The following is a 72089-nucleotide window of genomic DNA, read 5'->3' on the forward strand; positions in this document are numbered from 1 at the left end:
TTCCTTGGTAAAGCTCTCCATTCACGTGGATGATCCAGTGAGACTGAGGGTGGGGGGCCCATCTTCCACCTCTCTCTCGGATCGAGGTCCACAGGCTGGCGACTCTGCTGGGGATATTCTTTCGAGATATTGCCTAACTCTGTTAAAATGCCATTTGTTATTAATTTTGAAGAATTTTGAACTAAAGTCATTATCAATGGGAATTTAATCGATTAGAATCCAGGGGCACCAAATAGGTGTTTAAAACAAGGGATTCACACACTGCATAGCATACATCATGTTTATTTTATTTTTTCTTTTTTTGATTTTTATTATTATTGGCTCCACGGGATAGATATAATGCGTGCCTCATGGGATATCACTATCCAGATGGTGCTGTTGTATCTATTACCAAGCTATGCGCCAGTGCTGCAGTCGTAAACACTCGGTGTACTTGTGTTTACAGTAGCCGGTGAGCAATGAAGCATACTATATATAACACTCGGTGTACTTGTGTTATATACTTAAAGTATGGATCATATGCATAGTACCCGATATATTGAGTCCGGAGCACTACTTTCATTTTACGTATATTATGTACTTGGATATTGTAAGCCCAATGGTTTTCACCTTGGCATTCCCATCTTGTTTTGATGATTCCAATACACAAGTGATCTTTTATCACTAATGTGTTTGAATGTCTAAGTTGTAGATTATGATAAAGTAAGATCAAGGATGCTTGGATTGAAGGCCAAGAAGCTCACATTGGACCACCAATTGGAAGGCCAAAGTCATCAAGCAAGAAGTCATGAAGACTTGAAGACATGAAGAAATTCATATTGAAGACCATTTTTTGTCTTTTAGAATGTATTTGATCCAAACCTAGATTAGGCTTTTAGAGGCATAATTAAGTTAATCTCACACACCCTAAATAAACAAGTGAATGTATTTGTGGAGTTCCAACACCTTGGAACCCTCATAGCAATCCCATCATTGTTGAGAATTGGAAGCCCAAAACAGAATTGAAAATCTGCTCTGCATAGGCTTCTCGGAACTCCGAGAAATGGTCCAGTAGATCATTTTCCAATTCTGTGTGTATTCTCGGAACTCCGAGAATTCTCGGAACTCCGAGAATTATTCTCGGAACTCCGAAAACACTCCAACGGTCTGAAAAAGAGCCGTTTGGAATTTTGCTGGAATTACCTCAATGCCATTGAACGGTCATATTTTGGTTTTCCTATAAATATGGGTGTTCTAAACATACAAACCATCAATCCTAACACTCTAAAACTTCATTTGAATATCCAAGAATGAATCAAACTTCAATTGTGCCTCTCATCACCATCTTTAGGATTTGGATCATAGGCTCAAATTTGTACATCCATTTTGTAACCCTTGTGAGGGATTTTTCATTTCTTTCTTTCAAACCTTCGAGTGTTGTATTCGGGCGAGTATTCGGAGAAGCGTAGCCTATTCTCCGTGGTGAGGATAGCCACCGAGGTTAAAGCTATTGGGGTGAGGATAGCCACCAAAGTTAAAGCTATTGTAATTGGCATTCGATCTTCGCCAAGGTTAAGAAGATCAAATAGTGAAGCCATCAACGGGTTTGGTTGGTGGAGTGGAGTAGGCCTCGGATTTGAGGACCGAACCACTTTAAATCTCGGGTGCACTCTTTCTATCTCTTTGCTCTCTTATTTGCATTGCACCATTAGATTTAACTTGTATGCTTGAATATTGATTCTTAATCTCTTAATCTTAAAATCGGTTTAAAAGGTTTTAAATTGGTAGATTCTATTTCTTAAAACAACCATATTCTCCCTCCTCATTGTGTTGCCATTCTAGTATAACTTGGGACCCCCCTACATCGGATTTTCACATTGGTATCAGAGCCTTGGCTCTTAAAAGATTTTAAAATTTTTGTGAAAGTTATTCCAAAATCTAACTAGGGAAAGATTTTAATTTGGCAACTTCTAATTGTGAAATGGCACACCAAATTGGAACCGTACTTCCGGAAGGCCATTCCACAACTAGACCTCCTTTCTTCAATGGGTCAAACTATGGACATTGGAAAACAAGGATGCACATCTATCTTCTTTCAATAGATGTGGAACTTTGGTACATTGTTGAAAATGGATACAATGTACCTTCCAAACCATTTGAAGAATGGAATGTGGTAGAGAAAAGGCAAGCTAATTTGAACTACAAAGCAATAAATTCTTTGTTTTGTGCCTTAGCTACCGAGGAGTTCAATCGAGTTGCTCTTTTTGATTCCGCCAAGACTATTTGGGATACCCTTGCGACTACCCATGAGGGAACATCACAAGTCAAGGATTCCAAAATAAACTTGTTAAAGAGCAAGTATGAAATGTTTAGAATGAGTCCAAACGAGAGTATTTCGGAAATGTATACTCGTTTTTCTATTATTTCTAACGAACTGGCTAATCTTGGTAAATCTTATCCTACTGATGAGCTTGTAAGTAAGCTGCTTAGGTCTCTTCCTCCACATTGGGATCCAAAGGTGACCGCGATTCAAGAGTCAAAAAATCTCAAGACGCTAATCATAGAGGAGCTTGTAGGATCTCTCATCACCCATGAGATGCTCCTTACTAGCCGACAAGAGGAAAAGAAGCCAAAGGAAAAGGAGAGGGAATTTAGATCCCTAGCACTCAAGGCTTCCAAGGAAGACTCATCAAGTGAAGCGGATAGTGACGAAGAAGAAGCTTTACGAAGATTCAAGAGCTTGTGGAGAAAGAAGCATAAGAAAGATAAGAAGAAGAAAGAAGAAAGTGATGTTGATGGAGCCTTAAGATGCTTCAATTGCAAGAAGATTGGACACAAAAGACCGGATTGTCCACTTCTAAAATCAACTTCCTCTAAGTACAAGGGTAAGAAGGATTGGAAGAAGCATAAGGCTCTTGCCGCCGGTTGGGATGCGTTAAGCACATCGGGCAAAAGCTCAAGTGAAGGGGAAGAAAATAAAAAAGATGATCTTTGCTTAATGACATTCACCCATGAAGTTGAGGTAAACTCTAACCCCTCATATTCTTCATCTAGTAGTAAAAGTGATAGCATACCTTATGATGAATTGTGTGAAACCTTGTATACCCAAATTTTCAAAAACAAGGTTCTTAAAAAATCCATTTTAAAATTAGAAAAAGAACTTGATTTTTTGAAAAGAGATTTATCTTCTTCCATATCTCAAGAACAAGTTACACTTGAAAATCATAAACTTGAGATTAATACCCTTAAGGGTAGTTTGGATGAGAAAACTTGCCAACTTTTAAAATTTCAAAATATGGCAAGCTCCTCCAATTCTTATGAAGATGAAAGAAATGAGCTTTTAGTTCAAACATCCCATCTTCATAATGAAAATGAAAAACTTAGATTATGTTTACATGGATTTCTAAATGGAAATAAAATTATTGACATAATCCTAAGTAAAACTAGTCTTAGACCTCAACATGCTTATCATGATAGGACTAGTATATCTAACCCTCTTGTTAGATGCCATTTTTGTGGAATTAATGGTCATTACCAATTCCAATGTGCATCCAAGAGTAGGGCTAGATGTGGGACCAAGAAATCTTGGGTTCCCAAAACCCCCATATGATGTTATTCATATTGTGTAGATTAGGGGTTTTTGAACTTAAAATTGAATATATTTCATTTGTATTTTTTTGATAACCCCTCTTGTATTGTAAAATTATTTTAACTAGGGGGAGTTAAAATTGAATTTTTCTTTGAAAAAGGGGAGCTTGAAAATTGTAAATTTTAAACCCTTTGTTTTTCTTACCCCTTCTTTTTGTTGATGACAAAGGGGGAGAAGAATCTAGAGTAAAGACTCTAGAGTAAGAAAAATGTGAAAAGAGTATATGCCTTAATTTGTAAATCTCTTGTGCTTGTCATCATCAAAAAGGGGGAGATTGTAAGCCCAATGGTTTTCACCTTGGCATTCCCATCTTGTTTTGATGATTCCAATACACAAGTGATCTTTTATCACTAATGTGTTTGAATGTCTAAGTTGTAGATTATGATAAAGTAAGATCAAGGATGCTTGGATTGAAGGCCAAGAAGCTCACATTGGACCACCAATTGGAAGGTCAAAGTCATCAAGCAAGAAGTCGTGAAGACTTGAAGACATGAAGAAATTCATATTGAAGACCATTTTTTGTCTTTTAGAATGTATTTGATCCAAACCTAGATTAGGCTTTTAGAGGCATAATTAAGTTAATCTCACACACCCTAAATAAACAAGTGAATGTATTTGTGGAGTTCCAACACCTTGGAACCCTCATAGCAATCCCATCATTGTTGAGAATTGGAAGCCCAAAACAGAATTGAAAATCTGCTCTGCATAGGCTTCTCGGAACTCCGAGAGTTTTTCTCGGAACTCCGAGAATTCTCGGAACTCCGAGAATTATTCTCGGAACTCCGAGAAATGGTCCAGTAGATCATTTTCCAATTCTGTGTGTATTCTCGGAACTCCGAGAATTCTCGGAACTCCGAGAATTATTCTCGGAACTCCGAGAATTATTCTCGGAACTCCGAGAATTATTCTCGGAACTCCGAGAACACTCCAACGGTCTGAAAAAGAGCCGTTTGGAATTTTGCTGGATTACCTCAATGCCATTGAACGGTCATATTTTGGTTTTCCTATAAATATGGGTGTTCTAAACATACAAACCATCAATCCTAACACTCTAAAACTTCATTTGAATATCCAAGAGTGAATCAAACTTCAATTGTGCCTCTCATCACCATCTTTAGGATTTGGATCATAGGCTCAAATTTGTACATCCATTTTGTAACCCTTGTGAGGGATTTTTCATTTCTTTCTTTCAAACCTTCGAGTGTTGTATTCGGGCGAGTATTCGGAGAAGCGTAGCCTATTCTCCGTGGTGAGGATAGCCACCGAGGTTAAAGCTATTGGGGTGAGGATAGCCACCAAAGTTAAAGCTATTGTAATTGGCATTCGATCTTCGCCAAGGTTAAGAAGATCAAATAGTGAAGCCATCAACGGGTTTGGTTGGTGGAGTGGAGTAGGCCTCGGATTTGAGGACCGAACCACTTTACATCTCGGGTGCACTCTTTCTATCTCTTTGCTCTCTTATTTGCATTGCACCATTAGATTTAACTTGTATGCTTGAATATTGATTCTTGATCTCTTAATCTTAAAATCGGTTTAAAAGGTTTTAAATTGGTAGATTCTATTTCTTAAAACAACCATATTCTCCCTCCTCATTGTGTTGCCATTCTAGTATAACTTGGGACCCCCCTACATCGGATTTTCAGATATATTTGTTGATTTAGTAAAATCCAATTAGGATCTGCATGTGCTTATATATATATTGCATTCATATAAGGACGAACATGTGTTGCTTACACATGTTGGAGCCTAGATTTAGGAACCATATCCTATCCATAGATTATTGTAGCTCACCGTATGTGGCTACAACGCGGTCCTAGTGCACTCACATGTCTGTCATGAGTCGAGACTTTCTCGACTCTACTAGATTAGAATTAGGGCTGGTGCCCCTGGTTAGGGTGTATATATGTATATACACCTATTTTTTTAATTATTAGATTAGGGCTTACTCATTTGTAATGTTTCCTATCTAATCCAATCAGTCATTTTCTTTGAGATTTAGATTTGATCGGTGACTTCTATTTGTCATCGTTATGACCATGGTCTTTGTTCTGATCTTTCGATCATAGATCTGGTTCATACCTTGTATCATTGATCCATATTCCATATATTTAGATTAGGGCCTACCTCTTAGTTAGGTTCTCCCTCGTAATCTAATCAATTATTTCTAGTTATCCATTCTGTGGATTATCATTAGATTATTGGTTCTTTATCCATGATCTATTCCTTGATCTATTTGTTTTAAAATTGATCCGTGTTGTTCATTATTAGATTAGGGTTTACCTCTTAGTTAGGTTTTCATTCCTAATCTAATCAATTATCCCTATCTATTCATTCTTTTAGATTATGATCAGATCGATGGCTTCTAATCATCATTCTTATGGTCACGATCTATCCTTAGAGTTTTTGGTTGCAAATTCAACCCATCTCTAAATGTCGTCATTCATGGTCAGTCCCTCACATCCCTCCGATGACCATATTCTGTTTTTCACTCATGAGCCTATCTTGCCACCATCATTTGAGTGCAAGTATCCTTGCTGGGAGTTCTATACTACAGAGATTATTCATATACCCTTGAGATGACTTGTGGGGTCCCTTTGTGTGGCCGTCATGCTGCCAATTTTTACCCAACACATTTTCAGTGTGATCGCCATCTTTTGGGATTGTTGATGAGTCATGTGTTTATCTTACCATAATCCTTCTTCCAATTGTTATGCTGTTGGTTCTTACCCAAGGGAGAGATGTGTTTGTATTATCTCTTGTTTCAACTTGTGTATAACATTCAACGAGATTGTCTCACACTAAAATTAGTGTTTGTCATTTCCATGACAGGAGTCGGACCTAATTGACTTCACCCATTTGTTGAACCAGTTTCCTTTCATTTCACCCAGCCAGGTCAACAGAACCTACACCAGAGTTGAACCCCTAGTTATGGACATCATGGAGGAAGGAGTGCTACTTGTGAACTTCAGTGCTTAGTCCTTGTCCATGTCCAAGTGTCATGTTTCAAGTGAGGTGTTCCAAATATCATGTTTCAAGATTTGACTTCTATCAAGTGTATACCAACTCTTGTTTTGAAAGTTGGTGAGTCATAGTGTCAAAAAATAAAGAAAGTGTGTGTCATGTCTGTCAGTCTTTCTCATTTAGAGTCAGTATTTTGCTTTCTCTCAAGTCTGATGTAGAGCCCATTGAGGCGTGTTGAGAACTATTGATGTACTTGAAAGTTTTCAATTCAATGAAGTTTGATTTCAATATCTTCAATATTCTATGATTCACTCTTGATCTAATGTTTAAAATAACTAAAGACACCCTTCTCGGATGAGAATGCAGACGAAATTCCCCTCGAGATCTGAAACATGATCAAACGAGAGGAAGAGCGTCGAGCATAGCCACTCAAAGAAGAAATCAAAGCTGTTGATAGTGGTATTGAAATCTGAAACTCGGGAAAGATGGATTGGCAAAACTTTATCTCCCGAGGAGAGCGAGGAATTGATAAACCTGTTTATAGGGGTTTGAGGTAGTCTTGCTTGATCCTATAAGGATAAACCAAGTGAACGTCTTGTTGTTGTGCAAAGCAAGACTCCATCGGCTTTAGATATCAGTCGTAAAGCAAAATTCAAGAGAGTGAAACATCAGACATCCAGTTGAGCTGATGAGAAATTTAGCGAAGACTTTCAGAAAATGAAGTCATCAATTTGAGCCTGAAAAGAGCTCTTGAGCTACATATTTTCAATGAGATTCCGAGGTGGAATAATTCAAGAGTAAGGACATTCCTAATGTCTAAAAGCAAAAAAAAAAAAAAAAAGACAAAAGGAAAAGGGAATGTGTCCCCAAGACAACATCTTAGAAAAATCGAAGACCCAAGTGATGGAGTCTATGAGATAGATTGAATATCAGAATTGGCTCCAACATTTGGAAACTATCGAGAGCTGTATAACCTTGAGCATAAATTCAAGATATTCGAGAAGCGCACAAGTTTAAGTGGAGCACCGTGGTTGAAGTCTTGCTTGCAAATACCGCCAGACTCCCGAAAAAAAAAAAAAATTTTCAAAGTCTTGAACCTTAAACATTCAAAAGCTTGTACATCAAAACACCAGGAGGCCATCCTTGGACGTTTGAGCCTTTATAGCCAAAATCCCAATGTTTAAAAACATCCTTTTGTGAGCCCTTTGAGCCAACATTTTAAAACCAAACAATTCTTTCAACCACATTATAAACCAGGGGCATTTTATGCACCCGAACTACGCGAACCTGATCCCCAACTCTTCAGGGGTACGTAGGCAACCTGATCAATTCAGGTTCGGTCAAACCTTGGGGATAAAAGCTAAATTATCCCCCTTTCAAAATTTTGAAGCTAAAAAGCTAAACCATTCTTTGTTAAACCCCAAAGCGAACTACGCGGATCTGATCCTCCATTTTTGGGGTACGTAGGTAGTCTGGCAAGACCAGATTCGGTCCAAATTATTTGAACTTTTGATATCTAACCCTTTTGAACCCGAGCCTACCTATAAAGTTCTTCTAGTGAAACGAGCAAAGGTTCAAGGCAATTGAAAACAAAAACAGAAAGAAATGAAAAGAACGAGAGTCTGAAGACCCACTAGGTTGAAAACCCGAAAGGGCGGCCTAAAGTCATGCGTTTGCTAAGTCAACAACCAAAAGGGTTGGCTTATGCGAAAGTGAGAGTAGCGGTCTACTGGATTGAAAACTTGAAGAGGCAATCCAGTCAGGGGCGAAGACTTCCCAAAAAGTGAGCTGATAAGCATGGAAGGATTTTCCTCGATTATGGAGAACTCTGAAGTTTGAGTAACATGAGAATTCCAGGCAAAAGCTGAAGCAAATGGTTTGCTAGACCAGAAACCTGGAATGCAATAATCATGAGTTCCCACCAGAGGAACTTCGAAGAGATGGAGAAACAATCACTACACAGAGCAGGATCTTGGAATCCAGGTAGTGTCAGTGAGATTTACTTTGACACCTTTCTAAACTAGGGGCATTAAGACTGAGCAATCCAAAGGGGTAATAACCATGACGGAAATCCTGATGGAGGAAATTAGTGCCTCTTAACATGGTTTTCGAAATTATTCTGAAAGCGGCTAGCCTTACCATTTAAAAATACACATCAGGTCTAAGGGTGAATCAAAAGTGAGTCAAGTCCCTTGAATAATGTACATCTTCTTTGATAGAGTCTTGGAAGTCTGTTCCTCATTCTTATCCATTTTCCTTTCAAGGTCCAAAGTTGTCTGGCACTGGGAGAATGAGTGTATACCTTCCAAAGTGAAAAAGTAATACAAACTCTCAGAATAGACCCTGGTCTATAGGTACCAGAGAAAAGCGAGAAATATCCTGTTCAGACATAGCAAAGATGTCAAGTTTCAAGCAGTAAGTGGTGGAAAGAACCTTAAATAATAGTCAATGAAAAGAGAAATTTTCTGGCTCAGTCATTATCCGCTAGATTAGACTAAGGTTGGTGCCCCTGGTTATGATGTATATATATATATACATATATATATATATATATATGTATATATTTATTATTAGATTAGGGATTGCTTCTTAGTTAGGTTTCCTTCTAATCTAATCAATTTTTCCCCATCTATCCATTCTGTGGATTATCATCAGATTCTTGGCTCTTTTAGTCATGTTCTGTCTTCCGTAAGCCTGATCCTTTGATTGATCCTGATCAGACCCTGTTTCACATGTCGATTGTGAGTCTATCTTGCCATTATCATTACCAGAGTGTGTACTCTTGCTGAGAACCTTGTTTCATCCATAACGGCGTACTCTTCATGTTTAATTGCCGAGACCCTCCTAGTATAGTCGTTATGCTGCTGGATTTTCGTTAAAAACCTTGGAGTGATCATTATTCTTTTAGGTTTGTTGACGAACCATGTGCTTACCGTACCACATCTCCTAGTATGGCCGTCATGCTGTCGAATTTTTCCTAAAAACCTTGAGCGTAATCATTGTCCTTTGGGTTTGTCAACAAACCATGTGCTTACCGTACCACATCTCCATTGTATAGCCGTTATGCTGTCGGATTTTATCCAAGGGAAGGATGTGTTTGTGCTACCTTTTGTTTCAACTTGCACATTACATTGTCATGTGATTACTTCTCACTGAGCTGAGTGTTTGTCAATTCCATGACAGGAGTCTCACCCAGTTACTCATCATACCTCCTAAACAAGCTTCCATCTCTTAAACTTCTCAGTCTCACTGGTCCGTTGTATCTATTCCATCTCACCTTACCCAGATGGTTGAGTATACTGAGAGTCTCGTCCTAGCAGAAATGAGAGAGATGATGATGAAATCCAGGACCTAGTAGACGGGGATCTCCTCTCTTCTCGAGCTCAAATGCTTCCGAGAACTCGACACCTAATCATGTTGCACCTCTTTCACCCACCATGGGAACCACTCTACCCTTTCAACCCTTCATAGATCTCACCACCTTTACCTGTACCACCTCTGGGCTGGAAAATGATTGGGAAGGAAAAAGAAAAATGTCAGAGCTTGAACTCCTTGAAAACATCATACCAGAGAAAGCCTTGCCATTGTCAGGTGCTAAAGAACAATTTGAGCTGGGTCAACAGAAACCAAAGAGGCCCTCCCTTCTGAGATTCTAACTTCAGGATTGCTCTCTCCAATCATTATCATCATTAATGAAGGCACGATGTCATGAACTTTCAGCGCTAGTCATTGCCTCCAAAAAGTGTCATTTCTTTGAAATTCGTCCTTGTCGTGTGTGTAACAACTCTCTTGTCCAAGTTGGTAGGTCAAATAATCATGTTAGTGTCAAGTTCAAGTATTTTGTGTCTGCTCGCCTTTCTTATGGTGAGTCAGCATTCAACCCATTGTTATCTCTGATGAAAAAGCCCAATGTTCCGTGTCGAGTATCATCCATGTACATAAACTTCTCAATGAAATGAACATGTGTTTTCAATGTCCAATTTTCCTCTCTGTTTCCTCCTGGATCTAATGTCGAACAAACTAAGACACCCTTCTCGGAAGAGGATGGAGACGAAGTTCCCCTCGAGATCTGAAAGATGGTCAAACGAGAGGAAGAGCGTCAAGCAAAGCCACTTGAAGACGAAATCGAAACTGTCGATGGTGGTATCAAAATCTGAAACTCGGAAAATACGGATTGGCAAAACTTTATCTCCCAAAGAGCGCAAAGAATCGATAAGCCTACTAAGAGGGTTCCAAGTAGTTCTGCTTGGCCTTACGACGATAAACCGGGAGCATGCCCTTAGTGCTAGTCAATGAAAGACTCCCTCAGCTTTAGACATCAGGTCCAAAAAGCAAAAATTTCAAGGACGAATACAAGACATCAAGTGAAGATGATCAAAAGAATGAGAGAAGACTTTCGGACAACAAAGTCATAATCATAAGAGCATGAGCCACAAAAGAATACTTTAGGCCGTGCATTCTGATGGAATTTCAAGTTAGAGCATTCAAGGAGTAGGGGCTTCCCCGACGTCCAATAAAAAAGAAGAAGGGAGAATCCAGAATAAAAAACAAAGTGAAGGGAACCTGCCCCTACGTCAAATCCTTAGGAATCTCAGAATCCCAAAAATTGCAGTTGATAAAATGAAAATAGATTTCAAAATCGTTTTCAGCATACCGAGAGGAGCCAGAGTCACAGAATCTCGAGTATTAGTTCAAGATCCCAAAGACAAAGTGGGAATTCAACCAGTCAAGCTTGCGCAGTGCAGATGAAGTCATGCCAGGAAATGCCGCCAGACTCCTCGAAAAAAAAAAGAGAGAAAGAAAAATTCAAAAGCTGTTGAACCTCAATTATTTGAGAAAATTTCATGCTAGAACATCAGAAGGCCATCCTCGGCCATTTGAACCTTCAAAATCAAAAATCCCAAGTTTGAAAAATCCTTTTGCAAACTCCTTTGAGCCCCAACAAGATAAAATATTCTTTCAATCACCCAACAAACCAGGGGCATTTTTTTCTTCAACTACGCTCTGCCTGATCCTCACCATATGGGGTTGCGTAGGTAGCCTGGCCAATCCAGGTTCGGTCGAAACCTTAAAACCAAAACCAAATCCCGTCCTTTTGAACCCTAACCCACCTAGAAAGTCTTTCTAGTGCAACAAGCAGAGGTTCAAAGTAAAAAAAAAAAAAAAAAAAAAAACTATGGAGTCTGAAGACCTGCTAGGTTGAAAATCCGAAAGGGCGGCCTAGGCAAAATTTAGAGTCATTCACCCGCTAAGTTGGCAACCAAAAGCCGACTTAGGCAAAAGTTAGGGTACAGAGCCCGCTGGACCGAAATCCCGAAAGGGCGATCCAGGCAAAAGATAGGGCACGCGGTCCGCCAGATTGAAAACTTGAAAAGACAATCAGGTCAATGGCAATGACTTCTTGCAAGGAGCGAATCAATGAGATGGAGAAATAGCCTTCTATCAGGGCAAAATTGTAGAGTCCAAGGAGCGCAGGCAGGCTTATTTTGGCATTTCTCTAAACTAGGGACATCAAAACCGAGCAATCCGAAAGGATATATTAACCATGACGGAAATACCGAAAGAGGAAATTAATGCCTCTTGACACGGTATTTGAAATACTCTAAGAGTGCCTAGGCCATCCCTTAATAAATAACACATTAGATCCAAAAGTCAGCCCTCAGTGAGTTGAGTCCTTGGAGTTATAGTCGTCTTTAGATGAGTTCATTCAAATCCTTTCCTACTTTTCCATTCGTTTTCTCTTCCCTTTGAAGTCAAAGTCACTAGCGTTGAAAGAACGACAGCACGCCCTCCAAACGATAAAGAACATTCAGAGTAACTCCTGGTTTAGGTATCAGAAGGGGCGAGAGACATCCTAGTCAAACCTACCAAGGACCTCAAGCCTCCAGAAGCGAGCAGTGCTAGAAAGAGATTCTCAGACTTAGCCATCATGGTGATTGTCCTACTCTCTCTATACCAAAAGAAAAAAACCTGTGCAACCTCAAGCCTTCATGAAGTAAAGCATCTTTTCTTCAACCATCATTGTTCCACCTCCTTAACACCCTTGTCATGGAAGTACAATACACTAAAAGATATCAGACACACAAGGATAATCAGTGTCAATATCTCCAGCAAGTTGAGATGAGAGAGGAATGAGCACATCTCGAGTCAAGCCTCCAAATCCCCAACCGAATCAACTCCCAGCTGAGTCCGCTCTCTAACAAAATCTACTCCTTAGCAAAATCGGTATCTCCAGCTGAGTCCACTCTCAAATACAGTGAACACTCCATCAAAATCAATCCCTCAGCAAGTCATTCAAGTATTGTCCTCAACAGAGAACACGCACTCTTAATTTCTCTCGGCCAGAGATGATCGATCAATCCCCAATGGAGTCAGTCAAAATCCTCTTCTAAATTCGAATCTAAACAAATCATACTTTCTTTGATTCCAGTCTCGCTGACCCTCAGTCCCGCTGACCTCCAGTCTCGCTGGCCGTGTCTCATTCGCAAACAAGTCAAATTTCGCAGACAAGTCAATTTCGCAGACAAATCAAATTTTGTTTAGCTCCCGTCTCTCTAATCTCCAGTCCCGCTGGCCGTGTCTCATTCGCAGACAAGTCAATTTCGCGGACAGGTCAATTTCGCAGACAGGCTGTATTCAACTGCCTTCCCAAGGGATCCTTTCCAAAGTCTCCTACGGCATTCTTTTCAAAGTCCCTCGCGGCATTCTTACCAAAGTTCCCTGCGGCATCCTTTTCAAAATCCCTCGCGGCATTCTTACCAAAGTCCCCCCCTGAGGCATCCTTTCCAAAGTCCCCTGCGGCATCCTTTCCAAAGTCCCCCTGAGGCATCATTTTCAAAGTCCCCTGCGGCATCCTTTCCAAAGTCCCCTGAGGCATCCTTTCCAAAGTCCCCCTAAGGCATCCTTTTCAAAGTCCCCTGCGGCATCCTTTCTAAAGTCTCCTGAGGCATCCTTTCCAAAGTCCCCCTGAGGCATCCTTTCCAAAGTCCCCTACGGCATCCTTTCCAAACTCCCCTGCGGCATCCTTTCCAAAGCCCCTTGAGGAATTCTTACCAAAGTCCATTGTGGCATTCTTACCAAAGTCCCATGCGGCATCCTTTCGAAAGTCCATTGTGGCATCCTTTCCAAAGCCCCCTGAGGCATTCTTAGCAAAGTCCATTGTGGCATTCTTACCAAAGTCCCATGCGGCATCCTTTCGAAAGTCCATTGTGGCATCCTTTCCAAAGTCCCCCGAGACATTCCTTTTAAAGACCCCTGAGGCATCCGCTCTGAGTAAGACGCTTGAGGCATCTGATCCTTTCAAGAATTCAATCTTCGCAAAATCATTTCCTTCATTCTTTCCTTCTTTAACCGATCTTCCAGGGCAGGTCAAAATGTGTTGCCCTTTTGGCTTTGGCATTCATGCGACAAGCACCCTCTGCCAAAGAGGGGCATCTGTAGACACCCCATTTTGACCTGACCCAAGTTTCCCAAAAATTGAATAAATCTCGAAATTTGAGTCTCAAAACCAAATTTGAAGTCCCTAAGAATCAAAGTCTCAAGTTCCCGAAGTGTCTGAAACCGATTCCCGAAATTTCCAAAAACCGAGCCCAAAATGTAAAAGAGCCAGAAAAACCCTGATCTGCATATCATTGTTGAAATCTTTTTTTGAAGCATTGATGATCCTAAACTCCTACTTAAAGCCTTCATTTAGTTGCCCCAGCGCGTACCTTTCATTTTTTACCAAAAATCTAAAAGGTTACAAAATACCGCTAAGTTCTCGATATTGGTATTCCTTATTTTCACCCCTAAGCTTCAATGCTTAATCGCAACCGCGTTTTGATATTTTCACTAACTGGTCCTATACGTTTGTGAGCAAAATGTTACCAAGGTGTTGTTATCACTCCCAGGAGCATATCTGAATATTTTCCAATGAAATGAGAGAAAATTGGAATAAAAGACAAGCTGAGTTTGTGCAATAATCAAAACTGGATTGTGCTAGTGTCATTTGTTTAAGTGAAAGAGAAAGTGGTGTGAATTATACTAGAAGGGTGTTGTTCAAGGAAAGAATAAGGGGAGCAAATATATATAGCTTGTGTCTTTAGGGCCCCTTTCTCACCTCAAACCACCCCTTATAGTATAAAAAGAGTAGTAATAAACATACTAAGGGTGGCTGTCCAAGGCAAGAAAAGGGGGTAGAAAATGTCATTTTCTTTGGTTAAAACCCCACTGATTTAGGGTTCGAAGGAAGGGAGGATTTTTGGAGGATTTTTCTCTTACACAGCAGAGAGAGAGGGAGAAGAAAAAGGGGGCTGCCATCTTCATCTTCCCCGACGATCCTTGTCGAAATCCGGCAAGCTCCATCACTTCCGACCAACTCCTCCCCACCCAGATTTATCCCTCTCTAATCCAAACCCTCTCCACCACCACCGACCCAACCGCCATCATCTTCTCCGGTCATCCAAGCCGGAATCTGGCAAGAATCGGGCCCTAGCTACCCTCTCTACATCACCTTGCCCATCTCTCCACCATCATTAAACCCATTTCACCCCTCACATCCACAATTTTAATTTCTACCATCAAACCCACTTCTCCAAATCCCCATCCTCTCCACCGAGACCACCATCTCCCTCAAACCCATTCAGCTAGGCCCCATTCCACCGAACCCCAACAAAACCGATTTCCATCTAATACCGTATCCCCTATTTTTGCCCCGTCCTCAACCTCAAAATCCGGCCACCGACCCTCACCTATGCAACTCTTACATCTCCATCTCTTCTCCTCCACTTTCAGCCACCACCACTATCTTCCCATCTCCATCTCACCACCTCCAACACCATCACCATTTCAACCTAAACCCATTTCAATACCCATATTTAAACCACCTAGATCTAAACCCTGTTCCTCCTCCACCCTCATCCCCCTACAAATCCAGCTGGCCATCTCCAAGCTCCATTAAATCTAACCCCATTTCTAACTCCATCTTACCCTATCTTCCTTTCATTAGCACAACCCTTTTTTAGATCTAACCCCCATTTCACCTCCTTCCGATTTTTTCAAACCCATGCCATACCACTCTCATCTAATTCCACCATCACGCTGCTAGTGCGAACTCTACCCCCAATGCCGCGGGCTAGTTTGTTCACCATTCAATTGAGCGATCGGAAAATGGCACAGGCATAAAAGTGTGGCAATCGCAATCACCTTCATCCAGTAGAGCATCCATTGATTCGGATCATTACAAACCTTCGGCCATCATTTCCGGTACTAATACCTAAAAGCTGCAAAGAGACCTTAACATCTGCTATTTGCTCCAAGCAGGTAATGCTTTACCATTAACTTGTGAAATCTTCATTTTTCAACTCTGAAAACCTCGTGAAATTAGTTTATTTCTGTCTTGCTTGGACTATTTTTTTAAGTGGTGTTTAGAAATGGTGGTGGTTACTAGTTTCTTTCATTTTCATCCTGCCAGTAATGAGAAATAAAGTGGGTGAAGCGCGATTATCAAAACAAGGCATCTGTAGGTATCAGAGTTAGCATTACCATGTTTTTTTTTTAACCGCATGGATTGGCCATGTCTTTGCTGCTCGGATTGTTCTCTGAATTCTTTTGAAAATGTTTATAGTCTGTTAAGAGAAATGAGATGTGCAAAATATAATCCTTTGAACATGGTGATGCCAATATGGGTCTTCTGACATAAACAACACCATGTTTTCCATCATATCTACCCAATTTGCTTCTTCAAATGCTATCAGTTTTTTTCTGCTTTGAGGATTGTATCAATCATAGTTAATGAAGGTGGTGAAATTAGGCAAAGGGGAGTTAGTGTGGTGTTGTAGGCTTGGTTATGGTGAAAGGCCAACTCTTTTTTTTTTGGGTCCGAGTGAAAGACCAACTCTTAACATGTTATGGAGGATTGATGCCTCTGTGCCTATAGTGCAACCTCTGTTCCCATTTCTGGGATGCAAAGCAACTTATTGTGCATGTTGGTGCTCGACTTGAAACCATAGGTTCATTTTGCAATTTCAGTATTTCCTTGTTTACCTTAGTTTTAGATCATATAGGGCATGAGCATGGGAGCTTATGTCGGCTTTAGTCATCTCATTTACGACAGTAATTTTCGTGGATTGCTTTCTCGTCCCCTCTGTCATTAGTATTGATAACATGGTTGTTTTTTTTACTGGGCATATAGGGGCTCAGACCATTCTTTTATCCTATCCGAATTGACTTCCTTCTTTACAGAACAAGTCAATTGAGATGCTTGACCCATTACTTCGTCGGATTGGCTTCATTTCTTGGGAAACAAGTTGACTCCAATGCTTGATCCATCTGAGTCGAGTCAACGTCGTTTCATATGGAACAGGTCAGTCCAGGTTACAGACCCCTCTACTCTTCTTGTCTTTCTTTCGGACCTTTGCTTCTTATAGGGTTCAAGGGTTCAACCTTGTCTTCTTCTTCGGGTTCACTCTTCTTACCTTCCTCGGGATCCTTTTTGAGTTTCGGGATTCCATCGATCATGGGAACACTTCTATCGGGGTTAGGCGACGACGGACAAAAACCTCCTGAGCCAAAACCCCCCTTCAATCAAAGGGATAAAAACAACAAAAATCTAAATACATAAAAACATCAAAAACACCAGAAATGTTTTTTCGAATAAGCTATTTCGAACTACGTTGGCTTGATCCCTTTCCACAGGGTACGTAGGTAGCTTGGGTCCACCAAGTTCAATCAAACCTTTTTAATAAATATTTTCAAACATTTCAAAACAAAAACAAAAATGGGCAAGGATGATGATCGCCAGGTCACTCGGAGTCCCCTTTTCATTCCATTTCCGATTTCGATCGTGGTTTTCCGGTTTTCATAGGTTTTCCGACGTTTTATCGGGTTTTGGGACGAGCGATGATGTAGCATGGTCCCTTCACAGGGATTGTCCTCGCTGAGCCCAACGATAGGTCATGACGATCACGAGACTTGTCAGATCTTCAGCAGATTAGGATCGCTGGGCTTGATTCTTTTTTTGAATCGCCCTCTGAGCCTATCGTGTGTTCCATCTTCTTTCCCCTGACATTTTTGGTTCTCACATACCGATGATTTTCTGATTCTTTTCTTTTCTTGCATCTTTTAGCTTGTCGTGTGCTTGCCTCAGATTTCTCATGCGTCGCTTCTAGTTTGTTTGCTTCTCAAGCATGTGATTGATTGTTATTTTCTTAACCTTATCTCTCGCATAGGTTCGCATGTTAGTGTGATTACTTTACTGCTTTGGTTGCTTAGCTATAGCGTTTATTCATTTGTCTTATCTTGATTATCTGTCTAGATATAGATCTTTACTGCTTTCCTTATCTCATTATATCTATCATTGTCTGTTTAGTTATAGCTCTTCATGTGGTTGTTTACTGCTTTCTTAGATGTGATGAGTTAGGATTTGTTTGCTTTCTTTGCTCATCCCCGGGTCATGCATGCTTAGATAGACGTTTTCTCAGGGATGTTCGTTCTCATTTCACATGATATTCGCCCAAAATTCTTCAAAGTTAATTAAAAATGGCATAAGAGACCAGGTGCGTGCACTTGGGCGAATTGGGGGTGATCTTCGGATCTTCCTCATTCGTCACCAGGCACGGACCTTTTGTATCTCTGGTTATCCGTTGGAATGGAGTATTTTATGGGGTTCCAGGGCTAACTCCCCTGGATGGCGACTCTGAGTTATTTTAGGTGTGTCTTGGTTTCGAGGCTTTTGTCTCCGGATCAAGATGTATCTCATACATATACATCGCCTCCCATGTTGTGAGTGGCATCATGTTTCGAGAGTTCCTTGGTAGAGCTCTCCTTCACATTGTGGAGGTCTCAGAGGATTGACTGGGGGATCTCACGTCCCTCGCTCACCGTCCTCGGGATCGGGGTCCACAACGGCCTAGTATTTTCTTCAATGTTTTGAAAAGGGTTTAATGGAGTGAAGAAATAACCAGAATCTGTGTTACACGGTCTGGTCTTTTCTTCAAGTGTTTTGAAGAGTGTTTTAACAGAATTAGAAATTATTGGACCTCGTCGTGTTGCACGGTCTAATCTTTTCTTCAAGTGTATAAAAAAATGTGTGTTAATAGAGAAGGAAATCATCGGACTTCATGTTACACGATATGGTTTTCTTCTTCAATCATTTTGAAATTTTTTTTTACGGAGAAGGAAATCATCGGATCCCGTGTTACACGATCTGGCTTTTTCTTCGCTCATTTTTCAAAGGTTTTAACAGAGAAGGAAATCACCGGATCCCGTGTTACACGATCTGGTCTTTCCTTTAATCATTTTGAAAAGGTTTTAATAGAGAGAAATATCAGACTTTGTGGTGCACGGTCTGGTCCTTTTTGAAAAAGTTTTAAGGAGAATAGAGAAAGAAGTAAGAAATCACCGGATCTGTGTTACACAGATTGGTCTTTTCTTCCTTCGCCCTAGTATTAAGGTCTCGGATGATTAGTAGTGCAATGTCAAGTAGTGACTTGCCTAATCATTGTTCCGTAATGTGTCGCTACCTAATAAATTTAGGAGTCAGGCATATCTACGAAGAGGTTCGTGTGGGACTGTTTAGCAGGACATACGAATCTGGGTTTATATGGAACTGTTTAGCATAACCATGTAAATCAGAGTGATTCGCTACCTTTGAAAAGAGGAGTCAGAGTCACTTGAATAGTTAAACAGATGTATTTTCAGCAATCGTCTGTGTAGCTATCGCCTGGTAAAATTTGGTTTTACTCCGGTATTAGATGTTTGAGTTTGGCTCAAATATTCGAGTACCCCAATAAGTGGTGGAGTAAGTTTTGGACTGATCGACAAGAAAAAAAGAGAAAAAAAAAACTTTTTGAGTGTTTAGATGTGTGCTTGTCTTAGACGAGTTACAATGTGGTTTCTAAAAAGATTGATAAAAAAAGAAATAACTCTTTGAGTGTTTGGATTTGTTCTTGTCTTAGACAAGTTACAATGTGGTTAAAAAAAAGAGAAAAAAAAACTCTTTAAGTCTTTAGATATGTGCTTGTCTTAGACGAGTTACAATATAGTTTCTAAAAAGATTTATAAAAAAAACTCTTTGAGTGTTTGGATTTATGCTTGTCTTATACAAGTTATAATGTGGTTAAAAAAAAAAGAAAACTCTTTGAGTCTATGATTCATCCTTGTTTAAGTGATTAGTTTGATCTGTGTGGTTTGTGCTCTTTGAGCAGTTGTTATGTTTTCTTTGGTTTAACCTTGGTTTTTTTTTAAAAGAAAGAAAGTGTGTTTTGTGTTTTATGCTTGCTTACTTGTAATAATAGCCCTTATGGATTGGTTTATATAGTTGAGTCGTGAGTGTTAGTGAGAGGCTATCTCTTTGAGGTGTCATGGTTGCCATGTTAAGAGTCAGTGAGAGGCTATCTCCTTATTGCTTGCAGCATTAGAGTCTTATTATGAGTCATTTTATGGCTTAACCTTTGTCAATACCGTTCTTAGAACCAAAAACCCAAAAACTTTATTTTACTTTGTTTTCGGGTCGGCCAAAATATGTTGTCCGTCCAACTTTGGCATTCACGCGACAAGCACGCTCTGCCAAAGAGGGGCATCTGTAGACACCCCATTTTGACCGAACCCCAAACCTTTATTTTTATTTTTATTTTTGAATAAAACTCCTTATTAAATGAGTAAATTAGTGTCCCGAATTTTGTTGAAGGGTAGGTCAAGATCCCATTTAGATGTCCATCTTATAGATGTGTTTATCCAAGCATGTGCATAAGGTGGTTTGCAAATGTTAACCAAAAAGGGGCTACCCCGGAAAAGAATGGATTGGAATACATTAGTGATTGTTTTTATTCACAAAAGGGGGCTGGATCACATTTGAATGAGCTGTCCAGGTAAAAGGAAGGGGTCAAATATACTTTTGTATTTTTAAGGGTCGTTTTCACTTAGACCAACCCCTGTTGTGTGTAAAGAGTAGTCACTAATACATAAGGGAGCTGTCCAAGTGAGATTTGAGGGGGGTAAAATACCATATTCAATTGGTTAAAAGGCATAAAAAGGGGGGGCGAATTAGCCCGTTCGACTCCCGACCCAATTGGCGCGCTCATCACTTTTGGTGCGCCCATCAAATGGGTAGTGCCAATATCAGTCATGCCTTCTTTGTATAAAAGCAAAAATCAATGAAAAAAAAGAGAGGAAGAACTCATTTTCGTTTTAAAAATCAGAGGAAAAGAGAGATTCGAGAGAAGGGAGAATTCGACCAAAATCCCAACCCCATCTTCTTCTCTAATTCTTCTCCGACGAGATTCCGACGGAACTCCGGCCGGATCGTCATCTCCGGCAAGCCCAATCTGTAGCTAGTCTTCATTTTCTTCATCTCTAATCCCTTTTACTTCATTTGATCCTTATTTTCTCAGCTTCTTCAATTCCTAAACCCTAACCCTCACTCTTCTTCCTTCTTCTCCGATTAATTTTTCCGGTAAGAATGCCGGAAAATTCGAGTTTTCCGATTAGATCCGGATATTTTTTCCAATTAGATCCGAATATTTTTCTGATCATTTTCACTGTTAGCTTCATTTGAATCATCTTCTGCCCTTCATTTTTCCTTTCAATTGCTTATTTCTCCTACTTTACAAACCCTAACAGCAACGAAAATGTGATCGGAGGAAAAGGAGATTAATCGACGAATTTATATGCAAACGCGAAGATCAGCCTGGATTTGTTCATCTTCTCTCCGATCTGAGTGATTAAGGTTCGGATTCTTAGCATTTTTCCTTCATCAGTGATCTATCTGGTTTCAACATCCTTCTAGCAGCGTTAGCCCTTGTCTTTCAAGTAATATCTCTAATCTTTTAGAAATTGGTGATGACTTATATGATCTGAAGTGTATTCTTTGTGATTCTAACGGATACATAGAATGTGATTTTGTTTGAAATGTACAGTAGCCCTTTTCATTGGATTATGATGATTTTGTTGTTGATGATCGTTTAATGGTGTGTAATCACAATTTTAGTTGAGATCTACAACAATCTTCTTTGAATGGGCATTTGTTTGTATGAGGCTATTATTTTGATTAAGAATCAGTAGTAGTTCTTCATGTTCTATGGAAGTTTCTTTTGAAAACTCATTCATTAGTGTATGATTGTCTTCTCTGTGTGAAGCTTATAGCTATCACTTCAAGATCTGTAGCTTTTTGGAACTCGCTTATGAAGTTATGATTTACTTGGAATTGGCTATACTTCTCCTTTGATATGTTAAAAATTGTAGTTATACTTGGAATTTTTTGCAAATTTGTCATTGGGCGTAGTGGATTTCCTTAGCAATCAATTGATAGCTTATGGTTATGATTTTGTTTGAAGAGAGAGAGAGAGAGAGAAGTATTGGTTTGTATGATCTCTAAGTATGTTTATTTGATAAGCAATTGGTCATGAGTAGATGCTAGTCCAAATAATTATATTCTTTGATTGTATTTTAAAATTTCCATGTATCTATTGTTGCTATTGCTGTTTACAATTTTAATTTATCTATATAATTAGAATTTCTATTGATTTTGTAATAAAAGGATAGGATGAGATACGGATGGCTCTAAGTACTACTCATATGGGTCATTCATGAGACGGTGTTTGCATAGTTACACATGTTTAAATCTATCAGTTGGAAGTGATATTAGTTCAGACACATGTTAGAAAATGCTATGATTTTCTCCCCTAGTTTAGCTCATCCATTTCTGTATTTCGGCTCAGTCTTGTGCTTGTGTGAGAGTGTGTTTATATGTATGTGTGTCTAAATGTGTATATATATATATGTGTGTGTGTGTGCTTGTCTATGAGTGTGTGAATGTCAATAGAGTGTATGGTGTAATTTTAAACAGGGAATTGATTCATGTCATTGTGTTGGTTCTTAACTTCCCGCCTATGAGAATTTAAGGGACCCTACCCCTGTTAGCTTTATTGTCTATGGAAGATTGTATAGGTAAAACCATGTCTAAAGATTTTTAGAGTTTTAAAATTGCTCAGCTAGTCATGTCAGCCCTTCCCTTTCTCGACATGATTACTATCATGATTCAGGATTAATATTTGCTCAATTTGTCCCCATGTTTTGGTTGATTGATTTGAAGAAACATGGAAGTGAGTAGATAGGATTATTGGGCTAAATGACTTTTCTACAGTTGAGTTCTTTTCAGAGAAAATCAATGTAAGTGAAGAAAGTTTTAATTCGTTTGGGTCAAGAAAATTTGTTTGATACCCATCTGTGACTAAATATGTTCTTTACTTTTAAATTTTGGAGTCATCTTTTACTGAAATGAAGTCTCCTATGGTCTCATGAAATGAAATTGGTATTTGTTTACTCGGAATTCAGTGGGATAGGTGGCAAAGTCTTTAGTCATATGTCTCAATCCTTTGACCCTGTTTGCAATCTTTGTTTCAGTGTGATCTCTAGTGCTAGTTTGGGCATGTAAATGACACTGTGATAGGAGTTAACTTTTAGGCTTAAATCTCTATTTGATGAGCAATATTCTTAATGCGCATAATCAGGCAAAGTGTCTATCCTTGACAAGCAGAATGAGATGGTTTTTCGTAGATAGACATCTATTTAGGCGTCATAGTTTTCTCCTCTTTTGGACTTAGCTACATGTTTTTTTTTAGTGCCTTCCATCAAGTTTTTGTTTCATTACATGTAGTCAAAAATGTCATCTTGTCTTTGATCATTAATGGATTTGAAACTCAATAATCTCGTTATGACTCTTGAAGCGTGCATAAGGTCTATTTGTCAAATGCATAAGCTCTGATTTTTGTTGGACAGTCTTTAAGATATTTGAGAAGCAAAATGCCTCAATGTAAGAGTGGCTGTGTTGGTATAATTTTCCTTTAAAAGATTATATAGGATAAATTTTGTTTTTAATCTTCCTAATTATTTAGGTAATTATGATTGTTCAAAAGGGACTGATGTTCAGGTGGTGTCATTGATGTATATTGTTATGGTATAAATGCAGAATTTAATTGGTAATGTTTTGTTAAATAAAGACATCAAGTTCATTTTTCCTTTGGTTAGAGCACTAGTGGTTCATTTACTCTGTTTTGGAGGTTAACATAAGAGATGTAAATATGTCCTGTCTTATTCCTTCTGCAAGTAGACATATGAAGTCCTTAGAATACTATATATGTTTGAGTATTATGAATGATTTTTTAGGAAATCTGATGGAAGTAGCTTGTTCTCATATTTTAATTTGATCCCTTTTTATTATCATTGATAAGGATTACAATCACTTAAGAGGGCTGATAAAATTGTCTGTTTTGGTTACTGCATTAATTTTTACTTATTCCAGGCTTATATGAGATTAAGTTAATGTTTATCTTTTCATAATTGAATAATCATTTGTCCCCATGGTTACTGGAAGGTTGTCAGCTTAAGGACGTTTACCTTATGGTTTGCTGCACTATTTACTGATTTTAAATGGGCATGCTATATGATAATACAGTCTTACAAATGGATTACTATTTATATACAGTTAACCCAAACTTCACAATATTGAGCTAAAAGTAAGGGTTATAGAATTATGTCATAAATCTGTACAGTAGGTGATTCCTTGATTGTTATTTGTCTTCATTTGATGAGAAATGTTTGGTTACGTGCTTCAAAGTTATCATTCCTTTGCATATGAGTTTGTTGATGCATGATGTAGGTGTTGTTCTAGTGCACTAAAATAATAGATTTGGGAATAGGTCATATCCCCAAAATTTTAAATCTTGTGTGTTGTACTTTGTAAATTGCATGTTAATCAATAGTTGATTTTAGATAATGTCTGGGTACCTCGTTATTGAGAAGTAAAAACCATACCTGTATGCATCTTGAGTACACTTAATAGTCATTTTTTTAGGAGGGCGAATCAAAAGAGAAACCAAGTAATGAGTAGAAATATTAGTGCAATTATCAGGCATATATGAATGTTCTCTTAGTGGGATCTTGTCTACACTACTTGATGAGAAATTGATAGAGCTTTCTTGTCCCTTTATCTCTCCTAGTAATTAAGAGGTCGGAAATTAAAAAGAACAATAAATGGCAATACTGATAGTTTTTTCTCTCTCCCATTCTTTAGTGTCAATATTATCATGTTTTTAATGCATAGATTTGTCTTGTTTACTTAAGAATTTTTGTGTCCCTTTTATGCCCTAACTGTTGTTTAAATACTTGGTTACCCTACTGTTTAAGGCGATGAAGATGTTAGCCCAAGCCCATCCTTAAGGGACTTGCTCCGTCCTAGTAGTATTCTCCTATTTTCCCCTTTTATTTAGTAGACTTTCTTAGTCTTTTAGACGTCTTTGGATACAAGAAATTTTCCCTCATTGCAAGGGTGATGAAGGCGTTAGCCCAAGCCCATTATTAGAAGGACTTACCAAGTCAGGGTTGTACTCGCTTTCCTCTTTTTTCCTTTTTTTTAGATAAAGAGTGTGTAGTCCTTAAAGTTTTAGCCCTTTAGATACCCTTAGACATTAGTAGCCTTTTCTATGCAAGGGCGATGAAGGCATTAGCCCAAGCCCATCCTTAGGGGACTTGCTCGGTCCTAGTAGCACTCCCTTCTTTTGTTTAGTAGACTTTCTTAGTCTTTTAGACACCTTTCGACATTAGTTCTCGCTTCTCATTACAAAGGCAATGAAAGAGTTATCTAGAGCCCCATTTAGGAGACCATTGTGGTCTCATTAGCGAGTTCCACTAGGAGACACAGTCTGTCTCATTAAGGCAGTTCTCATTTGGAGACAAGCCTTGTTGTTTAGAGTCTATCTCTTAGGAAGTTTACCTTAGATTCATTAGAGAGTTTACCTATAGGAGGCATGCCCTGCCTCCTCATTTATAGAATCCTTTCTAAGTTGTACCCCAACTTGTACCCCCTGCTAGTTGGAGACCAATTTGGTATGTTAGTTGCCTAATCCCTCATTCATTTTAAGGGTGATCATAAGGTTACTTGGAGCCTCTCTTAGGAGACATACACCGTCTCATTCCCCTTTATAGGAGACATGCCTTGTCTCATTTACTTTCGGGTTCTTGTCATATAGGAGTCATTCTTTGACTTATTTATCCCCATATTTTGGTAGCGTTATCAAAAAGTCTTTGACTCATTTGTACTCCCTCTCTACTGTTATTAGTTAGGAGTTTTTCCTTTATAGTTATTGTTACTTTACCTTGGTTAGAGACTAACTCAGTCCTATTAGAGCTTACCTGCTTGGGATCTTAGATCAGTTTCACTTTTCTTGGGATACTAGTTTACTCATTTTGAGTTCATTTCACTTTTAGTGAGTTTGTTTGTTTGGGGTTTCCCCTTTACCCTATGGTTTAACCAAGGGTATTGCATTGTGCTTTCCCTTTAGCCTTTGGCCGTAAGGGTGAAAACATTTGAAAATACAAAAAACATCATAAATTTAAAAATCCAAAACACATAAGAAATTTGAAATCTAAAAACATCAGAAATTGAAACTATTAAAGTCATTCGTGGTAGTTAGGAAGTTTGTTTCCGAACTACGTTGGCTTGATCCTCTTCCACGAGGTACGTAGGCAGCTTGGGATTCTCGTCCCAAGTCCAGTCAAACTTTTATAAAAAACATTTTAAATTTTGTAAATAAATCATTTTAACCCTTTTAAAAATACTAAAATCTTTCATAAGACGTGTTTTCGAAAAGCTCTTCCTCTAGAGTTAGGAGTTTGTCTTAGATAGAGAGTTTTAAAGTCATGAGTTTGTCCTTGATATGTTGTTTGATTGTTATGTGTTTGTATTAGAGTTAGGAGCTTGTCCTAGCTAGGAACGCCTCCGTCCGGTCAGTTGGCAATCCACATCGTCGATTGATGACTAGAATTGGATGCGTTAGTCTACCCACTGTTTTCCTTTGGACACACAGCCTAGTTAAACATAGGGTATAGGAACCACCTGTATTAGTTTAAGGCTAACTTGCATTTAGTTAGGGCATATAGGGTGTCCTAAAATTCGCAATTCACTTGAACTTAAATAAGCGTTAAAGAAGCTTTAAATAACTAATCCGGTCTTTTAGGTCGAGTCTAGGATAGAGGTCTAGATGTCCTGGGATCATAGTTTAGAATAGGCGTGAAGAACTACATTGCTTTGATTCTCGTGGAGGCGGGGATATGTAGGTGGGTTTGGATGAATACCAGACCATCCAAAGAATCGGGCGAAAACGTTTAGAGTTTTAGGATTTGTTGTGTTGAGTCGTGTGTGGTATCGAGTCATATTGTATGTTTTGTTGTGTTTTCTTACTTTCCTGTACAAACCTTATACCTTTAGCTGTAGCATGCATGTGTTTGTCCACCAGAACTTAGACACCCATTAGGTATGACACTCATAACCTAGCAATGCTTAGGTGACACTTATCTTTTATTATTTTGTGTGTGCTTATTACCCAGGGTCATGGATGTTTAGGTAGACATTTTTTTCGGGGATATTTGTTCCCATTTCACTTGACTTTTGCCCAAAACTCTTCAAAGTTAATAATAAATGGGATAAGAGACCAAGTGCTTACACTCGGACGGATTGAGATACTCTTCGTACCTTCCTCATCCGTAGTCAAGCACGGACCCATATATATTTCTGGTTACCGATTGCACAGAGGATTTATTTTTTGGGTTCCATGGCCTATCCATGGATGGCGATTATGAGTTATTTTAGGTACGTCTTGGTTTCGAGCCCTGGCTCGAGATCAAGAGGTATCTCATTTATATCGTCACTCGTGCTATGCTATGAGGGTGGCACCTATTTCGAGAGTTCCTTGGTAGAACTCTCCTTCACGTGGATCATCCAAAGGACCGACAGGGGACCCGTCTTCCGCCGCCTCTCCTCCGGATCGGGGTCCACAGGATTCTATCATCGTTTAGCAGAAAAGAATCCCAGGCCCGGCCATTCAATTCCAACTTTCTCACTTCGCCCAATTAAATGGGCCAATCATCTCCATATTTAAGTGGGCACCAATCAATTGTAATCTTATATTGCATACAATCATGTTTTATGATAATAACTCATGAAAAATAGAGAGACCACCACATTATAATCATACCATAGAACATTCTCAATTCGTTATGCAAGAGAAGATACCATCCACATTAATTTAGATCAATATTTGGGAAACATGCAATCAGGACCATATATGCACATAGGAGAAAACATCATCCGTTGGGGTAATCGTTTCCCATATGAAACCTCAAGATTTCATCTGTTGGGGGATGTTTACTCACATCAAGGTCTTAGTTTGTGACCTCAAGTCAGTTGGGACTTCTTTGGACACTTTGTTACATGAGTCCAAAAAGTCATTTTAAAGTACACACAACTATACCCACAACCACAAATAAAACTAAGCACAAGTCACACATATGAGAGTGGCTATTAAAACATGTCCCATATCTGATCTATGATCAAAATAAACTCTAAATATGTTCAGTCTGCATCCACATGCACAAGTATTTAAGAGGTTCAAAGCTTCAAGCAAAAGGGAGGCGCCCACATAGCCATGACCAACAATTTCCTTAAAACCCAGAGGGGTGGAACCTCTGAAATTTTGACAGAAGAGAGTGGAGAACAAGGGGGTGCCGGAACCGGTGAGAACCGGCCTAGAGCCGGTTGGAATTGGCCTGTGGAAAATCCGGCCGGTTCGGCCAATGGAGGATAAATTCACCCCCATTCTGTGATTCGCCCCTTTGAGGATAAATTCACCCCCTAATGTTTGTGCGTAACCATGACGCGCGGCGCGCGGTGATGCGGACACTCTATATATAAAAGCTTTCTTTTTCCTTTTTGTGTCCTAAAGTTCAAGAAACTACCAAAGGATGGTAGTTTCCCAAAAACTACCAATATATGCCAGTTCTTTAAAACTTTTGAAAACAACCAATAAATATTAAAAGTCTTCAAAACTACCTCTGAAGGTCGTCTTCTTGTTTTCAAACCTGAAACTTTCTTTAAAAATTATAGAAATTGCCACTTAACTTTAGTTATATCTTTCAATCCAACCATTAGTTTTTTAATGAAAATTTAGAGGAATGGTCATGGGTATGAGGTGAACACGATGGTGCCACCGAGTTGTCGGAAATTTCACCGGTTTCCGACGGAAATTAGATTTTTCTGCGACCCCCAAAATTGCTCAAAAACCCAAAATTTCGAATGTCATTCGTTTTCAAAGCCTTCAACTATGGCTTTGATACCAAATGTTATTCTTAACATTACTTTAGTGACCTTTTTGGATATTTGGCAATGAAAACAAAGAAAATTCAAAATTGAATGAGATGGGTTTTGTAGTATCTTGTGCCATGGCTTGTCCTTGATCTTGTGTAATCCGACAATATTTGTGGCGTTTCCGAGTACGGCGTAGACCTAGAAACGCCCCTTGATTCTTTTCTTCCTTTGCACACCAATCAGTCTATGGGAAACCTCTCAAAGATGAACTCTCTCTCTCTCTCTCTCTCTCTCTCTCTCTCTCTCTCTCTCAATGAGTTCTCAAGTTCATGGTGTGTAGAAAGATGGACCAAGGGTCCCCTTTTATAGGCAAAGCTCTCATAGAACTTGTATTCTAATGCCCAATTTGTTTGGTCATTGTACTCAAATTAGAAAGTGATATCTGAGTCATATTGCCCTTCCCAAAAGTTTCCAAATTCAAGGGATTACCCTATGAACATGAAAAGTTGCTAAACATGCAAGGCCACAATCAAATTTAGCAAGTCTAAACATAGAGATCTTTTCTTTCCAAGGATTCTATTAAGTTTAGAAGCTTTAAACATTAGTAATTTCCAACATGCATAACTCAATTACACCCAATCAAACTTTCAGATGCCTTGAACATAAAATACCATGGGGTAAGATCAAGGAGATAATACGAGATATATCTCACATTTATGGGGAGGTGAATTGTATGGCTAGCGCCTTGGGAAATGAGGGGTGTTTTATTTAAGATAAGAGGCACTGCCACAGATGGAGAGATCTTCCTTTACGAGCGAGAGGAATGAGCAAATGTTATCGACCGACCTTGCCCCATCAGAGGAAGATGGTATTTCCTTGATCAGATTTTGGTTTTTTGTTTAAAGTGGAATTGTTCTATATTAGCTAGTCTTGGGTCACGTCCTAATGGGTTTGTCCATACCAGTGTATCACTCTTTCAAGTATGAGGGAATCTAGACTCACATGCGCCCTTGTAAAAAAGGGACCAAAGGCACTGAAATTCCACTAGGCAACCCAAGAGGGGGGTGAATTAGGTTTCTTTAAAATGCTTATCCTCTTTAAAAACTCTTCACCATAATTATTCTAGTTTTAACTTTTCTCAATCAAGTTAGTTTGATTAATTAAGCTTACTAGTAATGATGTAAACTTTATTCCCTAGTTGATTTTATACCTTGATTAGAATGATGAGAGGCTTAATTAGCAAGAGATGAATATACAATTTCAACTTAAGTGCTAATCACTCACTCAAGCAAGGATATGAATATTAAAGCACATACAAGAGAGAGTAAGAGAGATATGTACCAATCACCAATCATGAGAAGGAGGTAGAGAGACACGAGGCTTTAACACAGGGGCTTTTATAGTGGTTCCGTCTTAAACCCAAGACCTACTCCACTCTTCTCAAGTTTGCTCTCCTTGAGGTATCTACTATCTTCCAAGGAACTTAAATACGGCATTCCTTTGGCCTTATACAATCTGAGCGTCCAGGCTCCAAGGGTCTTAAATACGGCGCCCTTTGTTGCCAAATACATTGAAGAGAAGAAGGTGTTGTTCACTTGCCTCTAGATAGGCTAATACAAAGTAAAGCTCACAATGCACTCTCAAAGATGATTACAAGTAATGCCTAATGCCTAAACCAATCTCAAATGATTTTCTCAAATCAAGGCACAAGAGGTTGGTGAGAGAGAATTAACCCAAAAATGGTTGCAAGTAATTTTCTAGGATTCTTTAGAGTTGGAGCATGTTCATCTCCTGTTTTAGACCCAATAGATGGGTATATATAGTCTCCCAACTCAACATGACCATTTCAGGGGTAAAACAGTTATTTTCGGGTCAAACAGTCAACTAGCCATTGGGCCTCCAACGGCTATAATTTTTTGAGTTCGTAGTGTTCTCGGAGTTCAGAGAACATTTCTCGGAGTTTCGAGAAAACGACCGGAATATAAATTTCACTACCTGTACCATTTCTTGGAGTTCCGAGAAAATGTCCAGAGTATAGATTATACTCCCTGGACCATTTCTCGGAGTTCCGAGAAGCCTATGAACAGCATATTATTCCTGTTTTTAGGGCTGTTTTGTTTTCGGCTTTTGGAACTCAATTTTATCATGTTAAATGGAATGTCATGAGGGTTCCACAATGATGGAATACTGCATGGTCATTCACTAATCCATTTAGGGTCTAAGGGTGTGTTGTTGTCTCTTTGAAAAATATTATTTTCACTAGTTTTAGGGAATTAAACAATGTGCCTTGACAAGAGAAAATATAAGAGAGATAGTGTAGACACCCCATTTTGACCGAACCCTAATAGCTTGGTTTTATCGGAAAATTTTTCAAATAATAGAATTAGTATCCCAAATTATGCCATAGGGTAGGTTAGGATCCCTAATATGTCCCTTTAAAATTTCGTAAAAATCCGTTGAGGTTCGCTTAGCGAACGAGTTAAGCGAACGAGTGAAGTTCGTGAGATAGTGTATATATAGTGTAGCAAAAGTGGAGTGCTTTATTCGGTTCGGGGGGTGATCCGGTCAGTGTATTTTGCAGTGGATAGGTGTTTTTGGGTAACTAAAGGGGTGCGAGTTTGTCTTAATTTTTCATTAACATTTTTTTATGGGCCACCATTATCCAATTAAAGCAAGTGTGATTACATCCAATAGGGGTGTCTATGCAACTAATGGGTGTAAAAAAATTAGCAAAAGTTTTCTATAAATAGAAGGTTGGGGTGCTCATTTAAGGGGAGAAGATTTTCTAAAGATATTTTTAGAGAGAAAAGGAGAGAGAATTCCAAGACAGAGAAAGTAGATCTCGTTCCCAATCCCTCATTTTTTCCGATCATTTTTCTTTCTTCTCAGGCTATATTCTGGCATATCTCTGATCAGCTGGTTCATTTTCTGTTCTTCTTGAAAATCCTCATCTTTCTCATCCATTTTTTCATTTTAGAACCCTATAATCCCAAATTTCAAAACCCTAACCCTAGATCTCATCTTCTCCGGTGATCTTTACCTTTTCCGGTAGATTTTTTTTTTTTTTTTGGAATTTCATTTCCCGATCAGCTTTCGTGATTGATTTTTCTAATTTCGTTGTATTCTTTTTCTATCCAAGCCCTGATTCAAGCACCTTAAGCCCTGAAACTTTAGATCCAGATCACAATTCCTCGGATTTGTTTGTTTCAAAAGCTCGGATTCATTTTTTTAGAAAGAATCTCAAATCTGATGTTGTCGATCTTGTTTCTTTTTTAAAAAAAAGAGATCAATTACCTTTAGATCTTCATCAAATTAAGAGATTATCATTGTCTTAATCACTCTTGTTAGCAAGTTCTTAGCCTGAATCGAAGAGTTTTCATAGAATTTGTGGATATTTTCAAAGGAAGAAGGAGATTAGATTAACTTCAAGGATCTTGCAAGTTGAAAAAAAGAAAGTGAAGTTGTATTGCTTTTCACAGAACGAAGAAGAGAGCTTAGGCAAAATCACCAGGTCATATTGCTAGTTACGGTTCATCATTTTCTGTTGGAGATCAGGTATTCTTTTTTTTATTTCTTATAAAATGCCTAATGTGAATATATGTACTGGATCTTTGAATTTTTTTTTTAAAGGATTGAAAATTTCTTTATGGATTTTACAAATATTACTCTGATCTTTAAAGAATGATTTACTTAATCTCTTTTATAGTTATAATGAATTGATGTTTCATTATACAAATTCTATTTCGGCCTCAAGGATTTTTGAAGAACAATAATAATTAGAAGTTTGAACTCATGATTCTTTTCGCTTCAATGCATAATATTGATTTCCTTTGTTTTGTGGTTCTAATTAATGGTCAGATTGTGTTCTCTTTATTTTTTCTCAACCTTTTATGAAGAAGGACAATACTTAATGGTTTAATGTTGTGATCCGATCTTCGATTTCATTAATACCTTTGCTAATTTCTTCAAAAGAGTGTGATGAGAATCATTATTTTGAACTTCAGGTTTCACTCTAATCTCGTTCAGATTTTTATCAATTTCCTGTGAGAGGTTTTAAAATAACATAAATTAATTGTTTGTGTGAGCTCAATTGCATGGTAAAATTTTGTCTTTGTGAACCAGTTAATTGTAATTTATCATAAAAGTCATGAGAGATTTACAACAGTTTCGAAAATAGTAAAGGTTTCAGTTTTGTCTTAGTTCTGTTTAATCTCATGAAGCTTACTAGTGCACGTCAACAGAGTATTTTGTCCATTCATTATAAAATTGGTTTTCTGCTCATGATTTTGAGGAATGTACGAATTAAAGTAATGAAAGTTGATCGTTTTTAAGCTTGATTCAGATTATACGAAATATTTGTGTTAGAATGTCATGATAGTGTTTAAATTTGCCTTCATAATTTCATTCAGTTTACCCAAATCTTGAAATAATCATTTACTTGATTCAAGCACATGATTCAGCCTTTCATTTTCACTTTGTTGTGAATCCTATCATGTAAGCTTTAGAGAGGAGAATTTTTTTTTTCCCTGTTTGGCCCAGTGATCTTCTTTTAGGCTTGTAGTTTACTAGGCTAGATAAAAGGCAATAGAAAATTGGATCAATGTTAGTAATTCTCATGTCTTTTCTTATCCACTATTAAACTGATTGTCCATATACTTCTTTGGTTTTATCTATTGAAGATTCTTTTTTTTTTTTGGTGTTCGGTCATGGATTTTGCACAAATTCTTCAACTGACTGTAGTGAATTTCTACCTATTATCAGTTTTGTTTTATTTTATTTTATTTTATTTTCTATATGGTTCTTTTCATTTTTCCTTTGGTTTAAAAAAAATATGCATGTGTGAGAATTTTTGTTTTAGTAAAGTTTGAGTGAATGTGGTGAATTTTGGGGCTCAAATTCTGTTTTTAATCATGAGAAGTTTTAGTGTGAATTTGCAGTCTCATTTAAAAAAGCAAAAATTTATTGAGATAATCATATGACTCTTTGAAGAAGACAAGTTTTTTTTTTTTTTCTTGTTGACGTACTAGGACATCAATGCTTGCTGTTGTTTACATTTATTCATGTAGTATCTGTTGTGCATATGTAGCTCATTTACATAGTAAAGAATTGAGAGCTATTGTAGATTATGTGTATAGTGATAAACTAAGAACTATTGTGGCTCATTTTCATTGTGTTGAGTTGTTGATGGAAAATATTGCAATTTATTATTCTGAATTTTGTATATGAGCACTTTTAGATATGTAAGTCTGTTGGATTCTAATTAAATGGTTATATTGTTGCCATATTCCAAAAGGAATGGAAATTTGATGTTCAAAAGAAATAAAGATGTTGTGATGGTATCTATCTAATGTAACTCTTCATAATAAGGTGTTGAACAGAATAGTTTAAGTAGCTATAGTAGGGCCTGTGATGCAGGAACAATTCCTGTCACAAGCTTCTGGACGGTTTTTAGACCATGTTTTTGAGCAAGTAAATAGAAGAATTAGGGAAAATGGTAAACTATGAAGTTCTAGGTCTTTTCGATATCTTTCCAACAAGTACCCATGGTCATAATTTGGAGCAGTGATTAAAAAGTTATGGCTGTTTTGGTAGACTGTGTCTGTTAGTCCTAAGAATTTTTCACTTGTGACAGAAATATTGTTCTCCTTATTTCCTTTAGATAGTTGTAGCTTTTGATGGCAGTTAGCATTAATCTCTTTTATTATAACTAACATAAAGCATGCTAGAATGATTAGTATAAAAGTTAATGGACATGTTGGCCTTATAAGGATAGCTTTGAAGAGTAAATCTTTCTGCATTTATGCTCTCAGTTGTTGGTATACCACTCTCTATTGCTTTAAATTGTCTAATTGAATGTGCCAAAGGATAGGATTAATATTTTGAAATGTTATGGGATATTTGGTCAGACTTGAAAGGAGGGTTTCACTTATTATATGCGGGTAAATATTTTAATTTCAGATGCTTAATGTCAAATGGTTTAAACAATCCATTTAGTATTATGTACTAAAGAGTACAATAGCTGCTAATGCTTACATTACCTTATGGTGAAGAGTGTGTGTGTGTGTGTGTGTGTGTGTGTGTTTGTGTTGTATCCATACAAGTGTGTGGTTAATATGTGTATATTTATATGTTTCTTTGTGACCCAATTTAGCTCATGTTGTGTGTTCATAAATCAGTCTATTCACTCACTGTTTCAGTCCCTATTTGAATCAGCCCCTATGTCCCTGTTTGAGCCCAGTTTTAAGCCCCACTTCAGCCCCTGTTTGAGTATAGATTTCACTCACTTTAGCCCCAGTTTTTGCACACAGTCTGTCCCAATTTTTGCCCAGTTCAGCCCATGAAATCTGTCCCAATTCCTGCACAGATTTTGTCCACAAAAATCTGCCCTGTTTGGTCTCAAGTTCTGTCCCCAAAATTTGCCCTGTTTTGGATTAAAATCAGCCCCTGTTTCAGCAGCTGTACAAACTCAGTCATATAGCAGCCCTACATATGCTCCTTTCAATCATGTTTGATGAGTTGAAATATAAGCACAATCAAATGTAAATTTTTCACATTGAGCTTGGGGACTTATGAGTCATTATTCTAGATATATTGAACTCAAATGTTTGTTTTGGAAAATGAAGTTTTTAATAACTTTGATTTCAGCCACTGTTCTATTTCAGCCCTTGTTTTGGATATGGTATTGGAGGGAGTCCAGACATTGGTCCTGGAATCATTGGTTATGTTGCACAGGCATTTTTCTTATATAAAAAAAAATGTGGCGAGAGGTGATTGGAACCATGTTGTGTCATGTATATCTGGTTTTAGGGGAGAAGCTAATAGGAGGCTTTTAGCCTTAAATTTGATAATTCCCTGGATCATGTTGTTGATTTAAATGGTTTGAAGAGATGTGTGATGTTGAAATACTAGGAACAGTTATACCTTAATATATTAAAAGACAAAATGGGATGGGGCAGGTTGGAACACATGATCAGGTTATGTCTTTCTTATAAGTAGTTTAATTTCAAAACAGTTTTTTAAGGTACTATCATTTAAGGAAAAATGCTCTTATATGCATATGATTTCTTATTTTACTTTGAAGGAATCATAGTTAGAGGCCTTTGTTCTAGCAATTATGTTTGTACGTTTTTTTTTTTTATAAGATTAATTTCTATAATACCTTTAGGGAATAATGTTAATATAATTAGCAGTTTACTTTATCTTAATTAGTTTATGTTTAAGAAAGTCACTCGCAAATATAAGGGTTATTTAAATTTTGATGCTCTATGAATTTTAAAGGGAGCAGCTTATTGTGTTTTATTTGAAAAGAAAATCTTTGTATCAGGTGTTTGCATGCTAGGACATGGTTGTGCTAAATTATATATGGAAAGCTTAAAAATCTCTTTAGCTGCTTCTTATCTTGTTGATTAAGACTTGGTGATGTTTATAGCAGCCCTTTCCTTTGGTTGGTGATGACCAGCAGCATTCCTTTATTTTAATTTATTTTGAAAATAAGTTTACCTCGCTTAATAATCAAATGTAGAGAAAGGGAATTTTGTTTTAGAATTGATATTAATATCCCAAGACCTCATTCTATGTCTGATTTTGAACTGTGTTTATATGAATAGAATGAGGCTAAATAGGTCTATTTAGACATATATATATATATATATATATATATATATATATCTTACTAATTTTCTACTTTGTTGATAAGCTCATAAAGATAAATATACTGACTAAAGTAAGAATTTAATTTGTTCTCACATCAGTAAGGTTCGATGAGTACACATGCTCATATCAGTATTTTTTTTTTCTCCTTGCACCTGAAGTGTAAAATTCCCAATTTCTTGCCATTGACAGAGCACGTGCTATATTACAACTAGTGTTAGGACCTATTAAATTTTGTCAATTCATCAGTGTTCATTCATGTTTTGAAATATCAAAGGATTTTAGTGTTTATCTATAGCTTAAAGCCAATGAAAAATCTCAATTCCTAGAAAGGTAAGTTCATGCATTTAATGGTTATGCTCATGCTGTCTCAAGTTTGTGGACAACTTTTATGTTGTATGAGAATTTCTTGGTTGTATGTCCACTGGTTATAATCTCGTTTATGTCCATGATTTTATACATGTATTCTATGGTGTTGACAATAATTGGAGTCAGTTATTTTTATTCCTTCTTCCCCTGTTTTCTTTCAATGTTGGCTCATAAATTTGAGGGTGTTTCTATTACTTCCAAGTGTATTTTGTAAAAAAAAAATTTAATGGTGCTACTGTTTTGTGTCCTAATACATATTATTATACAATAGGATTTGTGAAGGAATGTGGTTACAACCATTATCCATACCCATACATAGTATAGAGTAAAATACTAGAGGGCCCGATAGGTGTTGTTCTCATAAAATGAGAATAATATCCTTCATTTTTTATTTTTGAATTTGGTCTATTTGTCTAAGATATTAAATGGTAGAAGCTTAATTGTTTGGATTATCTATATTAAACCTTGGCCTGTCTTTTCTTCTCTAGATTTTCTATAAATCTTTGGAATTGTCATCACTTTCCGGCATTATTTTTTTATATATTGGAAACAGAGAGATGCATGTAAATAGTATAAGGTGGAACATGTTCTGATGTGTGCATAACGAATTAGTCTAGTCACTGAATGGCTCATGAATAATGATGTCATTTTAGTCTGTTAAAATGAGCTTGTTGCATGATTCTAATTTTCTTTTCTTGTTGAAAGATTTGGAAGGATTTCCTTTTGAATCATGATACTGTTTACCATTGTGAGTTGAATACGTTTTTCTCCCTGCACATATTTCAGTTGCTATTAAGAAATGATGATCCTATATGTTTTTAAGAATAGATAATTGTATTAGTATTTAATAGTGGTAGTGTTGTTTCTCACCTTTGTATTGATTATTGTTAAGAATTGTCTCCATCTTGAGTTATTTTAAATTTATAGGATTTTATTTGTTTAGTGTACCTTATTGTGAAAGTATACATTAATAGTATACAAGGTTGTTATTGAAATATGTCATCATTTTTCGTAATATATATATATATATATATATATATATATATATATATATATCATATTTTAGTATAAATTTTTATGTTTTCTTCTATGAGTAACAAAATAGTTTTGGAAGAAATTGGACAAACTAAGATTTGAATGTCCGACAAGATTGTGCAAAAGATTGCTTTCATTTTCTTCATTATGTAGTGTTCACCTGATGATTATATATCCCATCCTTAGGGGACCTGCTCAGTCCTTGTATCACTCCCCTCTTTTATTTTAGTAGGCTAGCCCAGCCTTTTGGATTTTTTTAGACATTAGTTTTTGTTCCCCATTGCAAGGGCGATGAAGGCGCTAGCCCAAGCCCATCTTTAGGGGACTTGCTTAGTCCAAGTAATGTTCTCCTCTTTATTTAGTAGACTAACACAATCTTTTAGACACTTCTTAGATAGTAGAGCCCTCATTAAGAGACACACTATGTCTCATTAGGTAGTTCTCATTTGGAGATGATCCTCATTTAAAATTTACCCTTAAGGAGTGTATCTTGGTTTAATAGAGAGATACCCATAGGAGGCATACAATGTCTCATTTATAGAGCCTCCCCTACTTGTACCTCAATTTGTAATCCCTCTTTAATATTATTTGGTTTAGAGGTTTGTCCTTAGAGACTAGCTTAGTCTTGTTCGGGTTTGACTTGTTAGAAACCTTATCCTTTTCTCTTTTACTTTAGATTTCAGTTATTTGTTTGAGGTTTAGTTCAAGTGTCATTGACACTAGTTTGCTTGTTCGGGGTTTCCCCGTAGCTTTAGGGTTTTGCCCTAGTTTGTGGCTTTGTGTGTTCTCTTTAGGTCTTTGACCAAAAGAGTGAAAATGTTTTAAAAATCTAAAAAAAACACTTGAACACTTTAAAATTTAAAACAAAAACATTTGAAATATCTTAAAATTCAAAAACATGTTAAAGCATTTAAAAATCCTAAAAAAATTGAAATATCTTAATATTCAAAAACAGTTGAAAAATATCAAAATCCTTAAGTCATTTGAAATTCTTTAAAGTTTTAGAGAGAGTTCGTTTCGAACTACGTTGGCATGATCCTCTTTCAAGAGGTACGTAGTGCAGCTTGGGATCCACATCCCAGGTCCAGCCAAACCTTTAAAAATAAAATTTGTCAAACCTTCCAAAAATGCAAAAACTTCTTCAAAACCTTTTACAAAGAGATCTTCCCCTAGAGTTAGGAGTCTGTCCTAGCCGTTTGGTTTGTTTTAGAGTTAGGAGTCTGTCCTGATTTGTTTGATATGGTGTGTCCTGTCGTGTGAGTGTCCCTAGAGTTAGGAGGCCTCAAGTTGATCGGTTAGACATTTAGTCGAACCGATGGCTAGACTAGGAAGCATATAGTCAGCCCATGGTTTTCCTTAGGATGCACAGCCTAGTTATACATAGGATGTAGGGTCCACCTGCATTAGCTTAAGGTTAATCAATTTGCATTAGTTAGGGCATATAGAGAGTCCTAAAAATTACAATTCACATGAATTTAAACAATTGTGTAAAAAGATTTAAAAATCAGTCGAGTCTAGTGAATCGAGTCTAGGATAGTGGTTCTAGATGGTTAGGCATCGTAGTTAGAATAGGTCATCGAACTACGTTGACTCTGATTCTTCCCGAGGCCGGGATACGTAGAGCAGCTGGGATGGACGGCCATCTTGGTCCGAGTAAGTCGCATTAGAGTTAGGACTTGTCTTGTCCTGTCATATATAGGATTGATTTGTGTTTTATGTTTTGATGTGTTTTCTTACTTTCTTATACTGATACTATACCTTTAGCTGTAGCTTGCATGTGTATGTCCCACCAGAACTTAGACACCCATTAGACATGTCACTCATAACCTAGCTTTGCTTAGGTGACACATTCTTTTCATTTCATTTTGTGTATGCTTATTTCTTTATTCTCAGGAAATGCATGCTTAGGTAGACGATTCTTGAGAATTGTTCCTATTTCATATGATTTTCGCCCGAAACTCTTCGAGGTTAATAATAAATGGCATAAGAGACCAAGTGCTTGCACTCGGACGAATTGGGGGTGCTCTCAGACCTTCTCCATTCGTAATCAGGCACGAACCCATATATATTTCTGGTTATCCATGGTATACAGAGCATATTTTTTTTTAAAGGATCCATGGCCGTATACCGTGGATGGCGACTCTGAGTCTGTTTAGATACGTTTCGAATCCGGACTTGTTCCCGAATCGAGATGTATCTCTTTTATATCGCCACTCGTGCTATGCTATGAGGGTGACAACCGTTTTGAGAATTCCTGGTAGAGCTCTCCTTCACACGTGGATGATCCAAGAGGCCGCTGGGGGCTCGTCCCCCACCTCTCTCTCGGATCGGGGTCCACAGATAAGAATACATTCTATCCTTCCTATCATTCTCTTGAACTCTTCTCTTGAGATAGGATTTTCTATGGTTGAGCTTCCATGCTTGACATCTTCAAGTTGTGGTACAAGCTCCTTGGTCCTTTGCATTGGTTCTTGATCCTCCAGCTTTGGCCTTCATGATCTTCTCTGTATGTTCAATGCTTTGAGATGATTATTGAGCTTCTCCTTGGTAGATCCTCCAAGGAGTGGTTTGTCCAAGTACGCTCTAGTTCCTTTGTCCATTGGTTGGTTGATCTTCAAGCATAAGCCAACAAGTTGTGTGCTAGTGTGATTTGACTAGTGTAGGACCTGTTTAAGGCACAACACTCAAGGCAAATGATCAGTCCATAAACGACTAATCAATTTGCGTTTGTTAATCATCAAAACAATGTGATTGGATGAACCCATGGGGAACCCTTGGGCTTACAATCTTCTCATTTTTTATGATGACAAACCAAATTGATTAGATAGGTGGGAGGAACCTCTTATGAGAATTAGATAAATAATTTATTCATTATTAGTCCCCCTCAACATATGCATGAGTTATATTTAACAAGTTATAATACAAGAGTGCATATGATAATGGATCTAATCTATTATACAAATTCTCCCTCTTTTTGCATAAGCAAAAAGGAAGGGTTAAGCATTTAAGCATAATTACATAAAGCATCAAGGATATTCAATGAGAAAATGATGCTCCCCCTAGTTTCTTACCATGATTAGCCAATGAAATCACTTATATATGGCATGACAAGAGATAATCAACATAGGAAAGGAATAAACTAATACAAATCAAGCCTATGTTAGAAAAATAAAGAGACATTTCAATTTTAGCACAAATTTTTAGGGTATATCTTAGTATATATAAAACCAATATAAATCTACCCTATGACCCGTAATATAATAATAAATTAGCAAGTTAAAGCTTATATTTTACTTATCATGAAAGAAAACAAGCATGTTTAGAGTTTAGCATGATAAGCCCCCCGTCCCTTTTTTTTAAATTCCTACTAGAATCTTATCATGAGGTGATGTGTAGTTATGCACTCATCATGATAAGCAAGAATATATATTTTTCAAGTTAAAAATATTCTCTTAAATTGTCATGCATAGAAATTGACATTTGATCTTAATATGGCTAACTATTAGGAAATATGACATGACAGTGAAACTTATCATGAAAATAAAAATATCCAAGGGAAGGAACACATGCTAAGCAATCAAATTCATAGAAACTAAGATTAGTAATTTTAGTTCACTCCTATGAATGTATATCTAGAAAGATATGCAATTTTTAGCACCACTAGTGGGGAAATGTTTGAATGGATAGTGTAAGCATCTTACAAAAATCCATATAGCCATAGAGATAGCAAAAATTAGCTCTCCCCCTTAATATTTGTCACTGGCCTTAGGTAAAACTATGATTTAAGGCATGACATTACACAATAGGACAAAGATATGACAGTTAAATACTTGGCCAGCAAAACTCATTCTTGGAATAGATGATATCATATTATATCACCCAAGATAAGTCAAAAGCCTGAGAGATATAACACTGAGGTTCTAGGCTATGGATTTCTTGTCTTATACAAAAAGAAAATGATACCAAGCTAAGAACACAAGACAAGCCCAAAACAACACACATGGAGCAATCATGCTCCAAATGAGTGTACTTATCATATGAGGAAAGCTATACACATTTAGAATCATATGATAAGACATAAAGGACAAGATTAACTTGAAAGCTCCCCCTTTGAAAAAGAATCATAGAATGCATGAATCTAAAGGGTTGTCTTCACATAGACTCCAAGGATTTTTGGATATATTTTTCAAAAGATACCAAGATAGACTCGACCCTTGAGCTACAATGACACTTACTCTCCAAGTGTCGGTTTATAATGATAAAATGATAGCCATAGTCTAGCTCATCATGATAAACAAGCATAGCATAAAAGATTCATAATTTTTAACACTTGCTCCTCCTAAGTGTGATATTATACTTTACCATTTCAACCCCTAAGTGTATATTAGATAGGAAGATCACACAAACATATATCTTACCATGTTGAGATGTTCGCACAAGACCACATAGTTAAGTGTTTTAATTAAGGTGAGTGTACCGTCTCCCTCTTAAAAACTAAGAGGCTAAAGGTACCAATTGAGTGATTTTTTAAGATTAAGGTTTAACATCTCATACGTGTAGATATTATCAAGCAAGGGGTGAAGCTATAGAATATATATATACCAATTTGATTTCAATTCTATTGGAATAAGACATAGAGGATGTACTATAAGTTCTAATGTCTAAGAGAGACATCCATGGCTCATGAAAGTGAGAGTAAACCTCATGAGAGAGATATCATGCATCTCAAAGCATCCATGGATAGTCAACAATGTTTGGACAAGATAATCATGACAAATGATGTGCAAGGTCCAAACATTTACATCCTACATCCACAACCACTCATGTAATGACAAGGCATTAAGCACAAAGTGCATAATCCTATAGGAAATCCAAAATGTGTGGGAGACGCATGTTCCCATCACAAAGTATAGGGAATCAACCACCAAGGTGAAATATGCCCAAATAAGATATTAGATTCATAAGATGTTTTCAATTTTACTTAAATACATTGAATCTAGACCATTTTTAATTTTTTCTATAAAATATATTCTTTAAGAATCTAGGGAAGGCTCCAAAGACACTAAGGGTATAATCATCTAGTGACACTACCTTGGACACATGTATTCCAAGAAATGAACTATCATGACTAAATATATCTAAATCTCAAGATTCATATTAGTCATTAAGGAATTTCCAATTAAGGCTCTTAGGAAAACACACTCACATATAACTCACCAAAGACTTCATATTACATGTAGTGATAACTATTTATCACATAATAGAAAAGTCTTGTGAGAGGGTGAAGGACAACTAGGTGCAAAGGGGCATGGAACTATATTTGCTTATTCAGGGCATAAAAGATGTCTAAGAGGGATCATTTTCCTAGACATGACATTTAATTTCTTAGTTTTGCTATAAATGATATATAAATCACTTTAAGTACCAAAGAATCTAGTAAAAACCAATTTTGTCCAAACTAGAGTTCAAATATGAAAGATATACTCTTATGGGTTTAACTTCAACTCATGGGCAATGAAGAGGTTGATATTCATGTAAGAATAATCATGGTTTTTCACATTAAGTGCTATATTGTGATTGTACATGTGGATGACTACTAAGTGCAAAAAGATCTAAGTCTTAGTCAGTGCACTTAGAGTAGCATATATAGATACACAAGAATCAAACACTATAAATCGATTGTATCTATATGTGTTTCTTTCGAAAAATATGTGATCTTTAAAACACATATGAGGCTAGATGCTAGAAAATAATAATGTGACATCTAACATTCACAATTGATATAGCATTTAAGCTCAAGACTAACTAGATACAAGGGAATCAAGCATATTGTATCTAGAAGCATAGTTTTCATAAAATTTAACAATTTTAGCACAACATACATTAGATATCAAATGAGATATCTAGGGAACCTTTTCCAATAGATATTACACTTGAATATAGCATGTCAAAGTCTTATTGTAAATAAGTTTATGCACATAGACTTTGAATTCTAAGAAGATATTTATCATTTAAGTACAAGCATGCATAGATACATGGAATCAAAACAAGAATAAGCCCATTGTATCTATTCAACCAAATTTCTCAAATGATATTCAAGTTATAGCACATACCCCTAAATCTACTAAGCTTGTAAAATGCCTCAAGTAGGGGGTTTTGAAACCCAAACCATCTTGGGCCCAACTAAGTTCGTGTGATGTAATGAGTCTTTTCTAACCCACACGAACTTAGAGCTTTTTATAAATCTAAATCTACATCTAGATTTGTAATGTCCTAATCTACCACAATAATCACAAGACATGGAAGAATTGGTAGAAGGACTAGATGAACATGATGAACTACAAGAATGCATATGGTGACAATTATATTTAGCTTTTTCTTCTTGTAGACTATGGTTTTTCAACTCAAGTTTCTCATTCTCGGTTTTCAAATCAATTATTTTTCTTTTTAAGTTTATTGATTCAAGAGATGAGAAAACTCTATTTCTATCTTCTTCTTCATTGAAAACTTTAAGTTTTTCCATTAAATCAAGGTTTTTCTTTCCAAGTTCAATGTTATATTCAATTAATTTCTTTTCTTCATTTTGTAGATTTATATATTCATTTTGAAGATTTTCAAGTTTATTTGAAATTGATTTGAGAGATTTTTGATTCTTTGTGGTTTGTAGTTCAAATTTATCATTAAGTTTAACATAATTATTCACAAGATCTTCATAATTAGGAGACACAAAACCATCTAACTCATCATCGCTTAAATCACCATTTTCTTCATTTTGATTTTCAAGAGCCATCAAGCAAATATTTTCTTTGAAATTATTTTCTAATGAAATCTAAATTTCTTTAGCATTTTTGCATGATGAAACTTTTTTAAATAGATGTGAGGACAAGGAGCAACATAAGGAGATCATGGCTTTTGAGTTAAGAGAAAATAATCTTTTATCATAATCACTAATTCTCTTAGATTTGGAATTTAAAACAAAGCCATTTTCAATTGCTTTAAGCAATTCTTTATCTAGACTCTTTAGATAAAACCTCATATGGATCGACAAAGATCCATAGTTGATTCCATCAAAACAAGTAAGTCTAGAAGCCATTAGGTGGCCAATATAGATCTTTTCAATTGCTTTACCAAGTGAAATTCCACTAGGCAACCTAAGAGGGGGGTGAATTGGGTTTCTTTAAAATGCTTATCCTCTTTAAAAACTTTTCACCATAATTACCTCAGTTTTAACTTTTCTCAATCAAGTTAGTTTGATTAATTAAGCTTAATAGTAATGATGTAAACTTTATTCCCTAGTTGATTTTATACCTTGATTAGAATGATGATATGCTTAATTAGCAAGAGATGAATATGCAATTTCAACTTAAGTGCTAATCACTCACTCAAGCAAGGAAATGAATATTAAAGCATATACAAGAGAGAGTAAGAGAGATATGTACCAATCACCAATCAAGAGAAGGAGGTAGAGAGACACGAGGCTTTGACACAAGGGCATTTATAGTGGTTTCGTCTTAAACCCAAAACCTACTCCACTCTTCTCAAGTTTGCTCTTCTTGAGGTATCCACTATCTTCCAAGAAACTTAAATACGGCGTTCCTTTCACCTTGTACAATCCAAGCGTCCAAGCTCCAAGGGTCTTAAATACGGCGCCCTTTGTTGCCAAATACAATGAAGAGAAGAATGTGTTATTCACTTGCCTCTAAATAGGCTAATACAAAGTAAAGCTCACATTGTGATTACAAGTAATGCCTAAACCAATCGCAAATAATTTTCTCAAATCAAGGCACAAGAGGTTGGTGAGAGAAAATTAACCCAAAAATGGTTGCAAGTAGTTTTCTAGGGTTCTTTAGAGTTGGAGCATGTTCATCTCCTATTTTAGACCCATTAGATGGGTATATATAATGTCTCAACTCAACCTGACCGTTTCAGGGGCAAAACGGTTATTTTCAGGTCAAACAGTAAACTAGCCGTTGAGCCTCTAACGGCTATAATTTTTTGAGTTCGTAGTGCTCTCGGAGTTCCGTGAACATTTCTTGGAGTTTCGAGAAATTCTCGGAGTTTCGAGAAAAGCTCTCGGAGTTCCGAGAAAATGGCCAGAATATAAATTTCACTACCTGGACCATTTCTCGGAGTTCCGAGAAAATGTCCAGAGTATAGATTATACTCCCTTTACCATTTCTCGGAGTTCCGAGCTCAGAGCTCCGAGAAAAATCTCGGAGTTCTGAGAAGCCTATGAACAGCAGGTTATTCCTGTTTTTAGGGCTGTTTTGTTTTGGGCTTTTGGAACTCAATTTTATCATGTTAAATGGAATGTCATGAGGGTTCCACAATGATGGAATGTTGCATGGTCATTCACTAATCCGTTTAGGCTCTAAGGGTGTGTTGTAGTCTCTTTGGAAAATATTATTTTTCACTAGTTTTAGGGGATTAAACAATGTGCATTGACAAGAGAAAATGCAAGAGAGATAGGAATACATTCTACCATTTTTATCACTCTCTTAAACTCTTCTCTTGAGCTGGGATCTTCTATGGTTGAGCTTCCATGCTTGACATCTTCAGTTGTGGTACAAGCTCCTTAGTCCTTTGCATTGGTTCTTGATCCTCCAGCTTTGGCTTTCATGATCTTCTCTGTAAGTTCAATGCTTTGAGATGATTGTTGAGCTTCTCTTTGTTAGATCCTCCAATGTGTGGTTTGTCCAAGTATACTCTAGTTCCTTTGTTCATTGGTTGGTTCATCTTCAAGCATAGGCCAACAAGGTGTGTGCTAGTGTGATTTGACTAGTGTAGGACCTGTCTAAAGCAATCAAGGCAAATAATCAGTCCATAAACGACTAATCAATTTGCATTTGTTAATCATCAAAACAAAGTGATTGAATGAACTCATAGGGAACCTTTGGGCTTACAGGCACCCCTATTGGTCAAATCCCATCCCATTTAAGATGGCACTAAAAATTAATATCGTAAATGTCTTTAGTGATTTGACTAATGGGGGCGCCCTTTGCTTCCTTTTCGCAAGGGCGCCTGTGAATCTAGCATTCAATTTTTTGGGGCTGCCCTAGGTAAGTGCACACTTTCGAGTTTTAAAACAAATGTTCCTAACCTGTGTAAGCCATTGTTCTTTCTTGTTTTATAACTGTCCATTTGAAGGACACAAATTGGAGACATAGAAACTCTTAATGGGAGAGGATTTAGGTGTGTGGCACATCCATTGAAAGGTCAAGGAAATAAATGATTTAGATCATTGAACAAGTGCCCCCATTCGTAATTTTACTTGCCTAAATTTACATCAATCATGTAATAATTCATTCTTCATTTACTACATAGTTCTAATAGTTTCTTTTCTTTCATTTTTTCTAGAACATTCACAAACACTTTTTTGGGTACGGATCTACTATCATAAATTCAAGTATATTCTGTAGGATTTTGTATCCAAAATTAAGTTTCAAATATTAATGATTGGGCTAAGGTTTTAAGGTGGCTTTTCATATTCCTTGGTACTCCAAAAGTCATTCACAAAAGGACAAAATAGTGGGCCTTTCTTGGTGACTCTTTGTATTCCATTTATGGTGGCTCTTTGGTTTTCTCATTTTTAGTTGAATGCCTTTAGTTCTCTCATTAAGGGTGATTCCATAAAATGAAGAGACTCTTGGCTAGCTTCTAATGAGAGAAAAAAGAGAGAAGGAAAAGGTTCTACACCATTGTTATGGTATGTGAAAGGAAAGCGAACAAATGGTGTGTCCAATATTTTGGTGTGAGATTAAGATCTACACAACAAGCCTCAAAATATTTTGTAGAGCCCGATTTGCTTAACTAGAGAGACTCGAAGCTTTGCCTTTAAAGTGTTTACTTGGTGCACACCTGTAAGCCCAAGGGTTCCCATGGGTTAATCATTCATCTTACCTTCTTGTTTTGATGCTAGCAAACCAAATTGATTAGCATTTATGGACTGATGTGTTGCTTTGAGGTTGTGTTGAATACAGGATTTCCATGTCATAATTGCCATTACACAACTCTTCACAACACATGACTTGTGGATCAAGGATCAAAGGAACCAAGAGCTTGCACCTACACTGGAGTCATCCTCATTTGAAGATGCTCAAGTAAAGAAGCTCAACATGAAGATCCCACAAGTTCCTAAGCAAGTGTCAAGAAGGAGCTTAGAGCTGAATATACCATTGGTGACACCTCATGCACCTCACTACATGCAATGAATATTGGAGGATGTCACAAGAGCCAAGACAAGGTCAAGATGTTCACCCAAGCCGAAGAAGTCCAAGAAAGTGCAAATGAGCCAAGACATTCCAAGAAGACTCAAGGTTCTTATTTTTAGAATGTATTTGGAGTCCTCTTAATTTTATGTTTAAATGCACTTTTAAAAGGTTTTCAAATCATTTTTATACTTAACATTTTATATCTTTGAAATCCATCAACACATCCAAAAATGTGTTTGAAAACCTTGGACTTAAGCCCAAAGACCATTGCCTAAAGACCATTGCCCAAAAACCCCTAGATTTTAAAGTTAAAATGGAATTTCACTCAGGGCCGGTCGACCGGGCTATGCCAGGCGACTGCGGGATGGAACCTGGAAATCCGGGCGACCGCGGATGCGCTTCTGTTTCAAACAGAACATTCCAATTTGGTCTAGGGGGGCAACCGCCGTGGGTCGGTGGACCAAGATAGGTTTTTGAGCCAAATCTTTTGATCAAACAGTTAGCCCTCGCCAGGCGACCGCCATGTGGCCGGTCGACCACGACGGTAAGAAATTTGAAAATAGAATAGGGCGTCCGGTAGGGGCGGACGACCACTGTAGCCCGGTTGACAACCGCGGTCGAGCAAACTAGCCGTTGGGGCGTTTTCTGGTTGACGTTTTCAAGCCGTTTATTTACAATTTTACCCCAAACGGTCATATTTTCAAATACACTATATATACATCATTAAAACCTATCTCTACAAGCTTTTGAACATTTGAGAAAGATCAAATCCAATTTCTCTTTGAGCTTCAAGTTTTATTTTCAAAATCAAAAACCTCTTTGAACATGTATTTCCACATTCTTTCAAGAGGCACTCTATAGGGCTTTTCTTTTGCTTATTTCTTGGGAGTGATTGTGAGCGTCAACTTTGTAATCCGCCTATTAAGAGGCATTGAGAGTTTTATTTTATTTGTTCTTCATGTGAGGGTCTCCTCTTTAGCCCGTAAAGAAAGGTGAAGAAAAAGGTCTCCGATTCGGCCCGTGAAGAAGGTGAATCATGTGTGAGGGTTTGATTCCCTTACCAAGGCTTCGTGCCACGGGCTTCGCTTTGGCCCTTGAGAATGGAAAAGCTTATTGTAAGAGCTTCGAGATTAAGCTTGAAATCTCACCATAGTGGAGTACCCAAGGAGCCAAACTTGGAAGAGTGGAGTAGGTCAAGTTGTGACCGAAGCACTATAAAATCTTGGTGTCCTCATTGTGGTGTGCATTGTCTCTCTCTCTCTCTTTTCCTTTCCTTCTGTTGCACGTGTGGTGATTGGTAATCTCTAACCTTGTGTTTATGACTTAATTGAACTAGGGTTAGTAGATGCACTTGTGTTAAATGTTATAAACCCTAATTGCATTATGATATCCATTTGAACAAGGGTTAGTAAATGTGCATGATTAGAAAGTCTAAATCCTAGTTTTTATTGATAAACATATTTAAACAAGGGTTAGACTAATTAGTGCTTAATTAGAATAATAATTTTTAATCTTCCTTAATTAAGCATAAAATTTCTAATTGACCAAGTCACCCCCCTCTTGGATTGTCACACCTGTATTTCATTTGGTATCAGAGCTTAGGCTCTTAAAGAGATTTTTAATTTTAAAAATCTACAAGGAAAAAGATCTGTGACAATCACTATGAATTTTGAGAAAGGCCGATCCACCCTAATTCCTCCATTCTTTGATGGAACGAATTATGGAGCTTGGAAAGCACAAATGCATGCCTATCTCAAATTCATAGATAATGATATTTTAGATGTCATTAAAGAGGGAATTTCTTTTTCAAGGAAATGCACTAAAGGTTATATGAAATTATTTTCCTTGAACTCAAAGGCTATGATTTTATTGTGCTGTGGTTTAACTCCAAATATTTTTAACAATATTTCAAATTATATCAATGCAAAAGATATTTGGACTTCATTAGAAAATACTTTAAGAAAAATGTTTGTCTCTTTTCAAATGATAAAATTTCTAGACAAAAAGAGATCTCAGAAAAATCTTTTGCAAATGAAGTTTCTTTTATACATTTAATTTCTGATTTGGAAATTTAAATTGAAAATTTAAAATTGGAAATGAATGAATGTTTGAAAAGAAATAAAAAATTACGTCAATAAATAAAAATGTTGACTTATTTCAAAGATGCAATACCTTTGAGAAAGAAATCAAAAGCCTTTAAATCACAAACATAGAACTTATTGAAAAATATAAACATGTTTGTGAAAATAAAAAATAATTAAATGAAAAACTCTGTAATAAGAATCAAAATCTTCAAGAAGAAAACGATAAACATACTTCTAAGTGTTATGATTCTAATTGCTCATCATCTACCAATCATAATTATTATGGTAGAGTTGAGCATCACAATTCTGAGTGTAACCTTGGAATTGTAAAATCTAACAAGTTTGTTTTGATAAGAAAATGTACATTCCCACAAACAAACTTGGATGGAACCAAAGAAATTTGGGTTCCAAAAGAATCCCTATAATCTAATTAGTGAATGAGTTAGTTTAGAGGCTATGTTTAACTGTTATATCATTCGCATTCATGCTAGATACTTTAAATTCATTGAATGCATTTTGTATCTAGTTTTCTTGAGCTTAATTGTCATATTCTTTTATCCATGAATATAGATCTCATATGTGTAATGCTTTTATCTTGCGATGTATCTATATTCATTTGAGCTTAAATGATCATATCTTTTTTATTTTTGTGCTTATTGAATATCTTTTAGAAAAGCCTATCTAAGTGCAAATCACATCACTTGTGCACTTAGCATCCACATAGCAAATCCACAATAGAAAATTAAATGTGAGAACCATATGTGTGCTTCCATGAAAATTAACCATCATTTTTGCCCTTGAGTTTAAATTGATCTTTCAAGTTCATTCCTGCATCCTTGAACTCTTTCCATGACAATTTTGGCATTTGTTAGATCTTTGTATATTCAACTTATGAAGAATATCATTTCTAGCAAAATTGAGTATTAAAAGTCATGTCTAAGGTAATCCACTCAAATCCTTTCTTAGACATCTCTTGCCCTAGGTGAGTAAGTATATTTATTACTATCCACCTAGTTGTCCTTTAAACCCATTCTTATGTGCTTAATGATTATCGTTAAATGCATAAGAAATCTTGATGGGTTAAATTGATGTATTCCAAAAATGCTTAAAATGAATATCCTCTCATGACTAAGATAAAATTATCTAGTCATAGTAGTTCTTCTTGGAATGCATGTCTCCAAGGTGATCATCACTTGACATTCTCTAGAAATCCTTGGATTATTCTCTACAGTCCTGCATGAATATCTTTGTTTGTGTAGAGTATTGCAAATGAGTCTAGATTCATTGTATGAAACTCAATTGAGTAAAATTGAAAATGTCATAGGAATCTAGTACCATTGTTGGGCAGTTTCTCATTGTTATGATTATCATGTAACACATTGTGTTGGAAACACTTGTTTCATACACATCTTGGTCTTTCATGGGCCTTTTGCACTTTGTGCTTAAATGCCCTATTTTTATATGGTGGTTTGTGGATATAGGCATAGCTGTTTGGACCATGATTCTTGTGTCCAAACATGGTGGACTATCCATGAATGCTCTCATTGGATGAGCCATGGATGTCTCTCTTAGACATGGGATTCTTTTAATCCCTCTTATAATGTCTAAGTTCTATAGAATTGTGCTTAATTGATATTATATATATTCTATAGTTTTTCCCTTGTATGCTACTGGTACATGGTAAAGATGGTAAACTTAAACTTAAAAATTACTTAATTTGTACTCTTAGTCCTCTTACCCTCCCTTTGACAAGAAAACCCCCATTCATGCAACTTGTGAACCTAAATGGTTATGTCATCAATCTGAGCATATTCTTGCTCATGAAGAGACTCATCTTCTTGCAAGTTGCAAATAAAGCCCAAGTGTTTAACCACTCACCTTTTAAACCATTCTGCCTGGTCATGCCCTTTCGCATAGGTTTCACCAAGGGCTAATGACAAATAAATAGGGGGTGAGCCAAATGGTTATTTTTTTATGTTTATATAGACCATTGTGATAACTATTGCCCCAATTGTTGTGCTTTTATTGTAATACCTTTTGAAACAAAAAAAAAACATTTGCTTATCATGCTCTTTACTTTGTTTCACATTTTGATAAGCATCTTATGAGCTTCATTGACACATCATATACACTTTGAATAACTCTTATGAGTTATTCTTCATCTTGACACCCCACTTGCACTTTCACTTGCATATCCCTACCTTTTTGTTGTTGCCAAAAGGGGGGAGTTTTTGAGAATTGATTAGGTAGTCTATATTGTATATGCACCATATGCTTTACATTCATATATTACACTTGTACATATAGTGAGGGGGAGCATTGCTTTATTATTTATAGTATTTAATGCTCATTCATATATTTGTTTGATATCTCCTACCTCCCTAATCAATTTGTTTGCCATCATAAAAAATGGGGAGAATGTAAGCCCAAGGGTTCCCATGGGTTAATCATTCATCTTACCTTCTTATTTTGATGCTAGCAAACCAAATTGATTAGTATTTATGGACTGATGTGTTGCTTTGAGGTGTTGTGTTGAATACAGGATTTTCATGTCATAATCGTCATTACACAACTTGTAAGCCCAATGGTTTTCCACCTTGGCATTCCCATCTTATTTTGATGATTCCAATACACAAGTGATTTATGATCACTAATGTGTTTGATTGTCTAAGTTGTAGATCACATTGGTGCTAAGACAACATTGCTTGGATTGAGGCCAAGAAGATCTCATTGGACCACATCATGAAGGCCAAAGACATCGAAGTCTAAGACAAATGAAGACTTGAAGAATCCATTGAAGATCAAAGTTATATTAGATTGTATTAAGATCCAATCCTAGTTTAGGACTTTGAAAGGCATAATTAAGTTAATCTCACACACCCTAAAAATGTATAAGTGATTGACTTTGTGAAGTTCCAACACCTTGGAACCCTCATAGCAATCCCAACTTGGTGTTAAGTTGGAAGCCTAAAAACAAGAAATGAAAATCTGCATGAAATAGGCTTCTCGGAACTCCGAGAAATGGTCCAGTAGACTTTTTTCCAACTTCTGTTTGTATTCCCGGAACTCCGAGAAATATTCTCGGAACTCCGAGAACACTACAACGGTCGGATTTTTAGCCGTTGCGATTTTTCCAGGAATTACAACAATGCCATTGAACGGTCATATTTGGTTTTTTCTATATATATGGATATTCCCAACTTCCGAATAATCAATCCTAACACTCTAAAACTTCATTTGAACATCCAAAAGAGTGAATCAAACTTGATTATGCCTCTCATCCTCTAAAGATTAGGATTTGGATCATAGGCTCAATTTGCACATCTTCTACAATTCTTGTAAACCCTTGTGAGGGATTTTTTGTTCTTTCTTTCTTAGTCAAGAACTTTGTATCGGGCGAGTGTTCGGAGAAGCGTAGCCCACTCTCCGTGGTGAAGATTGCCACCAAGGTTAAAGGTAATCGGAATTTGTAATCGGCACCGATCTTCGCCGAAGTTAAGAAGATCATATAGTGAAGCCATCAACGGGTTTGGTTGGTGGAGTGGAGTAGGCCTCGCATTTGGAGGACCGAACCACTTTAAATCTCAGGTGCAATCTCTCTTACTCTTGCTCTTTATTTGCATTTGCACTTTATATTTAGCTTGTGTGCTTGAATTTTATTGTTGATCTCTTAATTTTAAATATTGGGTTTGAGTTTTTAAAAGAGTTAAAACTTGTTAGAAACCTAATTCTTCCCTCCTCATTTGTTGCCAATTCGGGACCACCCTTGGAATTTCTCTTGGTATCAGAGCAAAGGCTCTTAAAAGATTTTCTTTTCTATAAATCTTTGAAAAAATTTTCTTTAAAAATTTCAACAAGGGAAAGATCATAAGATCTTTGGCAACTTTCTAATTGTGAAATGGCGGATAGAAATGGAACCGGACTTCCGGAGGGCCATTCCACAACTAGACCTCCCTTCTTTAATGGGTCCAACTATGGACATTGGAAGACAATTATGCGCATCTATCTTCTTTCGATAGATGTGGAACTTTGGCACATTGTTGAAAATGGATAGATGTTGCCTTCCAAACCATTTGAAGAATGGAATGTCGTAGAAAAAAGGCATGCAAATTTAAATTACAAAGCCATAAATTCTTTGTTTTGCGCCCTATCTACGAAGGAGTTTAATCGAGTTGCTCTTTTTTATTCCGCCAAGGTTATTTGGGATACACTTACCGTTACCCATGAGGGAACATCTCAAGTTAAGGATTCCAAAATAAACTTGTTAAAGAGCAAATATGAAATGTTTAGAATGGATCAAAACGAAAGCATTTCCGAAATGTATACCCGTTTTTCTAAAATTTCTAATGAACTAGCAAATCTTGGTAAATTTTATCCTACTGATGAGCTTAGGTCTCTTCCTCCATATTGGGATCCAAAGGTAACCGCCATACAAGAATCAAAGAATCTCAAGGCTCTAACCATGGAGGAGCTTGTAGGATCTCTCATCACCCATGAGATGCTCCTCACTAGCCGACAAGAGGAGATGAAGCCGAAAGAGAAAGAAAAAGAGAGTCGATCTCTAGCTCTAAAAGCCTCCAAAGCGAACTCATCATCCTCTAGCGAGGCGGATAGCGATGAAGAAGAAGCTTTAAGGAAATTTAAAAGCTTATGGAGAAAGAAACATAAAAAGGATAAAACGGAGAAGAAAGAAGAAAGTGAAGTAGAAGGAGGAATAAGGTGCTATAATTGCAAGAAGACCGGACACAAAAGACCGAATTGTCCACTTCTCAAGTCATCTTCCTCAAAATACAAGGGAAAGAAGGAATGGAAGAAACATAAAGCTCTTGCCGCCGGATAGGATGCTACTAGCACCTCGGGAAAGAGTTCAAGCGAAGGGGAAGAAAAGAAAGATGATATTTGCTTCATGGCACTCACCCATGAAGATGAGGTAAACTCTAACCCTTCGTGTTATTCATCTAGTAGTGATAGTGAAAAAATATCATATGATGAATTGTGCTCAACCTTGCACTCACAAATTTCTAAAAATAAAGTTCAAAAGAAATCCATTTCAAAATTAAAAAATGAACTTAATTTTTTTTTAAATGAATCTTCTTCCAAATCTCAAGCACAACTTGAAATTTTTAAACTTGAGATTGAAACCCTTAAGGGTTGTTTGGATGAGAAAACTTGCCAAATTGCAAAACTCGAAGATGTGGCAAGCTCTTCCAAATCTTATGAAGATGAAATTAATGATTTTCTAAATCAAATAACCCATCTTCATAATGAAAAATGAAAGATTAAGATCATGTCTCCATGGATTCTTAAATGGTGACAAAATTATTGATATAATCTTAAAAAAGACTAGTCAAAGACCTAAACATGCATATGATAGGACTAGCGTATCTAACCCTCATGTTAGATGCCATTATTGTGGAATAAATGGTCATTACCAATTTCAATGTGCATCTAAGATTAGGGATAGTGGTAGATCTAAGAAAGCTTGGATTCCCAAAGCCCCCATATGATTTTCATCATATGTGCTTAGATTAGGGGCTTGCTCTAAAATTGAATATCTTTCTATGGATAATTAAAATATCCCCTCTTATATTGAATAAAAATTCTAAATAGGGGGAGTTCTAGGTTTGTCCTTTTCCTTGAAGAAGGGGGAACTTTAAATTGAATATTTCATCCATTTGTTTCTCTTTTACCCCAATCTTTTTGATTGATGCCAAAGGGGGAGAGAATTCTTGTGTAAGGAAAATATATAAGCTTTTATTGGAAATCTCTTGTGCTTGTCATCATAAAAAATGGGGAGATTGTAAGCCCAATGGTTTTCTACCTTGGCATTCCCATCTTATTTTGATGATTCCAATACACAAGTGATTTATGATCACTAATGTGTTTGATTGTCTAAGTTGTAGATCACATTGGTGCTAAGACAACATTGCTTGGATTGAGGCCAAGAAGATCTCATTGGACCACATCATGAAGGCCAAAGACATCGAAGTCCAAGACAAATGAAGACTTGAAGAATCCATTGAAGATCAAAGCTATATTAGATTGTATTAAGATCCAATCCTAGTTTAGGATTTTGAAAGGCATAATTAAGTTAATCTCACACACCCTAAAAATGTATAAGTGATTGACTTTGTGGAGTTCCAACACCTTGGAACCCTCATAGCAATCCCAACTTGGTGTTAAGTTGGAAGCCTAAAAACAAGAAATGAAAATCTGCATGAAATAGGCTTCTCGGAACTCCAAGAAAAATTCTCGGAACTCCGAGAAATGCTCCAGTAGACTTTTTTCCAACTTCTGTTTGTATTCCCAGAACTCCGAGAAATATTCTCGGAACTCCGAGAACACTACAACGGTCGGATTTTTAGCCGTTGCAATTTTTCCAGGAATTACAACAATGCCATTGAACGGTCATATTTGGTTTTTTCTATATATATGGATATTCCCAACTTCCAAATAATCAATCCTAACACTCTAAAACTCCATTTGAACATCCAAAGAGTGAATCAAACTTGATTATGCATCTCATCCTCTAAAGATTAGGATTTGGATCATAGGCTCAATTTGCACATCTTCTACAATTCTTGTAAACCCTTGTGAGGGATTTTTTGTTCTTTCTTTCTTAGTCAAGAACTTTGTATCGGGCGAGTGTTCGGAGAAGCGTAGCCCACTCTCCGTGGTGAAGATTGCCACCAAGGTTAAAGGTAATCGGAATTTGTAATCGTCACCGATCTTCGCCAAAGTTAAGAAGATCACATAGTGAAGCCATCAACGAGTTTGGTTGGTGGAGTGGAGTAGGTCTCGCGTTTAGAGGACCGAACCACTTTAAATCTCGGGTGCAATCTCTCTTACTCTTGCTCTTTATTTGCATTTGCACTTTAGATTTAGCTTGTGTGCTTGAATTTTATTATTGATCTCTTAATTTCAAATATTGGGTTTGAGTTTTCAAAAGGTTAAAACTTGTTAGAAACCTAATTCTTCCCTCCTCATTTGTTGCCAATTCGGGACCACCCTTGGAATTTCACAACCCTTCACAACACATGACTTGTGGATCAAGGATCAAATGAACCAAGAGCTTGCACCTATATTGGAGTCATCCTCATTTGAAGATGGTCAAGTAAAAAAGCTCAACATGAAGATCCCACAAGTTCCAAAGCAAGTGTCAAGAAGGAGCTTGGAGCAGAACATACCATTGGTGACACCTCATGCACCTCACTACATGCAGTGAAGATTGGAGGATGTCACAAGAGCCAAGACAAGGTCAAGATGTTCACCCAAGCCGAAGAAGTCCAAAAATGAGCCAAGACATTTCAAGAAGACTCAAGGTTCTTATTTTTAGAATGTATTTGGAGTCCTTTTGATTTTATGTTTAAATGCACTTTCAAAAGGTTTTCAAATAGTTTTTATACTTAACATTTTACATCTTTGAAAACCATCAGCAAACCAAAAAATGTGTTTGAAAACCTTGGACTTAAGCCCAAAGACCATTGCCCAAAAGCCCCTGGATTTTAACGTTAAAATGGAATTTCACTCAGGGCCGATTGACAGGGTTATGCCGGGTGACCGCGGGATGGAACCTGGAAATTCGGGCCATCTCGAATTTTATCGGGCCGATCGACCGGGTTAACCCGGGGGACCGCGGATGCGCTTCTGTTTCAAACAGAACAATCCAATTTGGTCTAGGGCGGGCGGCCGCCGTGGGTCGGTCGACCGAGATGGGTTTTTGAGCCAAATCTTTTGAGCAAACAGTTAGCCCTCGCTGGGCGACCGCCTTGTGGCCGGTCGACCGCGACGGTAAGAATTTAAAAATAGAATAGGGCGCTCGATAGGGGTGGACGACCGCTATAGCCCGGTCGACCGCCGCGATCGAGCAAACTAGCCGTTGGGGCATTTTCTGGTTGACTTTTTCAAGCCGTTTATTTACTGCTTTACCCCAAACGGTCATATTTTCAAATACACTATATACACATCATTAAAACCTATCTCTACAAGCTTTTAAACATTTGAGAAAGATCAAATTCCATTTCTCTTTGAGCTTCAAGTTTTATTTCAAAAGTAAAAACCTCTTTAAATATGTATTTCCACATTCTTTCAAGAGGCACTTCATAGGGGTTTTCTTTTGCTTATTTCTTGGGAGTGATTGTAAGCTTCAACTTTATAATCCGCCTATTAAGAGGCATTGGGAGTTTTATTTTATTTGTTCTTCATGTGAAGGTCTCATCTTCGGCCCATAAAGAAAGGTGAAGAAAAGGGTCTCCGATTCGGCCCGTGAAGAAAGGTGAATCATGTGTGAGGGTTTGATTCCCTTGCCAAGGCTTCGTGCTACGGGCTTCGCTTTGGCCCTTGAGAATCAAAAAGCTTATTGTAAGAGCTTCGAGATTAGGCTTGAAATCTCACCATAGTGGAGTACCCAATGAGCCAAACTTGGAAGAGTGGAGTAGGTCAAGTTGTGACCGAACCACTATAAAATCTTGGTGTCCTCATTGTGGTGTGCATTATCTTTCTCTCTCTCTCTTCATTCCCTTCTCTTGCAAATGTGGTGATTGGTAATCTCTAACCTTACATGTGTTTATGACTTAATTGAACAAGAGTTAGTAAATGCACTTGTATTAAATGTTATATACCCTAATTGCATTATGATATCCATTTGAACAAGGGTTAGTAAATGTACATGATTAGAAAGTCTAAATCCTAGCTTTTATTGATAAACATATTTAAGCAAGGGTTAGACTAATTAGTGCTTAATTAGAAGATTAATTTTTAATCTCCCTTAATTAAGCCTAAAATTTCTAATTGACCAATTCACCCCCCCACCTCTTGAATTATCACACCTGTATGTCAACACCAACACTTAGTTGCTGCTCCTGGAGACGGTTCGGTCGTCAGATCCTTGCACCGGAATAAGGCCAAATAACGTCTTAAGCGAAGCGTTCAAAGACGTAGAGCAAGTTTACATATATTGAAGATCATCTATATTCGGTTTTATCTTTCCATCTTTCTCTAAGATCATATTTTTGCAGTTATTCATTTTATAAGTTTCCCCTATTTGCACCAACATATTCTTGAATACTCTCATTTTCCAATTCCTCGATCTCTAGTAATAAACAAGAATGTTCACTTGGATCGCATGGAAGTTACTTAAACTCTCTTTCTCTTGGGTGCTCGTTCTCCCTCTAATTATTAGGACCCACATTATTTTGTGGGACCCAGAGAGAGAGAGAGAGAGAGAGAGAGCTTTGCTGGTTTATCCCTAAGGACAGAGCTAAGGTGGGTCTCACTAAGAATATAATAACATTAAGTGAGATTGCAGATCAATGATAACTTGGTATGAGATTTCTTTTTTATTGGATTCCAGTCGCTTGTCTTGGGATCCATGCAATAATATTCACAGGAAAGTGCAAGGAAACCTCTATAAGACAGTTAATTTTGCACATCGTTTCAAAACATAATTTATAACTAGTTCCAAATAATTTAAGCAATGATTGAAAAATCGAGGCCCACATTTCACGTGTTCTTGAATTTTGAGCATTAGACAAATTCCCAAGTGGACCATAGAGATCTTATTTTTTGATATTTCCAACCCACTTTTATACAAAATAATCTTCACGTAGCCTAGGCAAGAGTATCAAAGCTGCCGATAAAAAAAAGGAGTATCAAAGCTGTGAGAATTTATATGATGGGTGGCCGTGAAAACACGTGAAGTCCAAAAGATTAGGTACGGCCCACTATTTTTGATGATCCAAACCATTCATCTGTTTGGGTACAACGCAAATAGGTTGTGCCCTAAAAAGCATTTCCATAGGATGATCCTAACTCTCCGATCTATAGAGATTTCCAAAAATCATTTTTGAAATCTTCTACTGATCGAAGGGTTAAGATCATCCTATGGAAATGATTTTTGGGGCACAATCTATTTATGTTGTGCTCAAACAGATGAACGGTTTGGATCATCAAAAAAGTGGGCCGTACCTACTTTTTTAGACTTCACATATTTTCACGGCCACCTATCATATAAATTCTCCCAAAGCTGTTCTAATTTTGTCCTTTTTTCAAAGATAAGTCTTGCTGATAAGGTGAAAAAAAAAGGTTTAATATTACAAGGAGATGTTAATGAAACTTCGATTCTTGACTACGAGAAAGAACGGGAACTTGTTCCTTTCGATACTCTTCAAAATGTACACAATGAAGTAATTATTTATTTGGCTTTTATTAGGTTGACGTGACAAAAAGGTTATTTGGTGACGTGACAAAAAGGTTACTCATGAGCTCGAATCTTCTTCCTCGCGGGAATGGATATATTTTCCCCCTTTTCTTTCTCGGGGCACCCTCCGCATTAGTGTATTTACTAGGGTTGCAACTTGGGTCGGGTTTTACCCGGCCCGAAAAAGGCATGGGTCGGGTTCAAAATGGTCGGGCCTCGGGTAGGGCCGGGTTTAAGTTTTGAAAGCCCGTATGATTCTCGGGTAGGGCCGGGTTCAAAGCGAAAAAACCGGACCCGCATTCCTTGCCCGCTTTTTCGTTTTTTAAAGTTAATAAACATTTCTTTCCAATCTTGTCCTCAAATTCCATCCACGTCATGTTAATGTTTTGGTTGTTCTTCCCACCTCTTCAACTTGATTGGGTTACTTTCGCCATTTCCTTGCATTTCCTACCCGTACATATCTGTCAAAAAAATCATACTAGCTGTCAGCTCTCAACAGTGCTAGTTGTCGCTCTCATACTTCACCTTTTTCCCAAAGAACTTGCTACCTGTTGCTCTCCTCGTTGTCTACCTTTTCCCCCAAATTATGTTTGTCGGCTTAAAATTCGTCCTTCTAAGGTAGTGCATTGTTCCATAACCCAACTTCCCTTCATGAAGCACCATCTCCTCACAAGTAACATCCCTTCCACATACATGAAGTGTAAACATTGATTAAGAGGATAAAAAAAGCTACGAGGGTTAGAGAAGAGGATCAAAAACTCTTTCTTTTCTTTTGTTTTCTCTGAAATTGGTCTTTTTATTTTTCTTCGACATGTTTTTTAAATTTTAATGTTTGAGTACATAAGCACCATCGCACATATCTCAATTCACATTTTAGCATTTCTTTTACTAAAGCAATTTTTGAAGTTGATGATTGAGTGTTTGAGGTGCTTTCCGCTCCCATTTGTATAAATTCACGGTTGGTGGCCTTCTCATTCCCATTCATGGAGAAAATGACATTTACAAGCATGGTAAAGGCGATAATGTAAAAAAACCCGACCCGGCCCGACCCGGCCCGAGAAACTATATCGGGTAGGGCCGGGTTTAAGAATCATGGGTTTTCCAAAAAAAAACCCGACCCGAACCGACCCGGGATAGTTCCTCGGGTAGGGTAGGGTTCTTGAAACCCGACCCGCCCGACCCGAGTTGCAACCCTAGTATTTACTACTACTACTTTTACACTACAAGCAAGCAGGTGGCCTAGGGAAGAAAAGGGGACGAATATATTATTTCCCATATATTTATTGGGTCACCACTTCTGCCTTTGTTAATGTGATCAGATTTATCCCAACTCAAGGCATTTTTCTTAACATGGTGTCATGGTCTCAAACGGCCACAAATTTGACTTTCTCTACATTAACTTTTGGGTTTTGATAACGAGTGCCCCACTTGTTAAGGTGCTTTGGAAAAGAAAATTCACAATCAATTTTCACGTTGTTTGAGACTTCTACAAATGTTTTTTGGTTTTTCTATCAAAACATGTGTGAATTTTCTTTTCCAAAGCACCTTAACAAGTGCCCTTAGGGCACTCGTTAGCAAAACCCTTGACTTTTTGCTTGCCTCAAACGGGTTTAAAAACCTTCTATTTAAGGCAAACGGGTTTAAAAACTCAGCTATTAGAGCAAAGTCTGGCAAAGACAAATCAAACGAATATGGAAAGCCTCCCCCAGCTGCCAACTAACCCCACTGACCCCTCGGGCCCAACAACTTCGATTCCCCCAACTAGTTGAGGCCAACTATGGAAGATGGCTATACTACTGTCGAAGAAGAAGGAATACAGAGTGAGGACACTGAATTAGAAGACTATTCCGACACTAAAGAGGTTCCTCCTCTCTAGAATCCCCCTCAAAAAATGAAAAGGATCCAACGAACACAAATGATCCCAAAAACTCTCAAGAAAAGAAAGTATACTGGGCTGATGAATGTAATCAAGTCTACTTGATCCAAGTCGAGCAAGAGTGCAGTTGTGAAGAAAAGAACCAGATCTTGAGGAATCAATAAATCATGGCGGGAAGTTAATTCAGAAGAAAAAATGGCCATGATGCTCACTAAGAGCCCAGCACACCCCTTCCAAATTAGCTCATTATGTAATTCACTAGTGATGAGCATTCAGATCTTTTAAGCTTAGTGTTTTGACACTCATATGTGCTTTCTAAGCCTTGGTTCTCCTTCTCTCGCATGTTCTGAGTTAGGGATGGTTTTATGCTTGTATTGTATCATCTTTCTCTTTATTAAATAAACCGGTTGGGATCCCCGCCAACCCCATCTTACTCATTGAAAAAAAAAACAATTTTTGCTTGCCTCATTCTTGATGCAGAATCAGTTTGGAATCCTAAGTCATTTAGGCTCTGTTCACTTGTTTTCCCGAGAAAGGAAAAGAAAATGTTACCCGGGAATCTGACGTGGCGTAGGCTCTGTTTGGTTGCAAAAAGTAGGGAAGACGGCTGAGCATTTTCTAGGAAAATGAAATACCAAATGTTGTTTGGTTGTTATTTTTTAGCTCAAATCCCATTGGACTACTAGACATGGAAGAGACATCATTATTAGCTTTTTGCTTAGGTGGTGCCTATGTGGCGGGATTGTCCCCTCCCTTACTTTTCCAATGCCAAACCTTGTTTTTGGTAAATTTTAGAGGGGAGAAGAGTAGAATATGATATGCCATGTGTAATCATTACTTTTTTCTCTCTTTCTCTCTCCTCTCTCTCTCTCTTCTACTATTTATTTTGTTAATGACACCCCTCCATTCTCCCACATGCTTTGATATCTAACCAAACACACTATCAAAATTCCCTCTAATCTTCTCTAGACAAGTCTACACATATCCCACCCATATCACCTCCTTGTTGACTACTACTTCCACTAAAATCTCATCTAACCAAACAGAGCCCGGAAAAGAAATCCAGGGAATCTGTGTAGGAAAAAATTTCCCTAGACTGTTCACTTGTGCTGGAAAAGGTTTCTAGGGAAACGAAATCCATGTGTTTTTGGTCGCAAATGAAATCCCTAAAGGGTGGAAAAATGGGCTTTTCCATGTCATTTTTTGCTTTTTTACAAATATTCCACATGTGTAATTCTATTTTCCCTGGAAAGCAAGTGAACACCAGAATTCTATCTTATCAAGGTCTTGTAAGGGAAAAAATAAGTTGTTTTCTAGAGATTTGCTTTCCAGGGGAACGCAAGTGAACAGAGCCTTAGAGCACCGAAAATCATGTTCCTTGAAAAATCAAAATGAAGACATTTTCCTTTTCCTAGCATTTTGGTTGCCATTTATTATTCACGTGGCAGTCCTTGTGAGGTGCAAATTTGTTAGATGTAAGCCATTCTTCGTTGTCAGACTTTTCTCTCATATAACGATGGTGTGGGTGACACTCTTGAAGTACAAGAGGTATTTACAACATTTAGACACTTCAAAGCCAAAGCTAAGGAGCAAATAGGGTATTGTGTCGAGGTGATATAGAGGGACAATGGAATGGTTTCATCAAGTTTTTTTTATGGAAGAAGGGATCACAAGACCCTTGTTTATCTGCCTCAACAAAATTGGGAGTGATTATATGGTGGTCCGCCGTGCATGCATGTGCTCGTTGAAAACAAGATCAAAGCACAAAGATCTGATACCACTTGTTGAAAACAAAGATCAAAGCAGCACTAGAAAAACACAAAAAAATACAAGTCAGAATATAAGAGAGAGAGGGATAGATAGATAGATTCTCACTTGAACATAATTCAAGACAAACAACCGTACACTGCGTCTCGTCTTACTTTTTGAACGAAACTTGGCTCAGGTCCATGTCTGAGGAACTTTTTCTCTTCTCTACATTACACTCACGTTTTGCACCTTATGCCATTTATAAACCCAAAAAAAAAAAAAAAAACAATACCTGTTAACACTAAGACTCCAAGAATCCTTTTCTAAATCTACTTTCTAAAAACTAATTAGAAACTAAGATGACTTAAGCAGGGTTAGTGGAGATTGATTTCCACGAACTTTCGCAGATTTGACGAGTGCAGCATTAATAGCGTCGTACTTTTTATCCGCGCCTTAAAAATTCATGTTGGCTGCGAGTTTCCGAAAAGGAGGAACTTCGCGGCTAGCGAGACTTAAAGTCACGACATATAAGAAAAAACACCTAGCTCCGAGTTCACCTCAAACATATGATATTTAAAATCCACTCATAATCTCGACTTTCTCATCACGCCCGGCAAAAATGCCCAGCCCTAGTTTTCGATTCCCATGCCCTAATATCTCGCATCCCTCCTCTCTAGTTCGTTTGCGAGGCGTCTCCTCACCCTTTTTGTCCTATTTCAGAATCCCCTCTAAAAATTCCCTAATCTTTAACTCCACCTTTGTGCATTTTCTGGGGTGACTCTGTAAATGTCTAAATATCAGATACCCAAGTAATCTCCAAAGAAGCTTCTCGGACCGAAAAAAAACCCCTTGGTGGGCCCTATATCATTCTGTGTTCAGCAGTTAAGTTGGTGGCTAAATGATGCCAATGGTTGGGTTTTGTTTGATATGGGTTTCTTTTTTAGTTTGATTGCATTCATGCCTCATTGGGGATTTTATTTAGCTGAAGATTTTTGTTGCATGCAAGAGGGTTCTTATTGAAGAATGAGGGATCTAAAGATTCAAGCTAAAGAAATGATTTGCTTGTTTTTTTTATCTTTTTATTTCTCCTTTGAAGATGCTTTGGGCTGTGAATCGAAGCTCTGAATCACGATATCTAACCGATCTGAGTCATGTAACGCGTTACTCTAAAAAGTTCTCGTTGCAGTACCGAGAGTCCAAAAGGCCGCACATTAAAGTCCAACTCCCCACAGAGTCACGGACAATCTGGCAAAGTCCATCAGGGAATTAAAATCCCTCACGACTAAGCCCCCTTTATTTAACCAGTCATATTCTAATTGGACTAGTATAACAAGTCAAGAAAACATATAATCACTTTCCAAAACAAAATTAGAAACTTATTAAAATTAGACTCCTAACTTCTAATTAGAAACTTCCAAAACTAAGGCTCTAGTTTAAACTAGGAACATGTATGGGCCCCCACTGGCCCGCGTCCGCCCCGCCCCTCTGTTGCACATGTAGAATCGGCGATGACTCTCAACAATGTAGCCCCCAAAAAATAGTGGAGTCCACATTTTTTGAGTGATCCAAACCGTTCATTTGTTGGGCCCTGATGTGGATACGGTGTGCTCAGAAAATCTTCTCCATAGGATGATCATAACCCTCCCATCTATGGAGTTTTGATATTATGCCTTCCATTTTAAAGCTCCACAAATCGAAGGGTCAGAAACATTTTATGGGGAAGATTTTATGGGCACACCCTATCCACATCAGGGACCAACAAATGAACGTTTTGGATCACCCAAAAATGTGGGCCCCGCTGTTTTGGGGACTGCAAATGCATGCACGGCCATCTACCAAATAATTTCTCACAAAAGTAGTATGTTAAGCAGTCAGTTGTTCACAGCTAGTCATCTCATCGATTGGTCGATTATCTTAGATGTTAGTGGACGAGAAAACTGCTTAAGTTGTATAGTTCAGAAGTCTTTGTGATTATTTTGATGTAAAGATATTTAAATGTAATGCTTACAAACTAATGTTTATTTATCAAAATAAAAAGTTATACCGCAAGTCAAAGAAATATATCTTTGTTGGCTTCACTAAAGGTTGCAAAGTATATCATTTGTTGAATCTGGTTGCCCACAAGATTATGATAAAGTGTGATGCTCACTTTGCCGAGACTTAATCTTGGAAAAGATTTCAAAAGAAGAGATCATAATATTCGAAATAAAGTGAGGTCCTTGGAGTTCCATCTGGATGTGCGTATAATATAGATTCGCATTTCTTTACTTCTTTTTCTTCTTTAAAAGTTAAACAGTAAAGAAAGGCTAGCATTTGGACAATTCACAGCTGGCACGGTCTGTCTTGTGAATAGTAAATAGCAGCCAAACAAAGCTAAGAATAGGGAAGATATGTACTACTTTGATTTTCCCAATTTTTGGTGCAACCAAACGAACACTTAGTGAAAGTAATGAACACTTAGTGAAAGTAATGAAGAAGATGAGTTGTCGAAAATTTACAACTCATTTGCAAGCTTGATTTATGAATTATGTAGATCCAAATATCTTGAAGGCATTAGTTATGGATGATTGTGAACCAAATTCATTCAATAAGGCAATTTAAGTTAGCATTTCAATAAATTGGAAGAAAGAAGAAATGAATACATTTTACAAGAACCAGAATTACCATAAGGACAAAACGTGGTTGGGAAGATACTCGACAACTTTAGTTGCTTAGGATTTTACACAAAAGGAAGGTATGGATTCTCTTAAAAGGAAGGTATTGATTCTCTTAAAATTGTATACTGCTAGTCAACTTTGTTTCTAGCTATTTATCGTGTACTTGCACTAGTTTCTATGAATGATATAGAGCTTGCCGAAATGATTTCGAAGACGACATATTTGCAAGGTAATCTTGAGGATGAGGTGGACATGCAACAATTTCAAAGCTTTGTTGATAAAAGCCAGGAAAAACCAGTACCTAAACTTAAGGAAGTATTTGTACGGGCTCAAGTAAGCATCAAGACAATGACACAGGAAGTGTGACTCTCCTCATATGACCATTGTGTCTATTTGGAATTTTTTGAAGATGACTTACATGTTCTTATCCTTGTATGTTAAAGACATGCTCTTGGTGTACAATGACGAAACTAGGATTATTGAGTTCAAGGCACATTACGCTTCACTTTCATTACATTCATGAGACTGTTGAAGAAGGCTATTAATGTGCAATATTAATTGAAGATGGTGCCAAGGAAAGCGCAAGAAAGGTACTTCTAGAAAAAAGATTGTGTGTGTGTGTGTGGGGGGGGGGGGGGGGGGGGGGGGGGTGGGGGGCAGGGGTGCATGGGGTGGTGTTTGTTTGGACGTCGGGGGATGCACTACAACAAAAACTATATTTACCAGCGGTCATAACCGCTACTAATACTACCAAACACCGTGGCTATACTATTCACCCGCGGTTTATTTTCCGTGGGTATTGTCACGTCGGTGTATCGCTTAGCAGCGGTTATAACCGTCGCTATATAAACCGCTAGTGTTTCGCATAAACTAGCAGCGGTTATAACTGCTGGTAAGAGGAGATATTTACTTGCGGTCATAACAACAGCGGTTATAACTGCTGGTAAAAGGAGATATTTCCCTGCGGTCATAACCGCGGCTATTAAAATCGCTGGTGTATATGGGCTAAACAGCAGCGGTTATAACTGCTGGTAAAAGGAGATATGTACCTGCGGTCATAACCGTGGCTATTAAAACCGCTGGTGTATATGGGCTAAACACCAGCGGTTATAACTGTTGGTAATAGAAGTGCCATCAGTTGAACTTGAGATATATACCAGTGGTCATGACCGCTGCTAAATAGCAAAACATCCTACTTCATATACCATTGGGGGCAAACGAGTAGCGGTCTTGACCGCCGCTAAAAATGTGAATTTTTTTTAAAAAAAAAATGATAGTAGAAACGTTGGGTTATGTATGTATGTTATAACACACATACATAACCTGCTTTACAAAATAAAACCTGTGACACATGCCAAACCTGCTTCACAATAGTAGAACCTGTAAAATTTGAAAAAAGAACTTTCAATTTATTTAACACACACTACTCCTGTTGGCTCAACTCAACAGGTGCAGCTGCCCCCGTTATACCACATGTAGCTCCGCCACTACTCCCCACTAGTGTATTTAGGACTTCTCTATTACTGTGGACCCCGATCCGAGATAGGCGGCGAGGGAATGAGTCCCTAACACCCTCTGGATCATCCACGTGTGTGGAGAGCTCTACCAAGGAACTCTCAAAACGGATGACACCCTCATAGCATAGCACGAGTGGCGATATAAAAAGAAAGAGATATGTCTTGATCCGGAGCCAGGGCTCGAAACCGAGACATACCTAAAATAAACTCAGAGTCGCCATCCATGGATATGCCATGGAACCCTAAAATCAAATCCTCTGTGCAATGGATAACCAGAAATATATATGGGTTCGTGCCTGGTTACGAATGGGGAAGGTCTGAGAGCACCCCCGATTCGTCCGAGTGCAAGCACTTGGTCTCTTATGCCATTTATTATTAACTCCAAAGAAGTTTGGGTAAAAATCATGTGAAATGAGAACAATCCTCAGGAGTCGTCTACCTAAGCATGCATTTCCTGAGGATAAAAATAATAAACACACATAAAATAAAATGAAAGATGTGTCACCTAAGCATAGCTAGGTTATGAGTGACATACCTAATGGGTGTCTAAATTCTGATGTGCAAACACATGCAAGCTATAGCTAAAGGTATAGGATCTATACACAAAAGTAAGAAAACATATCAAATCCTACAATAACAGCACAACAAATCCTAAGACTCTAAATGATTAGCCCGAGTCCTCGGATGGTCTGGTATTCATCCAAAGAAGCCTACGTATCCCCGCCTCCACGAGAATCAAGGCAACGTAGTTCTTCGCGCCTATTCTAAACTATGATGCCTAAGATACCTAGACCTCTATCTTAGACTCGATCTAAAAGACCGGACCAGTTATTAAAGTTTCTTGTACGATTATTTAAATTCCAGTGAATTGTGGATTTTAGGACACCCTATATGCCCTAACTAAATGCAGATTAGCCCTAAGCTAATGCAGGTGGTTCCTACAACCTATGTGTAACTAGGCTGTATTTCCTAAGGAAAACCAAAGGTGGACTAGCGTATCCTACTCTAGTCATCACTCGGCGATGTGGATCGCCGACTGACCGGACGGAGGCGCTCCTATAACTCTAGGACAGACCCCTAACTCTAAAACAAGAACACAACAAACAAACAAACAAACAACCTATCAAAAGACACAACCTAACTCTAAAACTCTCTATCTAGGAGAAACTCCTAACTCTAGAGGAAGATCTTTTGAAAATGAAAGTTTTAAAGGTTTTTAAAGAAAGTTTTAAAACATTATTTACAAAAAGTTTGGCTGGACTTGGGATGTAAATCCCAAGCTGCACTACGTACCTCGGAAGAGGATCAAGCCAACGTAGTTCGAAAATCGAACTCTCCTAATTGCTACTTCCGAAACACTCAACACTTTAGGCTTTTTTAAGGCTTTTCAAATGTTTTTTTATGTTTTAAATTTCTAATGTTTTTGAATTTTATATGTTTTAAAATGTTTTTGAATTCTAAGGTATTTCAATCTTTTTGGATTTTTAAATGTTTTAACATGTTTTTGGATTTTAAATTTCTGATTTCACTCTTTTGGTCAAAGACCGGAGGGAACATACGAAGCAACACCCTAGGGCCAAACCCTAGGATCAAAATAGGAGAAACTCCTAAACCAGGCAAACTAACGCCAAAGACGAGGGAATGATCTAAGATCATAAATAAGAAAAAATTCTAATGAGACTGTGCTAGTCTCTAATCAAAGAAGAACGACAACAATACTAAAGAGAAAATCCCAACTAAAAACATTGCCAAAAGCGAAGGTAAATGAGCCAAAGACTCTCGAATAACACTCTTAAAAGGACAAATGAGTCAATGACTCTCTAATAACACCACTAAAAAGGATAAACGAGCCAAAGACTCTCGAATAATACCACCCAAAGGACGAATGAGTCAAAGACTCTCTAATAAAAATCACTAAAGAAGACAAATGAGCCAAAGGCTCTCTAATACTAAAACTTAAAGGAGAAATGAGTCAAAGACTCTCTAAAAGGAGCTGCTCCAACATAAGGCTGGGTAAGCCTTCTAAAAAATGAAACCCTCTAAATGAGACAAGGCTTGTCTCCAAATAGGGGCTCTATAAATGAGGCAAGGCATGCCTCCTATGGGTATACTCCCTACCAAACTAAAGCGACCTCCCTAAGGGTAGGTCCAAAATGAGGCTTGTCTCCCAAAGAGACTTGCCTCAATGAGACATAATGTGTCTCCTAAAAGATACTCACTAAGGTTTGAATTCCATACGGATCCAAGCAAAAACTACTGCACAGCTTCAACTCCAAACAATACATATCGATAATTGCGAGATCTAACACTGAATGGGCAAATGCATGTCACTTCTCAAAACCCACAGATATCCCTAAAGACATTCAACCATCCAAACCATAATTGCCATACATACAGCTTAAAAAGGGACATACACCTAGCCTTTTGAACTCAACATATTACATGAGCATATCTAGAAAAAACCATCAACATCTGTGTCATAGCATTATATCAATATCTCTATTATGATATGGCAAATTGACTATTGCCCATATTGCTTTCTTCAAAGAACAGAGATAAACTCTTAAGTTAGATACATTGACACTAACAGGTGCTGATTATACCAATTCACGCTTTCTAATAAAAAAGAAAGTAATCTGACATAGTAAAAGAAATGATAGTAAAGCCATTATCAATAGCATCTGAGAAATATAACTGTATGTAATAAGAGGAATGGACAACAAATCTGAAAGAAATGCAAAGGACAACATCATTCTGGAATTGACAGAATCAAGGAACAACCTATAATGCTACAATTTTACCCAGATTTCTTACTTTACTTAATAAAACTTTCTTTCTAACCACCTCTCACCACTGATTCTTAGATACTTGATACTCTATACATCGGTTATACCATCAGAGCAACAGATTCAGCCCAGGGAAATTCTAGAAAAACATGCAAGACAACATAAGTTATTCTACATTACTATATGATCAACCAAATAAACCTCAATGATTTCAAATCAAACCAACGACAACTCTAAATTCTTTTAAACAAGGCATCACTTGCTGCTACTTCCCATTAGCACATCTGCAATCTCGAGAATCAACTCTGCTCGACCAGTACTTTGAAGATCGTTACGCTTAAACCCTACAGGAAACTCAATGTGGGGATAAATCAATCCGAAGGAACAAGCGCTGATCCTAAAAGGATCGAATCCGTCGAATAAAATCCCCAACCTAAACCCTTAATGGCATTTTCCAGAAATCCCAACACTAGATTACACTCATCTCTGCCTCCTTCAACCACTACACTCTCCACACATTGCTGATCAAAATTAACCTTGATCCAATAGAAATGCATGTCCCAGTCAATAAATCCCTCACTTACAGAAGCAAAAATTCGAAAAAATACATCTTACAGAAAACATCTTCAGTTATCAAAGACTCGTGATTTTCACATTCATGGATGAACTCAGACAAGCAATTGAAGGATTGAGAGAGATTCGAGAAAAGAAGAAATAGATTAGATCGGACGGTGAAGAATTTGTGCATACCTTTGCCCAAATCTTGAGGATCCCAGGAGTAATCGAGGAGGAGTTGGCTGAAAAGATGATTTGGGATGAAATCCCTTTTTCTCTCCCCCTTTCTCTCTATCACTCGCGGATTTTTAGAAAATGAAAGGACTCTTGGCGATCAAAGCTCGGATTCCGACCGGTAGATCTGCCGGAGAAGGAGATCGGAAGCCATCTGCAACTTTTCTCCCTCTTTGACCTCTCGAAACTTTTCTCATAAAAAAAAATCCTCCCTTCTCTCTTCTCTTCTCAGATCTGAAATCTCAGATCTGAGATTTCTCTTTCATGGACAGATTTGAAAAGGAAAATCGATTCTGAGCAGTGGTAGAGGCGATGGCCAGCGATTGATAACCAGAAAATGAGGTGAGCTCGCCGGAATCCATAGGGTTTGCCGGAATTTTTGCAGATCTAACCGGAGGAGATGATAGGGTTTACACAGAAGAGCCCATAACTGCAGATCTAAATGATAAGCTTGGATTTTAG

This window comes from Tasmannia lanceolata, unplaced genomic scaffold, assembly GCF_043159265.1.
Source record: "Tasmannia lanceolata isolate RefF3 unplaced genomic scaffold, GAP_Taslan_0.1 ptg000012l, whole genome shotgun sequence".
Lineage (NCBI taxonomy): Eukaryota > Viridiplantae > Streptophyta > Magnoliopsida > Canellales > Winteraceae > Tasmannia > Tasmannia lanceolata.